Here is a 68,172-nt window from a genome sequence, read left to right as displayed (position 1 = left end):
TTTAAGGTGATTGATTACGTCTTTCTTTAAGTTTGTTATGTATAGTAAAGAGAACCAAAAAGAAAAAGTTGGATTGACAGAATAAAAAAGGAGGAGGCTGCCATTTTCAAATCTTGTTTTGTCCTGTAAACTAACGTACGTAAAAACGATTTAGCATAGCTTTTCAAAGCAAAACCAGTAATTTATTACAGATATGTGTAATATAAAACATTATATATATATATATATATATATATACTATCTAACAAAGATTACAACTCCTTGTTGAATGATGTTCGTTTTAAAATATGTAAATTATCCAAATTGTCTTTAATGATTAAGTTACATCATCAATTATTTATTTTCTAAAATATATATATAAACCCCATTACATCAATTTAACTACACCATTTAATGCCACTACTACTATCAGTCATCGCCATCACCACCAGACGCCGCTACCATAACACCGTCCCTGAATTTTTACAAGACAAAGTAAAAATTCTAATGCATCAAATTAATTAATACTGACAGTCTTAAGTGTTGTCGTTAACAAAACTCTAAAAAGAAAAGCTTAAAGTAGAGTTGTAAGGAAGTTAAGAAAATGCAATGAAATTAATTAGACTAAGAGGAGTGGGAAGAAAGGGAGGGATGGGCGACTTGCGCCATGTGTCATGTGGTGTAAGAAGAGTTGCCCCTGAAAAAAGGTAGAAATTGGTGGATTTTGGATAGTGAGGCAACTTGTGCCATATGATATGTGAGGTAGGGAAGTATTGTATGTAAAAAAAAAGTGAAAATTGGTGGATTTAGGATAAGTCGGCGAGGGGGGGTGGTGTTCACGACGACTTTTGCCGACTTTGGAGCACAAAGGAGCGATTTGTGGAGGTCGGGCAACACAAAAGTCGGCCAAGGAGGGTAGTGTGGGGGCGACTTATGATGACAACGGGCGAAAGTCGACTAAAGTGGGTGCACTCCCTTTTGTCTTAGTTTGGTAGAATGCAAATTATTGGATTGGATTACATTGTAATTATTGATTGAAGTAATAATTGTAGTCAAAATGATGGAATCTTTTGAACATTTCACATGAAGTTTTTTGGCAACAAGAGAAGATTTGTCAAATAATAATAAAATTATGATTGTTGTCTCAATCGACTGTAAGTAAACAAATTATTCAGCTACGTACTTATTTTATTCCAGAAAGAATCATTAGAATCTGATGGGGGAATGTTTTTAGCATTCATGGGGATCGTGCGAAGGCTTAATCGATCGTTACTTCTCTCAACACGTAATCATGTAAATCACTTACTGTTTTGTCTAGTTAGAAACTCGCAACATAACAATTAACAAGCACCCTAGATAAGTTTGCCTCATATGAAATATTACTTAACTAGATTTTAAACCCGCGTTCAACACTGGACACGAGATTTACGATAATATTATTATTAGAGCTTAATACATTTAATTCATAAAAACTTATAATTTTGAAGATATATGTTTCTATGTGTTAGACTTTACAAGTTGTAATACAATAATCACATGTTCATCACTGTCATTATTAGTCATTACACAAGGCACATGCTACAATAATTTCTCTAATATAGAAATTTTTTGAAACCAGATTTACTCGTAATGTGATATTATTATGAAAGATAATTAAGAATTGAAGTATAAACATATTTGTGATCATGTACTTGACATTCAAGTATATGTATTTGATCATGATGCGGACCCATAACACAAATAAATTTATTTTCAAACACATGTTCTATGATAATTAGATAACAATTAAGATTGTTTTCATATTCTTTGATAACAATTAGGACTCATTATTTTCAAACACATGTCCTATGATAATTAGATAACAATTAGGATTGTTTTCATATTCTTTGATAACAATTAGGACTCTTGATTTTAGTAACAATTGTAACTTAAAAAAATTAAATATACTTTTGTAACTTTTTTTTTAAAAAAAATTAAAAAATTCTCTCAATTTGATGGCTAAAAATAAATATAAATTAAGTATCCATGGCTAAAAAATGTAAATTATTGATGGAAAACAAAAAAGTGTAAATTAATGAGACTTTTTTTACAAATTAATATAACTATTATTATAATAATATATTTGGATAATGATTATTAGGATTTTTAATTTATAGTTAATCTAAATGATGACATAAACGAAAGTCAATTTGATGAAATTGAGCGATTTGATTGGTTAACAAGTCATTAGTTCAGCTGTCTTATAATATATACTAGATTTTAGACCCATGTCCAACACTGGACACGGGGTTTAGAATATTATCAATATCAGATCTTCATACATTTAATTTATAAAATATTATAATTTTGAAGATACGGTTCTAAGTGTTATAATGTGCAAGTTGTAGTACAATAATCGCATGCTCGTCACTGTCATTATTAGCTGAGATATTTTGATGGAATTGTTTGACGTAGTCATTCCACAAGACACACGCTACAATAATTTCCCTATTATATAAGGTTTTTAAACCAGTTATACTCATAATTTAATATTATTATTAAAATATACTAGATTTTAGACCCGTGTCAAATACACGGATTTTACAATAAAAAAAATTAAGTATATATAACAAAAAAATACTTATACATTAAATGTAAAATTATACTTAAAAGGGAATTGAGATATTCAAATGTAAATATTGAATGCTAAATCATATCTTTAACTTCGATTACACAATTGATCGAGTTCTCATTGATGTCTTGTAAAAAAGATATTTTATTTTCGTTAGTCATAGTTGTTAAACACATTAAAAGTAACAGTTTGTTCGTGAGATTTTCAATGATTTAGTGTGTTGTGATTTTATATGTATGGTTCAGTTTATATAAAAAGAATATGTATCCTAAATATAGTTTGATTCCAATTATTAATAACAACAATGATTATCCTAATTATAGTCTGATTACAACTACTAAATATAGTTTGATTCTAATTGCTAATAACAATAATGATTATCCTAATTATAGTCTGATTACAACTACTAAATATAGTTTGATTCTAATTGCTAATAACAATAATGATTATCCTAATTATAGTCTGATTACAATTACTAATAACAATAATATTACAATAAGTTTGATTACAATTAATAATATAAATAAAATATTGATATAAATATTAACTCGTATTAATCCAAATGTTGTAATATAGATATATATATAACATCCCTAACTTTTAGCTATATTTTGTTATTAGATAGACATTATGAAATAAAGTATTTATTATTTTTAAATTGGGTTTAAAGTGTAAATTTTTGATGGAAAAACAAAAGAAGTGTAAATTAATTTAGACATGTGTTGATTTAGTTAATTTGGAGGAATTGAGAGTTGTGATTGGTCAATTGAGATTTGGTTAGTTACCTTTTAGTATATATTAAGATAAGATTCATATCATAAAAGAAAGATTATCTCATATTTATGATTGCTCAATTATAGTTAAAATAGAAAATAAAAGAAAATAAAGATTAATATTATAAAAAATGAAGTAGTCTCTATGTTAACAAAGTATAAAGTGATTTTTATAACAGTATATATATTATGGAATTTGAGTTTAAGTAGGAATCACATTAGACACCACAGACTCAAAGATTTACATTCGGCAAAATTCGGTTATAACTTTTATTTTTTTTAACTAATTGATAGATGATGACATCATCAAAGTCTAATTTAAATAAATAGAGATATATAATTGGTCAATAAACAATTAGGTCAGTTGTCTTTTAGTATATACAAAGATTAGAATATAATTAAGAATTAAAATATAACTATACTTGTGATCTTCTACTTAACATTCAAGTATATGTATGTGGTCATGATGCAGGTTTTTTTTCAATCACCTTTCTTATGATAATTAGATAGCAATTATGATTGTTTTTCAATTTATTTGATAACAATTAGGATTTTTCATTTCAGTGACATTTGTAACTTTAAAAAATTAAATATAAATACTTTTTGTAACTTAGAAAATTTTTAAAAAATCCTCTCAAGTTGATGGTTAAAAATAAATATAAATTAAGTATTGATGGCTAAAAAGTGTAAATTGTTGATGAAAAAAAAATTAAATTAATGAGACTTTTTCTACAAATTAATATAAATAATATCATAATAATATATTTGGATAATTATTATTAGGATTTTTAATTTATAGTTTATTTAAATGATGGCATAAGCAAGAATCAATTTGTTAAAATTGAACGATTTGATTGGTTAATAAGTCATTAGTTCAACTGTCTTATAATGTATATTAAGATTAAGATAAGATTAAGATTAACATAAGATACTTACTTGCCATTAAAAAAAAAATTAATAAAAATCTTTTTACCATAAAATCCAAGGACTTTAATGACCTTAATTTCCGTCCAATAATTCCACTTTTTCACATACACAATATTGCATTTTTCTTGTAATTAAAGTAACTTAGTTGATCAATAATGTCATAATAAGAAATTATATAAGTTTGAAAATATGAAGTGCACATTTAGGGTATGTTTGTCAAAACTAGTTGGTGGCTGTTAGATGGTAGCTGTAGCTGAAAACTTGTAGCTGTAACTTTACGGATACAAGTGTTTGGCGAAGTAGCTGTGACTTTTAACAAAATGCGTAAAATGACTAAAATAGACATAAATAATATTTAGTATTAAATTATATATATGTAAAATTTTTTTCAATTTAATCTATAAAAAAAATATTTAATTTGTTTCGTATACACATATAAAATATTAATAAAAAACTCAACTAAATATATATATATATATATGTAATACATTAAGTAAAGAAAAATGTAATTTGATATTAATACTTTATTATTGAAAATATATATATGCTCCTACTAGGTGCTAGCTAGAGGTTTATAGTGCCAAAAAACATTACCACAGACATTATGTTAAAAATATATATGCTGCCAAATGCCAACTCCAAAAGCATTGCCATAGTCAACATTGAACCATTAATGTAAGTTGACGATGGCTTTAAATGTAATTTACATCTCAAAAGCTTCAAGCTTTTGCAAAACGCTTGCATAAGTAGCGTTTGAAATTTTAGCTTTTTGATTAGTTTAGAAGCTTGAAGCTCTTTTAACCAAACGAAGCTTTTTATTTGATAGGAGCTTTTTCTTAAAAGCTTGAAGCTCTTAAAAACTTCAAAAAGCTTTTTGCCAAACATACCATTAGACTATCAGGAGTGAGGCTCCTTTGAGACTCCCAACATGGAGGCGACTTCCGGAATATAGCAGGGGGTCTCCCAAAGAATTGTCTCTCTTTTTTTTTGGAGAGAGACTTCTCTTTAGGGAAGCCTCCTGTAATTTATCCCCCCCCCAAAAAAAAACACACACACACTACATTCGATCTATCTCTCTTTGCCAAATGAAACACACACACAATTTCAGTTCCCCCCCTACACACACCCTTTTCAATCTATCATCTTTATCTATATACAAATAACCACACAAATACATACACCTACAAATAGATAGCACGAAAATGGAGAAACTTGTCGTGGAAATTGCCGGAAACTTGTCGGTTTCAGGTATGTCGTGAAAAATTCGTTTCAACGACTCTTTTTCTTGGAAATCATCAAGGGCGGGGGAGACGAATATGTGCCGGGCAAGCTTATTCTTGGCCAAAGTCGCCCTCTGGCTCGGTATAGATGGCGACAAAGGGGTGGAAAAAGGCGGCGTCGGGTGATTTGCCGCCTCATTCCTAACAGCCTTTGGCATGCCCCTAAGGGACGGGGTCCAAAGGCAACGTCCCTAATATTAAATTCCAAGAGGCAAAACCCATGACTTAAGTCAACCAGTTAAATTGATCGGGTAATTTATATTGTCATTTAATTGCTTTGTTAAAAGTTGAATGAAAAATGAATTATATTAGGAGACAATTTTAATTCTTATGCAACTTATGTAGTTTTCAAGTTCATACAAAAATAAATTTGAAAACCCTTAACATTAGATTAGTTTATTCTGGTTCATGTTCTCTCAAATTCACATATACAAAAATATATGTTTACTTGTTCGTTTATGTACATAATTTAAACTTTTTGATAAACGAATGAATTTTGAAAATTGATATTTATGTTAGCTTTCAATATTTCACACACACATAATTTGAACTTTGGAGAAAGTTTAGACACATAACGTTTAGAATGTACATTATTGAGTTTTATTCTAATTTTCTAATTTATTTTAAATACATGTATACATATAGTACATGCATTATAGAATATTTGGTACATAAACTAAAGTACGTATATAAAAATTGAGGTTTTTTTACACATTGAGATACAAGGCTAAAAATCTTTTATCTATACTATATTATAAAATAGATATCCCCTGTTTACATTTTAAGTTTCAACATTTACTTTCCTAAAATGTCCATATTTCACTTCTATATTTACCTAACACCCTTTCTCTCTCTTCAAATCTCAACCAATCATTTGTTTTCTCTCTCCTCCATAAATCATTTATTTCTCCAATTCATTCAAAATCTTTAATCTCAAAAACCGTACATCGATAAATTATAAAAACTATATGGGTGTTCTTAAAATTTCATGCTCTTTCATTAGAGATGTCATTCGATATACTTTCGACGAATTTTTAAATCTGAGGGCGGAACCCGTACGGCTAAGGCATTTGGCTATCACATTCTATGACCTATCACCCCATCATCTCACCGCCGCAACGCATGGGTACTTGCTCACGTTATAATAAAACATAGTTGTTTTAATAACTTATCGACCAATCACAACTCTTGATATCTTAAAGTTGACTTTTGTTTTCAATTTTGACTTTACCTTAAACTTTTTTTGTGATAGAACTATCACAAATTTACACTTTTTACCTTATGGTTTTAATATAATAAATTAATAATAATAACTAATATATATCCAATAAAATAATAACTCATATTTATCCAGCAAAATAACAACTAATATATAACCAATTGAATAATAACTAGTGTATTCAATAGTGTGTTTTATCGTATAAACATAAAATTAATTAATTAAAAATAAATAAATAAATAAAATTTAATATAAATATATCAGGATTTTAAGAGTAATTGTACTATTATTTCTTATTGGAGTGTTTTTTAATAGTTGTCATTACTCATATAAGAAAAATAAAGCATTTAAAAATATATAAATCATTATAGGAAAAACATATAACAGTGTCATATTCTAATTGAAATATTTAAGATGTCTTTCATCTAATGATAAGATATTATTTCTAATAGTGTAAATAAGAATTTAATAAACCATATCTAACAATAAAGCAAATAACATGATAGTGACATATTATGATCTTTTAATGTTCAAATATCACCACGTATGTTACATTTATATTTTTGATGGACATATTAAATTTTGTAATATTCAAATTTCGCTAAACATGTCACAGTAAACAACTTTAAAGAACATATTTTTTAAAAAATATTTCAATATAAACTCAAAGTGTTGATGTATAGATCAATTTTTTTTACTCAAAATAATATATTAAATTTTAAACTATAATAAATTAACATTTAATATTGATACCACCGTAAGCCCCGTATATTATATACTGGTCTAAATTTAATTAGTTTATTATGCCTCTATGAGAAAATGCACAATATCTTCGTGATTTTGTCTACGTATAATTAGATACTTTGGAATCACGCTTTGAGAACCCCTTAATTTTAAAATCGAACACTGCTACAAAGTGAATAATCAATATCCATTTTTTAATACATAACATCACACGATGAAAGTTATAATACATTATGCAATAATCGTCCACCCTCAACAGTCAACACCTCATATTATACAAAATTACTTTCTTATGTAATATGAAAAGAATAATTACATATTTATAAATAATTTACAAATAATTTTTACAAATATAATTGTAACTAATTATATTATCTTTATGTATTTTCTTTTTTCTTTCTATCCTTTTGTTGATTAGACCACCTCATATATCACATATGTTTGTGAAAGCTTGTTTGTAAAATATTTGTATAAGAGTTTAAACATTAGATATAAGAACAAAAGTGAATTACTCTCTTTTGTATAAGGATTTATATATGCGCAAGAGTTTAAAAATTAGATATAACATTTTATGGCATCTCTTCCTTAGGGCGTTGACAATGGACGGATTATGGGTGAGTGGTCATCGTGGTGCCACCATTTAACACCGCCGCCTTCAACTTAAAATGGATCGTGGTGATGGTTTGCGTGGTGTGACCACCCAATTGATTTTCCAAAAGCTCCAAATTTGAGGCAATGCAACGGCTAGATTGACTAGTTTGACTAGCATTTGTTTAAATAAAATAAAAAGGTAGTGAGTGGTGATGTGAATGGTGGATTCCAATAAACTTTGGATGATTGGTGAGTGAGTGGTGAAGTAAGGTGACATAACGTGATTGTTTAAAAGTGAGTGGTGAAAGAATACATGGGTGAACCAATGCCAACCCCCTTACAATTTTAGTATTCTTGGTCCACAACCCACAAGTTTTAATGAAGATATATAGACATTATTATATTAGATGTAATATACGAGTACAATAGAAGTATAAATTTTGGATCGTCCCTAAAATGGTTGTGGAAAAACGGGCGCTAATGCAAGGAAATGAAGTGTTGTTCGTCTACTTTTGCTCCAGCTGAGAAATGACCTTGTAGTAAAAGGAAACTCAAACGTAAGCTGAAACAGGAGAAGAGAAGATACGTTTGGTTTAGCACTAGACTACTCGAAACTGAGATGATTGTACTAAAAATTATAAGATCAAATATAAACCATGAAATTGGATAAATCACAAATATATATTTTTTTTTAATTAACTCAATTTTTTTTTTTAAGGTTTTATTAAATAATCATAAAAGTTAAACTTTTAATATGGAATGATACACTCTTTTTATTCACGTTAACTTCATTTATCATTTTTCTTTTTAAAAAAAAAAAAATTAACAATCGAGACTAGTAAGGTAGTAATTGAGGAAAAATCCCATTGTGTGACCATTTTAACAGATTCTCTCCAATCACCCAAAGGGGACCCACTTTTGAAATATGTGACATAGACGGCAGTTTTCTCTTCTGACCTCCTCCTGACCTCCTCCTCTGGTTCTCTCACTACTTGTTCTTTATTTAATACTCAAATCATTTCCTTTCTCACTTCTCTCTCCCCCAATTCTCTCACTACAAATACAAATCTTTGTCATCAATATTCTTTTTATAACAATAATAATAATAATAATAATAATATACATATGGCAACATTTTTCTTTATTTCTTTTGGGTGTGTGAATGAATGAATTCTCTGCGTGAAGCAACAAAAGTCTTCTGTTTCACACCTCAATTCCCTCAACCCCATATGGTGTTTTAAAGAATCTTGTTCTGGGGTTTTCCACATCCCACCTCATAAAGGTCTCTTCTTTTTCACAAAGTTCATATATAATTATATATATTACATTATCTATCCTTTTTTTTCTTTGTCCAATTTCTTTTTATCCTTATTCTCAGCTGGGTTTTCCTTCTTTTCATAATCTTTGCTCACAGAAAGAAAGCAAGTAGTGAAATAGTTCAAATTATTTGAAATTTTATTTTTTAAATGATTTATGATATGAAGTTAGTATTTTTGATATGGGTTCTTAGTGTTTTGTCTTGAAGATTAATTTTCTTGGATTTTTAGAGCTGGGTTTTTGAAAAAGATTTGATCTTTTAGTATTCTTTTGTTAAAGAAAGATATGGAAGAAGTTGAAGCTGCTAATAGAGCTGCTGTTGAAAGTTGCCATAAAATTTTGAATCTTTTAGCTCAACCTCAAGATCAAACTCAGTACAAAAACTTGAAAGCACAAACAGGGGATGCAGTAGTTAGATTCAAGAAAGTTGTATCTTTACTTGATAATACTAATGGTTTAGGTCGTGCTAGGGTTAAAATGGTCAAGAAAAATTCAAACCCAATTCTAAAAGATATGCTTTTAGACACTGCTAGGTGTGGGACTGATAATGGACCGGTTATCCGTAGTCAACAGACACCAAAACCACTTCAATTTCTTTTGGAATCACACCCAGTTCAAGAAATAGGTTCAAATGTTGTTAAGAATACACTTTCTTTAGGAAACTTGAACCAAAACCATTCACTTGAATTGAGCTCAAATGGGAGGTCGTCTATTCAAACTTCCCAAAATACCCTTAACCCATCTTCAAATTACCATTTTCTCCAACAACAACAACAGCATCAACAGAAGCTTAAACAGCAGGCTGAGATGATGTATAGGCGTAGTAGTAATAGTGGAATTAGTTTGAATTTTGATAGCTCAACTTGCACACCTACAATGTCATCAAATAGGTCTTTTATGTCTTCATTGAGTATTGAAGGAAGTGTAGCTAATATTGATGGGGGATCTTTTCGGTTAATCGGGTCGTCTCGTTCCACTGATCAAGCTTCTTTTCAACATAAAAGGCGGTGTTCGGTTAGGGGGGATGACGGGAGTGTGAAATGTGGGAGTTCTGGTAGATGCCATTGCTCGAAAAAGAGGTTAACATCATACATTGTATAAATATGGCTTATGAAATTAATATCTTTTACAAAGTTTTTTTTTTTTTTTTTGAAATTATTTAGGTGTACTAATTTATGTAATGTGGTTTTGTTGATCAGAAAACATAGAATTAAGAGGTCAATCAAAGTACCTGCAATCAGTAACAAGCTTGCAGATATACCACCAGATGAGTATTCTTGGAGGAAATATGGTCAGAAGCCTATTAAGGGTTCTCCACATCCCAGGTACTTTAGTTTGCTTTAAAAAATTTCAATATTTTGTGAATTAGTAACCTTATCAAATAATATGTGATCAATAACATGTTTTAGTTGTCAAGTTCGTGTATGAAATGCGATAATTGACGGAACTTCCATTTTTGGAGAACGAAATAGAAGGCTAACACCTGTTGACCACATTACGATTAATTTATAATAAATGTGATACAAATGTGACCTTTCTTATAGGCAGTTGGTTTTAGTAAGAACATCCAAGTGAGATTACGATATGCATACGGGTTTTTGAATTTCATAGTCAATAAATGCTTATTCTTAAAAGTTTGTTATGGCTCTAGCTAAAAGAATTGCTTATTTGAGCATTTCAGTGTATATAAGCAATAAATCACTCATTTTTTTTTTCATCCGAGCACTTCGAAAGTGCTTATTAAAACTCAATAAGCTATAAGCATTTCTAATAACGGAATCTCAAATATGAGATGGCAAAGCTTACAAATTGATTATAAACTTACAGTAATATTTATTCTACTGAAAAATATCAAATTTATTATTTATCCTATGGTGTTCAAACATATAGCTGATAACTAAACATATTGAGGGGTTTGCCTCAAAACTGGTTCCTTTCATGTTTGTAGGCTCCTAGGATGTCAGGGCAGACCTAAGTTGTATAATTTGTTTACTTTGTCACTGTGGCGCACCTTTAGATTCTTTTTACTGTGATAGATTGATAGTACATATATTACACTGGTCATAAATTGGATACACATATAGGAAATTGCAATTTAATGTGTTCAAGGTGGGTACTTCTTTGGCATTTATCTGATATCTTTTTGTTCTGGTAGTACATACTAAATGCATACGTTTATGAACCAAACTAAAATGGGGTTTGCCAACAGGGGTTATTACAAGTGTAGCAGCATGAGAGGTTGCCCAGCAAGAAAACATGTCGAAAGGTGCTTGGAAGATTCGACAATGCTCATAGTCACATATGAAGGCGAACACAACCATCCCAGGATACCTACTCAAACTACAAATGCTTGAAAAATCTTGATAGAATGTAGTCCCGTGGTACTTGTTGTTTGTGTCTTTTATATTTCTTTGAGTTGCTCCTGTATATATTTCTAACGGGTTTTCGGGGGTATATGGAGCTACATTTCGGGTTTTAGGTGATATTTTCGTGTCTTTTAGGATTATAATGAATGGTCATTTTTGTGTCTTTGCTTCTTTTGGGTTTGACTAGATTAGTGTAGGTCCTATATTAGGGTAAAGTTGGGTATGTGATTGGCTTAAACAAAGTCACCATTGTAGAATTGCTGGATTAATATGAAAGATCAAGGACCTTGGTAATGCAATTTGGTGTTTATATGTTATGATTTACTTTCTTCTTTCAGATTAATTTTTGGATTTTAAGTTATGCATTGTAATGAAGTATGGTGTAGAATGTTTTGTTCTTTTTTTTTTGAACATTCAAATAGTATTAATATGTGGTCTAGCAAGATGCTAGTAAAAACACATATAGAGTCAGAGTTACAAACAAAGAGAATGTTTTGTTCTATATAGCAAGTTTATTGGGTTGGTTGGGGGTTACTGGTTATGCATCTTATTTTTGGAGTGTTATTAAATTGTATTGGTTTATATCATTTATTATTGAAAGATGGCAACAAAAGATCAAAGCTTTTTTCTTTTCTCAAAGTGAAGGTGATGTCAATTATGTGTTCTGTATTTAGTCAAATAAAATGTTCTTTCTTAATGAAAAGAAGTGATGATTTTGACTTTTGTATCGCATTGTTGGAATCTTGACTTTTATTGTCACATCATTGTTGATGTAGATGTTGATGTAGATGTTGATACATAAATGTGTTAAATTTGGATGAGGATTAACTTGACTATTTTAATTAGAAAATATTGACCATTGAATTATAATCAATGGTAAAGATATAAATTTGTTTTATAAATTTTGAACATTGATTTTAATTCAATTGATAAGATGTTTTTAACTTGATATTTCTTTCAAGTTAGTTAGAAGCTTCTAACTTGACCCCTCAAGTTATAAGCAACTTGAGAGATCCTCCATCTGTTAAATTTACTGCATTTTAACTCTAATATAAGCTCATGTTACAAACAATTAGTTTTCTATTGTTCGATTATATGGTTTTCTGGTACGTAAATGCTCTCTCTCTCTATATATAATATATATATATATATATATATTTGTCATTTCCTCCCAATTTTTTTTTAAATATAGTAATATTTTAAGTATTTTAATTACAACAATGAACAATCTGGCATTCACTAATCACTAGTATAGCCGTAAAGGGATTATAGGTCAAATATTATTTGAGGGCTTAAGTCCATGAGATTTACTGAATATCATGCAACCCAACGGTGTTCTAACCAATAGTCCAATACATATATTGGGCCTTTCTTATTCGTCTGATTAAACTAGTCAAATGATCCGGGTGTACTATCGTGATCTTGCAAAAATAGCCCAAAGTGCACGAGGCAGGGTTTTAATAACGAAACCAGCCAGTTTGACCGTGAACCGGAAGGTTGAACGGTTTTAGTAACTAGTCCCGGTTCAGTTTTAATAAGTGTCTTGGAAAAATATTGTATACACGCAATTGATAATATCGTGGCAAAAGGAGTTTGCCATCAAGTCAAACGCTAGTTACGATTCGTACACATGCCCGATGCTAACGGGTAAAGGAGTTTGCATCAAGCCAAATCTAGCTAGTGTTAGATACTTAGATTTTAATTTATTCGTTTTACAAACCCTATTAATTGACAAATGCTTATAGCAGTCATAATGGGATTTGGTGTCGTCAAGGTGGAAGAACACCGACCACATGGTGTGCTTCCATTATAACTTTGTCTTAGCTGTGTGGATAGTCCAAAGTCGATTGGTCGACGGTGGGGTGTTAGTTTGGGTCGTTCTTATTTTTTTTGTTTTTATATAGTTTTTGTTTGTTGGCTAGCTATGTAGGAGTAGTAATAATGTATGATATGGTCCGAAGTCTTATTTTTGTTGTTTTTATATTAAATGTGTTATATTTTAATAATAAAAATATGATGTGTTATGACCATTGTTGCAGATATAGTGAGGTTGTTGGGTGTTGTTGTGTGATGTGTTAGAATATAAACACATAAACATACATAATTATGAGTACGCGTAACGGAATAAATTGAAATAAATATGCAGTCAAATTAATTAACAAAGAATAGAATTGAGTTGTGTACCTTATACAAAACTCTAATAAAATAATAATAATAATGATATTATTATTGCTTAGGGTTTAAAGCAAAACCCCTCTACGATCGCACACTAGACACCCCTTAAACCGTATGCTAGTACCCCGATTACGAACCAAACAACCATTTGCTTGAACCCTTAACTTAAAACCGAAATCCCTTCAAGAGAGAGAGAGAGAGAGAGAGGACGGTCAAACTAAAGAAATGAGGGAGAAGATGAGAGAATTGCTATGTGAAAGAATGAATGAAAAACCTATAATTAAACCCTTTATTTATAGGACTTAATTAGGTTAAACTTAGCTTGAAAAATAAGCTACATCAAGGCTTACAAACCCTCAAAGTGCCCCCCCCCCCCCTCTTTAGAATTAGGGTCCATTTTAATCCTCATCTTTAATTAATTAAATATAACTAACCCTTTAATTATGTTTAATTAATTATTTCGTGATCAAAACTAATTAATATTTTCCTTTAATATATCAATTAGTAGTTTAGAGTTACCGTGTCATTTCGTGTAACTTCGTAGGCTTAAACTATGCTCGGACATACGATTTATAATAAAATGATCATACTCCAACATGATGTTGATGTGAAAATGATGTGTCACACACTCACACCGCCTGGTATAAGTATGTGAACCAGTACTAATACTCTTATGGTGGGAATCATAAACTAAACTTCTGAATTTTTGGAGCAATGGTGCTGCTATCAACCCAAATGGGAACTTGTTGCTATGTTTCTTTCTTTAGTTACTTTCATTGCCCTTGAGGTTTTCCACATTATCAGGTACGCTTCTTGCTTGTTTGAAGGTTAGTTGAACTTTGCCAAGAGTATCAAGACTTCAAATGAACCATAATCTCCAAAACTAGTTTAAGGTTTCACGAAATGTAAAATCACCAAAGCCAAATACTAAGGTTCGGGAAGTACCTTACCAATCCTTCCACTTTCCCCACCTTCACGGAATACCTAACAAGCCCTCCCCACTCTTTCTTCACCCAAATAAAGACAAAAAAACACAAAAACACAAAAAAGAAAAGAAGAGTGGCCGATAAGGAACCCCGACACCACCTTCCTCACCCATTAGGTACTTATAGGGCATAATGATATTCAACCTGGTGACCGAACGACACCGTTTTAGTCCCCGGGGTACACTGTCCACCATATCTGTATAATACTTTCCATTTGTATAGTTAAACAAACAAGTACGAACATATGTCTTGTTCATTTTTTTTATGTTTATGGACGTTCTATTACATACTCTAGTATATTGTATACACATTATCAACCATTATGTTAAGGTTTTAATACGAGTAGCTAAGAGTGACATAAATGAAAAGGAGCATGATATATATTTTAAAGATTGTATGTTTGTGTAAGTTTTGTATCTCCGTGTTCATTTATCTTTGTAAAAGGCAAAATGAAAAAAATTATTTTATGAATAACAAATATCTGTTTGTTTGATTTTCAATTTTGTTCGTTTATTCGTTTAAATTTAAACAAACGCACAAGAACACAAAGTTTTATTCATTTAGATGTTGGTGTTCGTTCATCCACCTGTTTAAACTTAAACGTTTAAAGTTCATTCTTGGGGGGTTTTTGTTTATAGTTATAGTTGTCACACACTTCTTTTGTTTTGGCTTTTGTTTATAAAAGAAGAGTAAACAAGCTTTTCTAACGCATGTCATATTGTGGCACAACCTTTGTCTAACATGCTTGTTTTTGTTCTATATTTAATTAACAAAATTAATCAAAAGATATGTGCTTTAAGCTATTCTAATATTTTTAGTTATATAATGAGATATGTATGTAATGGTGGGTCGTGAAAGATCAATTTACCTTTTAGCTTTAAAGGTTTACCAATAACAAATAGATGTTAAAAAGTTTATATCGATTAGGTTTGCTAACATAATCTTGTCTATGGAATTGATACGATATGATAAAAATGACAAATATTATCCACATCATGTTAGATTGGTAACCCATGTTCTAATATATGTGTGTGTTTAGTCTCATTAACTATAACATAATCATACCTATTAACATCGTATTATGTCAATTCTTAAACACACAAAACATCTTTGTTGTTAAGCTTCACATAGAATGTAACAATATCACAATATTCTTAACCATATAACTTACAACACTTAAAAAACTATGAATGGCCATGAAAAACCTCAAATTTAGACCACTTCATATATAAAATCAATTACCATCCAAAAGAAAAATAAGTAACAACAATGTGAATATACACCAAAAAGCTAACGAAATTATCTAGACAACAAAAAAAAAATCATCAAAATTCATCAAGTATAACTCAAGTTATCCCCAAACAAATCTACCATAGAAACACACCAAAAACTTTTGAGAACTCAAAACCCCAAAATCCCCTCAAATTCTCCACACTACCTTACTACTCTATCTTCCTTTCTCAACCGTCAATAAAAAACAATCCAACGGCCCACATTTGAAATTTTACAAAAAACACCGATCCGTGTGATATACAATCTGACCAATCACATTTCAGATACAATATTATTTAACTGCCCCCCAAAATCATTCTCTTCTTACGAAACCGCCCATTCATTCATTGATTCTTAACTCTCACTGTAAACCCTAATTTCAATGGCGCCCACATCTTCTCATCCTCCTTACTTTGAGGTACCTCTATTTTTTTTTTATATTGATGTATAAATGCGTGTATATATATATATATATCTGTATGTATAGGCTTTGATGATGTGAAATGTGATAATGCAGATGATTAAGGATGCAATTGTGACATTGAAAGATAGAACAGGATCAAGTATTCCGGCGATTTCCAAATTTATTGAGGAGAAATACAAGGATTTGCCGCCCAATTTTAAGAAATTACTGTCCGTACAGTTGAGAAAAAATGTTGCTGCTGAGAAGCTTGTGAAGGTCAAAGCTTCTTACAAGTTGCCGCCGAAGAATGCGCCGGCCGATTCATCTGCTCCGGCGCCGGCTAAAAAAATTCCGGCGAAATCTACAGGCGGAGCAAAACCTAAAGCTAAAGCTAAGGATAAGACTAAACCAGCTGCTAAGCCGAAGGCAGCCGCGGCTACAAAAGCCAAGCCGGCTGCTAAGCCGAAAGCAGCCGCGGCTACAAAAGCCAAGCCAGTTACCAAGCCGAAAGCCAAAGCGGCAGTTAAACCTAAGGCGGCTGTGAAGCCGGCGGTGAAGGCAGCTAGGAAATCGACCAGAACGACGCCGAGTAAGGCAGCTGCGGCGAAGCCGGCGGTGAAGAAGGCGGCGGCTAAGAAGCCAGCTGCGCCGAAGAAAGGAGCCGCGGCTACAAAGAAAGGAAAGAAGTGAGAACGTAGAGGGGTTGTTAGTGTAGTTTTGTTGGTTTTGTAGGAGGTTGTTGTGTAAATTTAGATTTGACTAGCGGTGGATTGGGGTGTATGGATGGATGTTGATTCTTTGTGTTTTACAGGATATTTGGATCTTTTTTAATATTTTGTCATCGAAATCGAAATCTCATCGATCTGTCTTATCAAATTTTGTTTTCATATTTTTCTATGTTTCATTTAGTATTTATTTATTTTTTAACAGATTACTTTACATTTTTGCATATAGTAGTTAAGTGGTAACACATATAGGCTTAAAAATAATGTTTAGAAATATGCCTTAAAAATTACTGTATGTTTAAAAATAATATCTTATTCAGTTTAATTGTTGCCACATACTTATACATGTCTGTTTTGTATTGATTATCCTATTTGTCTAACTAGGCAAATAAATCTAAAGACGTAAAAACTACTTTCGTGGTATAGATTCAACAAGATGGGGGAAAATGGCTGTACAAATAATCAGATATATTTGAATTCGTTTGGTTTTATATGGAATCAAAGTATTGGGTTGCTCAAAGTCATAAAATTAAACAATTGATTATGCAATTGAATCGGCATTTTACTTTTTGAAGTTGTTTAATCAGTTGTTTGATTAAATTGGTTTTATGGTCTCTCAGATCCTCTAAAATTCAACTTTATAAGTAAATTTGATATCAAATTTAGAGGATCCGCATAGATGATACTGAGTAGTATGATACAACTAAAATAAGTAAGTAACTCCCAATGCCGTCTTCCACGGGTTTTGGGTCCTAATAATACCGTCTTCGACGGTGTATGGGGGAGGTTGATATGTAGACAGCCTTACCCCTGCCAAAGGTAGAGAGGCTGCTTCCAGGTTCTACCATATGTAGAAAAGGACCTCCAGCCTTGTTGGGCATGGGGATCAAACCCATGACCTCTGTTTTCAGAGGTATGACCTCCAACCACTGATCTAACCCAATTGGTTTTATGATACAACTAAAATAGATTGTTTTAACTTTTAACATATATCCTATTAGACCCTTCCTTAAAATTAAATTAACTTACAATACGTATATGTTATATAGAGTATATGCACTTATGAATATGGTAATTAAAGGTTCTTTTCGACTATCAAACAAACCAACTATAGTCACTATGATTTATAGATTTCAGAAAATTCTTTTTTCAAGCATGGGCATCATGTCTCTGTTGTTTCTACAGATGATTTCTATCTTTAACACAACAAAAAAGTCCTGTCTCACAACTGTTTGATGCAAAATTGCATTATTATTTGGAGACTTCAGCTTTCTGAATAGCATACTTGAGCTCTTTCTGAATACTTAACCTTGTAGGTGACATAACAATGTCTTTCCATACCGAGCCTTGTTCATTCGCTGGACTTGGTTTCTTATAAAGTTCATATATTGAGTCTGCTGTCTCGTTCAGCTTTTGTAACATATTCAATATCTTGATTTCGTCTGGATCAACCAATAATGTCTTTTCTTTGTCTTTCCATCCTATCAGCTTTAAACATTTTCTTTCGCATTAGAATATCACTATTTGGCCAAAATTGTACTTAAAAGAACAAAAATTCTATTACATTGGTTTTGAAAGCATGTTCCTTAGAGCAGATGTACACATATATGTATATATATACCTTGGGTGGTCCTTCTAAAGCATTGGTTAGATATAATCTTGCGTTGTCTACAAGTTGACAGTATGTCACAAAGGCCTTTGCAAATCGCTTGTGTGATGTTAGCTGTGACCTGACCCTCACAGCTCTTCGGCACATAACAGCTCTCCTATTCAAAAAGAAAAAAACAAAATGAAACACAATGGCATTTTAAACACAATAAACAAGATTAATCATATGATGATCAACTTAAGATTACCTTATGCCTCTTATGACAGCTAAATAAGGATCACAAACAACACCAACTAGTTCTATCCTGTATGGTCTTCTTTTTTGATTACCATCTACTAACTCACTTTCTTCTTCAAGTTGTTCCCAATAGTTCTCAATCACACTTCCATCCGAGTTTACTTTGTAACCAGGCCCCATACGATAACGTTTTCGGTGAACATTTCTTGCCATTGTTATAGTTTGCACAACAAAGGGAACCCACGAGAGAGTCCCGTCCATAATCACATCTCTACCCTCGTTTAGTGCTGTTACAAGAAGTGATGATGCTGCATCCGTAGACGATTGATGCACCTGTTATTTATACCATTTCTTGTCAAATATATTTTGTATATTCTAAACTACTTTCAGACTGATTGAAAAAAAAAAAAAATCTGTTACAGGAACACCCGCCCAAAATCAACGTTTAAGAGCTTATTGACAGAACGTAACCGCGAAATTTGAAGAGAAAGAAAGAAGGACATGCCAGTTCAGCTGTATGAAGCATGTCATGATGGCCTCTCTTGCTAAGAGCTCTATAAATAACATCAGATTCTTTGAATGCATCTGCCTCTATCACAACAGCATTTGCTGATGCTCCTGCCCAAAATGGCCTGTCCACATAATAAAGTATCATTACTGCAAACATTTTCTACAACTCATTATATGGTTTTTATCTGTTTGTTATCTACTTGTTTATATATATAACAATTGAGTTGTTTGTCTTGAAATTACTTACTCTTTAAGAAGGTCCTTAAGAACAGTACTCTTTCCGGCTCCCATGCCACCACCCATAAAAAGGAGAAGTGGACTACGATCTTTGTGTGCCATTGGAACCATAACATCAGTACATTGTGAATCGTCTGCAGATACAAGGCCTATTGCCTTCATTTCCTCTACTAATGTTGTGAACACCCGTGCTACTTTCAGGTTCTTTGTCACCCTCTCAAACCTCTGTTCCCTATAATATTTTAAACAAATTGAAATGAAGATATCCTTCAAACTATAACGTTTTCCCCCAATCAAGGAGTCTACGTTTCTTGCAAGTAGAAAAGCACAAAATGTACCTCGTGGCTTGCATGACTATGTTCTTGAGCTTCTTTTTCGGCTCATGTCCATCAGGGCCCAAAACCTGAAATGTCATTTCCAAAATTTGGTCTTTAAGACCACCCACAAGGGATATATGTATGTTTTGGAACAAAAAAGAGGGCCGATAATCGTTCTTGTACCTGGCTGATCATGAAAGAAGCATGGCTCCAATGAAAAGCAAAGTAACTAAGAATACATCTCTCAAATTCCTCAATCAATTTTATAAACAGAGAATCAGCCTGTGGATTATCTGCGAAAAACGAATACATCTCTTCCTCACACCCTTCTTCTTTCCTGATGTAATCAGAAGCTAATTTGCACATATATGGACATTCTCGGTTATCATGAAAACCCATCTGTCTAGCTGCATTGATCGATACATACATATATATATACACACACATCAATATACATCGTGCATACACACAAATTTTTTTAATAAACGTTGGATTGTTTTTATACCTACATAATCAGGAAATCTCTCCATCTTTAATGGTTGTCTGGTTTTAGAAACTCGTATCCATGGTATGATCTTTTGGTTGCTTATTTTCCCAAAACGGATGTGCATTGCAGCTGCAATTATCAAACCGATAGAAGATGCTAATATAATTTGTGTATATATATTGTCGTCGTCAAAGAAATCACATAAAAATTCTTTTGCTTCGGATACAATTTCTTCAAGTATCTCCATGAATGAGATATAAATTTTGTGTTTTTCGACAGGTATTTGGGAAGAAAGTTTTGGATCCGAAAATTGCAGAAAGATGAAAATAAGAGGAAGAGAGATTGGTATGGAAGTGTAAAATTATTTTGTTTCAGTTATGTGTGGTTACATACATAGATTCTAATGAATATGAAACAATAATTAATATATTCAATGGAAATAATAAGAAATATATATAGATATAGAAACTTACTATTGCATGAAATGTGTAAGAGCATAGTTGTATATGGAGCATGGAATAAACAAATTTGTTTTGTCTAATTTTAGTCATTTCACATTTCTTATAGTTTATCAAAATAGAATAGAAAAAAGAAGTGAGAGAGCTGGCAAGGGACATGTGTCATTTGACCAAGAATGTAACATACACTTAAGAGAGAAAGGTATTGCAGCACCATCAAGAGCATGGAGACGGGGGAGCCTAGCGTGGCGTGATGATCAGCATACACAGCCTTGTGTGTGCAGGGCGCAGTAGATTTGGAGGAGCCAGCAAGGTATGGGTGCCGAGCAGAGAAAGTAAGGGTGCTTGGGGCCTTTTGATGGTTGACACCAACCTTTTTTTTGGACAAAAAAAATAGTCTTTTTGAAAGTGGTAAAGGTAGAGATTTTGAAGACAAGAAGAGACCTTTTATCCAAGATTAGTTTAGAAGTTGCAGAACGTTTTTAGTCAATCAGTTGAAATCCTCTCAAGTCATTACCTGAAAATATCCACCGTTTAGTTTCAACTTTGATAGGCTGTGTCATCAACCTCACCTCTAATTGAGCCGTTTCGACTCCATCTTTAGTTTTGACTTATGAATAGTTTTAATTTTTGTGTTAAAAAAAGTTTCGGATTAGTCTGACATGGCAAAAATTATGTAACCTTGCATGAAGCATATAAACTAGTACAGAAATTACGCCGGCATCATAAACCCGTTGGAGATAGCCTTAATATTCCAAGGAAAATGACATCTAATCATTTTATAGACATTTACATAGCAGATGGTTTCATTAAGACTTGGAACAAATCAAAACTACGATACTAGAATTTGTAATAGCAAAATATACTCTCTACAAAGCTCTGCAAAGTTCAAACGATATATACCATTGTCTAATAGACCATAAACATTTTTAGAAGGATTAATCAACATATTCCTTATTTAAAATATACAAGCACAAAAGATTTTATCCATGTACTGTATACCAATAAACAATCATATCATATAGGAGCAGAACAAGTAGTTCTAAAGTGACCTGTCTGATTGCACCGACTACAATGCACAATCCTTTTCACACGCCCTCTATCTTCTGACCGAACTCTCCTCTTTCTTGGTCTTCCTGGGGGTCGGAGTGACTTTGGTGGATTAATAATAATCTCTGTCACGCTGTTACTACCTTCTCCTTGTGGAACTCCATCCAATAGCATTTCTTTCCATAGGTTTTTATCAGGAACCGGATGAATTGTCTGCGAGTATGCTTTCCTATAAGTTGCAACCGTGAAACAACTTTCGGTAAACCGGTGAACATTTTGTCTACAAGAAAGAAGAGCTGCCACGGCATGAGCACATGGCAGCCCGTAAAGCTGCCATCCCCTACACAAACAACACCGGTTCCTAATATCAACAATGTTTGTCCCTTCGTGTGAAATAACCTCAAATTCAGCCTCATTTGCTTTGAGAACTTGATATGTTTGGGCCCGGTCAATGGCTTCCAAGACCCGTCTTTCTGCAGTAGGAACAAGTATTGAAGTCCATTGCATACTGGCTTCACGTCGTTCGTTGAACCATGTCATCAGTTGCCTACGAATACATTCCATCATTTGAATTATGGGAAGGCCAGAAGCTTCTAGAATCCACACATTTAATGATTCTACAATGTTAGCTGTCAAATGGCCAAAGCGGGTTCCTTCAAAATAAGCTGTGGCCCATAAACGAGCAGGGACCCGCCTAATCCAATAAGCAGCTTCTTGGGATATCTCTTCAATTTCCAAGATTTTGGATTCAAATTCCATAACGGTAAGTGCATTGGCTGCATCCCATAAAAGGTTAACAAGCATAGTGTTATTGAACTCTTTTCTGAAACTTTCACTAAGATGACGCATGCAGAATCCATGAAAAGCTGTTGGAAAATTGGCTTCCACACCATCAACAACACTTTTTTGTCTGTCGGATAAAATAGTAAGCCTCGGCATGTTTTCCGTGTTGATTTCTAACAAATTATGCAATTCAGAAAGAAACCACATCCAATTATCGTTATTTTCTTCATCAACCACCCCAAAAGCCAAAGGAAACAAAGCGCCATCACCGTCAAAACCGGTTGCAAAAAGTAATGTACCGAGATACTTGCTTTTCAAAACGGTGCTGTCCAACCCAAGAAGCGGTCTACAAGCATTCAAAAACCCGTAAATTGAAGCTTGAAAAGATATAAATAACCTTTGAAAACAGTTATCACTGGGATTCACATAAACTGATGCTATGCTGTCGGGATTTGTCCGTCTGACTTGATCACAATACTGAGGTAAAAGACGGTAATCTTCTTCAAAAGATCCTCGTAAAGCAGCCATGATTCTCTCTTTACCTCTCCATGCTTGTTTATATGACAATGTAATCCCATGAACACGGTGAATCTCTTCCAGGATCTCCTTTGGTTTGCATTGTGGATTTTCTTTTAACCGTTGTTCAACCGAATTAGCAACCCACTGAACCGAAGCCTGTTGGTGACCAAGGTGCGCGATTCCACCACAGGTGTGGTCACCATGGATGGTTCGGATGGTGAAAGTCGGGACACCTGGTAGCTTAGCTGCGTGTATCCTCCATGGGCAACCTTCACTAGCACACTTGGCAGTGAAACGTGTTTTGTCAGATTTAACGGTTTGTATCTCGAAATGCAGAGCAATCGCGGTATGTCTTAAGGCCCTTCGACAGCTAGTAACATCTGGAAACTCCTGACCAACCATTAGTTCATAGTTCGGAGACGGGGCTAATGTTCTGCTTTGGATGACTGGGGTTGTGACAACGAGATCAGGGGGTTGGGCTGTTAAAGGAACCATACCCATTTCAGGGTGTGGATGCATCACGAGGTCCAAGTTTTCATCAAGCTCGTGGTTATTTACAACCGCTAATCCGTTGCTATCAGATAAACCTAATGGCGCTTGATCAGAAAGAACCAAATGGGAATCATGGTTTTTTGTTCTGTCTTGGTCACGATCAATACCATGATCAATATCATCCCCTTCATCAATTTCATCATATCCGTTATCATGTCGATTGCCATCATCATGGTTCAGTAGTAATTCACGGTCATGACCATGTCCATGACTATGTCCCAAATGCATATCTTGATTATGATTCTGGCCTAACTTTATGTCTTGCTTGTGGTTGTGGGGACCTAATCCCATATTATGGTTCTGCCCAACCACTAAACCCTGACCATGCCTTAAAACCAATTGCTGGTTTTGAACCAATGACATATCCCGCCTTTGCCCAATAAGCATCTCATGGTTGTCCATGATATATCTATTACCCACAATACTTTCAACTAAACTCCCGGATCCACAAGAGAAGAAACATCAGCTATCCTGTTTCAGCAAAACATTACAATCAAATTCCCTCTCGTATTACAATCTACCATAATCAAATCATAGACTGATACATGCATATATTTGACTGAAAACACCGACTTAAAGAACACTAACTAATTAACAATAAGCAGCTACATAACTTAACATACATCTATACTCGTATATTATTAAGACAATGGGCTTTGAATGTAGGAAACGGGAATCAACATCTGGATCATCCCTTGATCTACCTACCACACAGGCCACAGCTAAACACTTCGATTACTTTCCATATATAAGCTATAAAGGACACACAAAATACATCAATTTTCTGAATCCATTCTTAGGAGAAAAACACATCCTCAAAATTATTTCTCCTTTAAGATACAGATATGAGATACCACTGCCACATTGCACGTGAACAAGGCCAGTACTTAATCTATGAAGAATATTTACCTATTTATGCTAAACACTTTATAAAAAGTCCATCTTTCATCTTGAAAAGATGCGTGCAGATTACATGAAGGTCATCCATTAAGTGGGTGTTATAATGCGCATTTTCCAAATGATATATATATATATATATATATTTGACTTCAACTATTATAATAATAAGTAGATAATAAGTTACAAACTAGTAAAAAGTTAATCTTTTAACAATTTATACCAATAAATCTATTTTCGTCCAGAAACTCCCCAACCAAATAATTACACAATCCAGCTAACGATAACATTTACAGCTTAAAATGGCAATATCGGCTTCATAACAAATCAAATTATTATGCCCTAAAAAACTAAATCAACTAGCTTGATAAGTAATCCACATATAAATATCACTAAAAGAATTAAATACTACTCGTACATAATTATAATTGTTTGAACATCTATCAAGCTTGTAACTTGCAACAAGATAACACTTAGAATTTACCATCAGAGTAAATTCAGATCTGAAAGTAAAAAAAATAAAATAATAGAAAATTAATTACCGAAATTACAACGGATCAGATGATAAAGAAGCCTGAATTTGGGGAAGAAGTGATAATTGTACAAAGAATTACAATTGTTGGATAAATAAACCTGCAAAATATACATATACATATTAATAGAGTGTGTAATTAGATAAAATAATACTCTATACAGTAATAATGAGAATTAGGGTTTTGAAATTGGGGGGTGTTTTATAGTAATTGGGAAGTTGGGGGAAATTGGGCGGGTGAAGTGAGGGAGGGGTGAAATACCTGAAACAGGGCTGGAGGGATGCCACGGAAAAAGGGTAAACAAGGGGCACAATTGGGGAACCGATGGAAATAATCAATTCCCTTTTTTATTATATTGAGAGACAAAGAGCGAGCAGGGGTATTCTTATCCGATTCTTTTTTTTAGGAATTTTTCTTTTTCTCTTTTTTAATGAGAGGGTATTTGCGTCACGGTCACCACTTTCCTTTTCTTTATCTAATCTCAATAAAATATTTTGTCTGATTCCTATTTTACCCCCTCTAGCTCTCATTTATCTTTTCTAAATTGACACGAGTATCCCCTCAACCTTTTTTTTTTCTTTTTAAAAAGACAATTTTAACAGCAGTATTCCCTCAACTTGAATAGCACAAAAGAAAGAGATGGACTTTTCTGTATGTAGTTTTTTGATAAAATTGTTTTTTAAATTAAATGTATGCAAATTGATGACACCTGCTCATTTGGACAATGATTTCAGGCATGAATATTTTGGAATCAAGGTGGGAATTGAATTCGCAAGTGGGTCCAAAAAACCGTAGCCAATTAATTTTAAGCCATGTATTTCTAATCACGGCCCTGAAACAAATTGTTTCTTTCACAAACCCGACAAAGTTGATAACCAAGAAAATGCTATTATGACTTTCGAAGTATCTTTTGCTCATGCCAATGTCACATTGAACGAAAAAGCAAATCGCTTTGAAACTGCGTTACGTGTGTTCTGTCACGGTCTCTTGAGAATGTTTGGAAACATAACTCTTAATTAATGTGATCTAGTGCTGATGCTGTTGATATTGAGTTGAATGTTGTCAAATAATATGACTCGGCAGAAGTAAACACTCTTGATGGTTTATGCCCGATATTGCTTTCAAGGAATTTTGGCATGTGAACTACTACAACAATTAATTTCATGGTCAAAAGGATAAAACTAGCTGTTGAGTATTTAAGTTTCAAATGTTACTATTTTATTTATTTGATATGCACCATCCTAATAAGATGCGATGGAAGCAAATTTCCAAATCCGATGTCACGTCATTAGTGATCTTCTTTAATATATATAGCAACATTTAACACTTGCATATTATAATTTAATTTGATGCATTTTCGTTTTCAAATGTTTAATTTTTTTACTACCTAGCTAATATATTGGCTAAAGGCAGTCAATATAGGTGAACATATCGGTCAAACCTAACTAACTTAACAGCTTATTTTTCACTAATATATGTATTTGCACTTATATTAATGCAGAGTTGTCAGCACGTACGGAGTTATTAAAAAATATTGCTTTCCAATTTCCTCAAACTCTATCACTAATTTACCTTCATTCTTTATAATCAATTAAGTGAAAGTTCAGTTAGATGAACCATTAAACAGAACTTACATTTTAATATTTACATTATTAGAAAAGGAATACGTACGTACGTACATGTACAACACAATCACACAACATTTATACAAACATACAAATCTTTAATATGAATTAGTAATTAATAAAGGATCTACAAACATATACTAGTAATACTTATACAAACATTTGGATCACTAGCAGATCATCTTACCCGTCCCGTTTTTCAATCCGTACAGGAAATCCATCTTTCATCTTAGCCGTGAAAGAAGCAAAGTAAACCGGCTCAACGCGGTTATCCATAACCGGAACGAGCTTAAAACTTTTCAAAACACCGGCCACGACTCTCTTCATCTGCAAAAATGCCATCTCTTTCCCCAAACAAACTCGCGGCCCAGCTTGGAACACCGGATACTTAAACACATCCTTTGGTTTAAACACCCAACGACCCGAATCAAGATCTCTCGTTAACCACCTCTCCGGCCTAAACTCCGTGACGTCAGGGCCCCAGATATCCTCAGACCATCCCATTGCATAAACATGATATGTAATGGGACATCCTTTTTTAACGAAAGTTCCGTCGGGCAAAACGTCATCTTTTGCAGCTTGTTTCCCGTTTAACGGCACAGGAGGATACAATCTCATGCTTTCGCATAGGGCAGCATGGGTGTAAACCATATCTTTCACTTCTTCGTAAACCGAGCTTTCTTTTTTCTCATTTACCATCTCTTTTAAAATCTCTTTTTCGACTCTAGGATTTTTGTAAACTAGCCAGAAGAACCACGTCAGCGCAGCGGACGTGGTATCTCTTCCGGCTAGTACAAAGCTGATAACAATATCAGCAACAAAGTTTTCATCAGAATGACCCGATACTAGAAACCGATGAAGTAAGTCAACCGAATCAAGAGACGATTTTCCTTGGAGTTGCATCTTTTTTTCTCTGGTGACTTTATTAGCGAATTCTCGAATGATAACGACAGCGTCACGAAGTCGTTTCTCCGAACCAACGTTGAGAAAGCGCTTAAGTTTCCAAATCAACGGAAGATTAGAGCGAATCCTGCCTGTTGTGATCAGAACAGCTTCTTCAAAAGCAGTAGCAAATATAGCTTCAGGAAGTGAAGGAGTTAAATAAGCAGGATCATATCCGAATGCAATTTTGCATATATTATCAAACGCAAATCTTTGTAGTATATCTTGGAAGTCAAGAATCGTAGTTTTCGTAGCTGCAGAGGCTGTTAAAATTGGCAATAGACGATCGTTGAGCTCGGTGCCTACAACGTGTTCGACGAAATTCTTTAGAGACTTCGTATTAAATTCGTGACTCGAAAGTTGTCTCTGAAACTTCCACTCCTCACCATCAATATTGAAAATGCCTTCTCCAAGTAAATCATAGCCAATGTTTCTAGCTGGCTCGCCTTTCGGGTACAGGTGGAAGTTGGTTTTGAGCATGTGGCGAACCACGTCAGGGTTAGAGGTGATGACACGGACACTGCCTAGAGGGCGGTGTAGCATCATGGTTTTTGTCGGGCTGTTGTTGACAACGTCGGATGTCCATTGGATGAACCGGTGTTTGTTTCGTAGTATAGCGAATACTGATCCGATCAAAGGGTATGATCTCGGAGCATATTTATTTGTTGAGGGTTGTTTGATCAAAGAAATAATAATGGAGATTATGGATTTGAAGAAGAAGAAAGTTAATGGAAGGAGTAATAAAAAGAGAAAAGAGGTTGAATTTAGCTCAAGAAGATCAATCATTATGATTAAATTGTAACTCAAAAACACGTACACATGATCAACTTTATAGGAAATAATGGCATCAAAAAAATAATAATATGGGATTGAGCCTTAATATGTTTGACGTATAAGTAATTGTCGTTTACGGTTTATCACTTTTTTTACTTGTTGTCGTTTGTTTAGGGGAATGTGTGTATATGACAAAATGGATTAGATTAGAGAGAGGGGGGGAAACGTCATTGACGACTTGAACATAATCAACAACAATCCACAAAAGAAATCAAATAATCTAGAAACCATTAATTGAAAGAAAAGATCTAACATAATATATGTTCGAATCCTTGAATGCTATTTGTAATTTTTGTCACTTTAGTTAAAAATAACAATGTTATAGTAATATTTAGAGTTGTGTCTCTTTTTATAATATACACTTTTTATTAATAGGAATCATGATATTAGTTTGTAATTGAAATGTTAATCTAACTTATATGACGATTAAGTTGATACAATATATATGGTAAAGAATTTAAGCATATACTAACTGTTTGGTAGAGTAAGAGTTAGATATGATCTACTTAATTATTGGCTTTAATTAGCTTCAATTCTCTCTTCTTGGGGAGTGCTCTGTTCGCTTCCAGTAGTTTAGGTAAGGAGAAATTCAATAATCTATTGAATTTAATCTTCCTGCTTGCTTACATCAATTAATTAATCTGTTCGATCGATCGAACCTGCCTCGTGGCGTCGATTGATCCGTACGTTTTTGCTGATGCAAACTAAGGTAATCAATTAAATTTAGTGTTTTGGCATAGACTATTACTTCACGTACCGTTAGGATTATCTTTGTCATATGCTAGTCACGGCCCCTAATTACAATGGTCTTTAGAAGGATCGATAGATTAGAAACTTGGAGTTTATTTAATAAGCTTTAACATGTTTTTTAGAAACGACATACATCAAGAATACTTATAATTATGTGACCATGACCCAAATGATAGGAATGGAAAGACTAGTAAATGAATGAGCTTTTTTCTTTCTTTTTTTTGAATTGGTCGAGGATAGTGACTCTTATTTTTTAACTCTCTGTTTATACTGAAACAAGAAGTTGGACTCGTTTGAAAAAGATGGGTAGTGATTAACTAATGTGGCATGCATAATACTCCGTAAGTATGTTCATAGCATGCGTCAATATAATTTTTGATATTCATATAATTTAGCTGGTTTAATTTTTTCTATATTTCATGATGTTTGGTGTCAATCAAACTATTATTTGACATAAATTTTATATGTAGTTGACTAGTTGTTGTATACGTATGTGTGTATTTGTAAGACAAGGTTATGGTTTATTGGTAAAACTAAGTGGCAAACTTCACGTTGCCAAAACTGATGATTAACACAATGACATCAAATACATAGAGAATTTTGACGACGTTCTTCAATCCGTACAGGGAACCCATTTTTCATCTTGGAAGTAAAGTGAGCTACATAAACAGGCTCATCAACACCATCACCAGTAACCGGAACCACCTTAAACCTCCTCAAAATCCCAGCCACAACCCTCTTCATTTGCAAAAATGCCATCTCTTTACCCAAACAAACACGCGGCCCAGCTTGAAAAACCGGATACTCATAACTATCCTTTGGTTTAAACACCCACCGTTTGGACATAACATCCCTCTCTAACCACCTCTCGGGCCTAAACTCCTCGACGTCCGACCCCCAGATCTCCTTAGAACGCCCCATTGCATAAATATGATACGACACCGGACAACCTTTTTTAACAAAAGTTCCATCAGGCAAAACGTCGTCGTTTGCAGCTTGTTTCCCGTTTATGGCCACGGGAGGATACAATCTCATGCTTTCACATAGTGAAGCATGAGTGTAAACCATATCTTTTACTTCATCATAAATTGAGTTATCTCTTTTCTCATTTATTTCTTTCATTATTTCTTTTTCAATTCTAGGATGTTTGTGAACTAGCCAGAAGAACCACGTCAGCGCTGATGACGTGGAGTCTCTTCCGGCTAGTATAAAGCTGGTAACAATATCGGTAACAAATGTTTCATCAGAGTGTCCGGATATTAAAAACCTGTGAAGTAAATCAACAGAATGATCGGGACACAATTTCGTTTCCAATAATTGCTGTTTTTTTTCTTTGATGATTTTGTTGGCAAATCCTCGAATGATAGTAACAGCTTCACAAAGTCGTTTCTCCGAGCCTAAATTAAGGAGTCGTTTAAGTTTCCATATCAACGGGAGATTTGAGCGTAGTCTGCCAATGATGATCATAAAGGCATCTTCAAACACGGTTGCAAACATGGCATTTGGTAGCAAAGGTGTCAAGTAAGCAGGGTCATATCCGAATGCAATTTTGCATATATTATCGAATGCAAATCTTTCGAGTATGTCTTGGAAGTCAAGAACGGTGGTTTCGTTATTCTTGGCAGACGTAAGAAGGATTGGTAATAGACGATCGTTAAGCTCGGTATCTACAACATGTTCGACAAAATTCTTTAGAGATTTTGTGTTGAACTCGTGAATAGAAAGCTGTCTTTGGAACTTCCAGTCATCACCGTCACTATTAAAAATGCCATTTCCGAGTAATTCAGACGCAACGGCTCTTGCTGGCTTGCCTTTCGGGTAGAGATAGAAGTTGGTTTTGAGTATATGTCGGACGACATTAGGGTTGGCAGTGATAACACGAACACCACCTAGAGGCATATGAAGTCTCCACGTTTTAGTCGGGCAGTTGTTGACAATGTCGGATGTCCATTGGATGAAACGATGACGGTTTTGCCGTATAGAGAACAACGAACCGATCAATGGGTATGATCTTGGAGCAGATTTTCTGGAGGCCGGTTTGATCAAGAATATTGAAATGATGGATTTGAAGAACAATAAGAATGTCCATGGAATAACGATTAAAAAGAGAGAGTAACTTGAGAGCTCAAGATCACCAGTCATGATATATGAATGTATATGTGTATGATATTATGGACATCAAAATCACCTGAATTTATAGAAATTTTGACATTGATCATTTCTATGTTGATAAGATTAACGACATTGCTATGCTGTTTGAGGAACACCAAAAAGAATAAAAGAATCGAACATAGCTTATATATGACAATAATTTTAGGCCGTTTGTGTATTTTTTTATTTGAGTAACACATAAATGACTGATCCGATCGCATGTCTTGGTCACTTGCGACATTGTTACCTAAATTTCATATAATTCTTTTTGTTGGTAGCAACCGGTGCAATATGTGCTTGAATGATACCTGCCGCTACACACTATTGAAAAGAGTGAGACACCCTTGTTTTTTATTACCATGCAATCATGCATAGATATAGTAAAAATAAAATATACTTTTCCTGGAATAATAAAATCGATAAACGAGTTCTGTTTATATTGAAGATGTGTTTTTTACTAAGGGTCAGGAATCTCATATCTTTACTAGAAGTCGTAGTTAAATATTTTGAGAGTGATTAACAACACGTTTTTAAATTGTCAGCTGAATTCTGATATTAATAGTTTTGCATCGGAGTTAATATGTACATTTTGGTTTTATGATTTTATGATGTGAATCAAGCTCGAAAATAGAGGAAGAACAAGACAATATATTGATAATTTGGATAGGCTCCAGTAGCCCTAACCTGATATAACAAGACAATATATTGATAATTTGGATAGGCTCCAGTAGCCCTAATCTGATATAATGCTACAGCAGCCCTATGTTCTAAGAACGACAATAATATTCTCAATACCTAACCCTAATGGCTGACACTCTTATTTAAACATAGGTAGACTTGTTTACCAAGTAGTTACTAATAATAGATAATAATAATAATTATCATTTAACCCTCTCAAGTCATACGACCCTTAAAGTCTGGACCCATTAATTAGGCTCATCTTCTTCCTTGATTCATATTATTTTATTTCGGTATAATCTTATAACGTCATTGTCCAACAGCCAAGACACCACTTCATAAATCACATATCCAACTACAGCCTTTCAAACTATTGCAGGTACACATTGTAGTAATCATGCTGTATAGGAACTTCTATTGGCCTAAAACACACATGTATGTAAACAGCCAGACACATATATATGCTGCTACATATATAGTACTAACCAGAACCAAACAAAGAAAACTCAACCCACCTGCTTTTGTTTATACCCTATACCATGTGCCAAAAGCAAGATTCGCTAACTCAAATTTAAAAAAAAAAAAAATCAGCAAAATGCAACTCTGATTGATGACTTATAGGAATTTAGGAATACCAGCAGCATATATCAAAAAAAAATAAGATACATAAAAGAAGGGGAAAAAAAAAAGAGTGAAAAGATATAAGGGATCTATATTAGCACATATATAGATGACTAAATGATACGAATTAGTATATTTATCAATTTTCCATATGTGAACATATTTAATAACAAGGGATACAGTACTTGATATAATGACTGTTATCCCGATATAAGTAATCATGCATTTTTTAAGTACTCGAATAGGTGAGTGGGAGCATTGGATTAACGGGATACAACACACTACGCACAACATCGAAATACATCAATACATTTGAAACCTAGAGTCGAATGGTGCACATAACTGCAGTTTTGAAATCTAAAGAGTGCTGAAATGGCAGTTTTGTGATCAGGGTTCTCCATGTCATCTTTTGAGGATGATATATCTGAAGGAACAAAGATGCTGACCTCTTATGTTGTCTGGATTTGCGGTTCTCTGTTGAATCACCTCCACTGATTGAGCCCATCACATACAACTCGCCATTCAGTGCAACAAACCCGGCTGGTGATTCATCTGTTAGTTTTTTTGGGATGCTAGCTTCTTTTTTCCAGCGGTTAGAAGCCATGTCATATCTAAACAGCATGTATGGTATATAAATTAGTTTCCAAAAACTACATAAGTGGACATCATAATAAGGTATTCAAATTTTGCATCATAGTTAAGTAGCAGTATCAATAATGGTCTCCACATAGTCTTTCCATAAATGTCTTTCTTTTGATACAAATTTAAAGCTTTTAATTAGGCATGATGTTGATGTTGTTACGAGTATATGTTTAGTGTTCCTGTCATTTGAAAATAATGATCTAAGAGCATAGACTATTTTAGAACATTTAAGAGTCTACAATTCTGTCAAAGAATAATATTGAACACATGAAATACTACACTTGGTTGTTTTTACCTATGTAACACAGTAATAGTTTGACATTAGTCGAATAAAGATTTCAAAACAGAAACACGATATTCAGGCTACTTGTCAAAAACTGAATCAAACAGATCTCAGACTCAGTGCAACTGATCTGCAGATGAACTTAATATTTCTGAACATGTAACCAGTAAGCCAATATGCAAATTTGCAAACAGAAAACATTAGTTAAGATATGATTCTCACCATAGAGACATGAATCATGGATGTTTCAGGGAGCATTTGTGTGAACCAATCAAGCTCAAATATTGGAGTAAGTTTATAAGCTAAAAAATCGAGGCATTCCTTTTGATTACTGTTTTAGTTCTATAATTTGGCAAAACAAAAGTTCCTTTTGTGCAATCTTGGGTTTATATCATAATTCATAAGTATCATGGCAGGCGACTTATAAACCAGCTAGAAGGTTTATGAGGAGAGGAAGGTTTCAGTCTCCTATGAGACAAGTGTTCGTTATTTGCATTTTGATGAAAGAGAACAGCTAGTATTAGAGACCGAATATGGAACACGACAAAAAGGCTATTCCAAATATAGCAATTAATAGATATAAAGAATATCTTGGGGTCCAGATGATTCCAGATATAGCCATCAATCAATTGGCAGTCAACTATGAATAACACTACCATAAATTTGATGCTAGTGTTTAAACTCCAACCCAGTTCACATTATTTACTTGATATATAACTATGTGTCTTGAATCTCACATATTGACAATATACATCAGCACATATACACACCTTCCTAAGCAAAAACATAAGTCACAAAAAGTTAAATCAAACAAATGGTTCATTTGGTGATTACCCATTTTTGCAATAGTCAAGTAATGTGGTTCAAGATGAACAGAGCAAAACTACAAAACATCACTTATGATCCACAATATTAAGCAACCAACTTAGCGATTTTCCTAAATTAACAGGATTATCTAGCCGAACAATATATTAAGATATCACAACACTCATATATATAACACATTAACATATATTAGTGAATATGCCAAATTCCAAAATGCACGAAAACAGCAATAAGCATTGCAAAACTTACCTAAAAATGTCACTGTCATCAAGCATAAAAACAGCCGGAGAACCCTTATTAACGTCTTCAATCACAGCGATTCTCCCCAACCTCCTCCTCTCCCCTTCTTCCCACATATCTCCGAGTTCCCTCCACTTCCCCGTCCCACCATTCTTCAAATCCATCACAACTGCATCCCTATAATAGTCATCCACCGGAAACACCCCCCAAACCGTCCTCGACTCTCCATACCCACCCATTACCCAAAACTCATCCTCTCCAACCATAAACCCAACACACCCAGCCCGAAACCCCGGCAACCCATCCAACGCCACCCACTCGTTCCTCCCAATATCAAACATCTCAACCGAACTCATGCTACTCCCAGCCGCCCCAAACATCGTATGTCTCGACCCACCACCCGCAACCACAATCCCCCCATTCCCTAAACCCAAACCCCCAAAACTCGCACACGCAAAACTCCCCCTAGGAGACAACATATTTGACAACCCTTCCCATTTTTTGGTCACTAAATCGAACCTAAACGTAGTACCGGACGGGGACGGGCGGTCCAACGGATATGACCGGGTATCGAAAACCGACCCACCTATTACATAAATTTGGTCACCATATCCAACAGCTTGAAAATTACATAAACCATATACATAAGGATTACAAGGCATAGGAGGGAGACTACACCAAGCTAAATTTAAGGGATCATATATGTAAAAGGATGAAATTGTAGGGTCTTCAGGGAAAATACATAATAATTGAGACAATAAAGAATTATTATTAGAAGAATGAGTAAATCTAATAGAAAAAGGGGTTTTGGAATTAAAAAACTGATTCCATAGTTTAGAAATGGATCGAAGACGTGAATGATGCGAAAAAGGAATATATAATGAAAGAATTAAAGAAGATATATCGTTAGGTAAACCTGGGATCAAACTTTGATGATTATGATCGCTTGAATCCATTGAATACATCATCATCTAATTTTGAAACCAATAAATACTCTCTCTCTCTCTCTCTCTCTCTCTCTCTCTCTTTATATAATTATATAGATAGATATAGTTATAGATAATTAGATATGTATGTGATTGTTATTATTGGGAAAGAAACGAAAAATGGAACAAGTTTATAGTTGTATAAATAAAGGGGGAAGAAAGAGGTGAGATCATGGGAAGGCGGTGGCGTAATTAGCAGCTGAAGAAGGTTCGAAGATCCCCCACCCGCGAGATGTGTAATTTGTTTGTTGGATAAAAAAGGTTTTGTATTAAAAAAAAAAAAAAAAGAAAGAAAGAAAATACTACTCGTATATGTTTCGACACACGCCTTCCGTACATGGTACAATAATTTTGTTAGCTTTAGGAAAGAAAATGCATGATTAATTGCTTACCTGATTGATTTTAACTACAAAACAAAGCATGCATAGGACGACCAAATTATGCAATTATGTCGATCGACATTAATTCAACTTTAATCAATAAATAAAGCAGCCTTTAAAGATGGAAAACCAATTACCTCACACCGTCCGTAATCTTTTACGATGGCTTTTTTAGTTTTAAAATTTAACTTTTATATCGACCCACTAGACACTTTCTCCTACAAAATTTTCATATTGGTTTTAAACTATCACATCATCATCTAATATTAAATTTAATAACACATTTTGTTGAATAAAAAAACACATTACATTACAAATATAATATTGGAACGTACATTAAAAATAGTAGAAAAGCATTTAGTTCAATTATGTGTAAAGATTTTAAGATTTGTGTTATATACCATAAGTAGTGTAAGTTAATTCGAATTTTAATGTATTTATTAAAAGAAATTTGCTAACTAGTGTCCATAGTGTACTAGTTAAGAAGCATTTAATGAACTTATTATTTCCTTATTAATCAAAAATTTTATTTAATGTGTATTAATTTAACTCAACAATTTCTATTTTTAATTGAATAATTAATACATATTTCTATATTTTAGGAAAGTTAGACTTCAATAAATACTTCATTAAATGCTCCTTAACTAGTGCACTAGGGGCACTAGTTAGCAAATCCCTTATTAAAATTACACATTTCCGGGTAAAACGGTTTAATATATGTTCAAAACACCTGTTAAATGATTAGAAATAATTAAAGAAGAGGTGATCATAAAATGTATTACGGAGTATTAAAATTACACATTCCCAAGTAAAAAAGTTTAATGTATGTTCAAAACACCTATTAAATGATTAGAAATAGTTAAAGAAGAGGTGATCATAAGCGTAAAAAAATTGCAAATTTTCTTAATTTTCTAATATCTCAAATTAACAATCTTAAATAATATCATATATGTTACTGTATATAAAAAACAATGAATGGCTTTATAAAATAAATTCCAATATATTATAGTTTCTGATCTATGGTAATATGTTATGTGCTACTTGTAATAAATGTGAGTTTGATGAATTATTATTAAAGTATTTCATTAAATTGGATTTAAAAAAAAAAGTTAGTTATTTAGACTAAAATATGAAGTACTAACATTGTTTACCCGCACGGTATATAACATTGTGAGTTATTATAATTTTTATTTCCTTCATAAACATGAGACCTTCCAAGTAATTGGCATAATATGAATTAATTATATCTCATTACATGGAATATTGCTAAACATGATAGTAAGCTAATACTTTTTAACATGTATGTATTTTACTGTATCATATACAACGATATAAAAGACAGGGTCGGCCTTTTAGGGGTGCGGATGGTGCTAGCGAGTCGGGCCCATAATTTTAAAAAAAATCCGTATATACATATACTCATATATGTAATTTCCTATATAGGAAACGGTGAATAAGCTTTCATAGGCCCATATCTTTACTACTATATAAAAATTATGCACCCCTTGTTGAAAAGTTATAAAAAGAAGAGATGCAAAATGACTATTATACCCATAATAAAATAATTTACACCATTAGTCCTTTATCTTCTAAAATATTTCAACTACTCCTTTAAATCAATTACTTATACATCAATTACATTTACATCAATCTATAACACCCGACACCGCCACCAACATCAATAGTCGTTATCACCACATGTCCCAAACATCACCAGACCGCCGTAACAACGACCGCCGCATTGTGCAGGTACCATGCTAGTATATATTATTTAAAATCCATTCAAAACAATTGATGCAGGCTTTTCTAAAAGGCTTACTGACAACTTTTGACTATCTAGAAAACTATTTCTATACAGTTTAATTAAATAAAGCCGCATGCTTCCAGCACCCCTCCTTCAATTCAATATAAAGTGGTCCTTCATGTGGGTTTGTTTTGTTTTTTTACTGTAACTTGTTACACTGAATTCTTTGTTTTTTGTTTTTGTGTGTATGAAAAAGTGGCATGTTAAAAAGGGGAATATGGAATATGGATGGCTACTTTATGACTTGTTAGATTACAATATGAGACATATCTTATCTTTGGATGTATTATAAAACTTATAAATTTATGGTTTGAATTTTGTAATAGGTGCAAGACTAATGTTAAGAGTTTATTCTATAGAGTTAAAATAGTAAGGTTTTTTTTTTAATGAAATGAAATGTAATTTAATTGTCGGTATTACAAATCATTTTTAAGCTTTTTTTTTTTAAATGTAAAATTTAGAGATGGATTGGCCATAAGTGTTTAGAATTTCCACCTAATAATACATTATACCTTAAAAAAAAAAACTATTATAGTATTTTTATGCTATACTTAATAAGATAAGTAGATAACTTTTATAAATTCAATAAAATGGTATATGAAAGATATAATACATGGTGTAATGGAACGGAATGATTGTGGAAAAGTGGTAATCATACTTGAGAGCATACACCGCTTACTAGTCACATTTCATAGTGAAAGCGACCCCCCTGTAGTTGACAAAAATTGGACCACCATATTATGGACCACCATATAGTGATAAAAATTTTTGAACACAGCCATTCACATTTCATAGTGAAAGGGACTACAAATTGTTGTAGGGTGGGGTACTCAAATCATTTTATAAATCCTTTTGTAAAATAAAACCTCGCCGTGTCGAGATTCCCGAAAGAATTTACAGACGTACGCAGGTCGACAGGTATGTTTAATTCTATAGTTTTCCTATTCCATTACGGCATGACTTTACAATTTTTATTATATATACTTTATTATTTAACTATTTATTAATTTAAAAGAATAGGTTATATCTTTAAGATTTTAGTGATTAATATTTAGATGATTAATATCGTCTTACATTCTATTTATTTATATATCAATAATATTTATGTTATTTTTTAGGTATGCCTAAAAATTATTTATCCGGTAGTCAAAAACGTAAAAAGAGAAAAATTCAAGAAGATTTTATAAAGTTTCAAACTAGGGCTTTAGATAAGTTTATCCAAAAACATCTCCATCCCCATCGTTCTAATGTTTGTTTTTGTCAAAAACATCTATTGTTGTTATTATACATTATTATTGACTCGCTATTTTAGAGACCCACTTTTTATTATCGAGCCAAGTCCTGGAAAAAAATAATTCTTGGAGACGGCACTAATAAGTTAACATCTTTCGATGAAAACTTCTTTCGATCTTTTCAATGTTTTCTAGAATAAGTTAACATCATGCTTTTTTATTACTTCATTTAGTATACAATATGAGAAAATTCATTTTCAAACTAGGGTGCATTGTTGGTCAAGTTTGATTAAGTTTTAGATAGAAATGAATATTGAATTGAAAAGTTTGACTTTTGAAAGTGAAAAAAAGTCAAATGTTTATTCAGTTTGGCTTTTGGTTAGTTTAGTTTTTTCTTTCTTGGATTATTGGTTTATCATCATCATTTTCTAAAAATTTTATTAAGAATTTCAACTTATCGAGTTAGAAATAAAATATCTAACTATTAAACAAATATAATTCAATAAAAAAACCCTAAATATATACAATTAACTAGCTAATTAACTCGGGTTCAACCCGGGCATAATAATAAAAGTTATAAAAAAGTATTTCTATCATTGAAGTTGCGACAGTCTAACGGTAATCATAAGCTCGAAATAGTATACCTTAAAATTAGCTTATTAATCTGCATAACATGTAGAAAATTTAAAAATCTATTATGACAAAACTATTTAGATCATTGAACTTAAAAAATCATGTATAAATTATTAGAGTTTTTTAAAAGAAAACATACATAATTTTTAAAAACATTAACATTATAAAATAACAAAAATAAAAATGAAATAAATTTTAAAAAGGAAAATGATTATATATGATATTATAAGTAATAAAATAAAAAAGAAAAATCTTTTAAGAATGAATTTGAAGATGACAAATAAGCTATTTATATGGAATACTGATGTCATAACAATATTCTTTTATTTAGTATAGGGATTGATTATACTTAAATATACAATACTAGGTATTTTACCCCGCGCGATGCGCGGCTAGCTAAAAAATTATTTTATACGCTATTCTATAGGTTTATTATGTAAAAATTGATTATGTTATAGTTCATGGTTAATTCATGGATCACTCTGGTCACCCTTTGTTTTTTCGGACATGTCGATAGCACAGTCACTTAACCTACTATAGTGATTACACATCCCTTCTAAGAACATTTAACCTAAGGTATTTTGATATCATCAACAACACCATTTGTGTAGCCATAAATCGCGTAAAAATGTATTCACCTTATAGATTAACACTACAACAAATCAAACGTAAATCGATAATGTAGCATGTTATCTATTCATCAAACGTAATAATATGTACAAAGTAAAAAACGAAACATGACAAAAATTTAGTCATATAAAATACACATAAATTTAGTCATATGAAATACAATATGAATAAGTAAAAAAAACCCAATAAGATAAATAAGAGAAAATCATTATAGTTTTTGCTTTTTATTATATAATAGACTTTTGTTTTGTGATTAGAATAACAGCCAACTTTAGTTAAAGTTTCGGCAAAAAAAAAAAAAAGAGAAACAACAAAATTGATTGGTCATATATAATCTAATGATATATTCAAATAATTTTTAAAATTTGATATATTCTTTAAAGTTGTATATATTTTAATAAATAATATTATTTTTGTCAAATATGTGTGCCAATTTAGTAGATGCATGGACGTTATTTTATTTTTTTAATATGAGTTTTGATATTATTTTTTTTTATCTTGTGTATATAATTATGATTAATATATTATATTATATTTAATAAAATAAAAATAGATTATTTTGAGAATAAATAAAGGTTATAAAATAAATATATTGTAAAAAATGTATGGAGATGTCACGTAGGATAAAATCTTATGTGGCAATATTTAAAATTAGCTTTAGATTGAAAGAAGGCTTTAAAAAGCTAAGATTCTTATTGTTTTAATATATATATATAGAGATACAATTAATTAATATTACTTAACTAATTTTATATGGTATTCAAATTGGTTATACATTTTGTAAACAAATTGATAATGTTTCGCATTTCTACCTAAAATATATAATTAATTTTTATTTATATACTTTAAAACAAAAAATTCAAATACATTAACATATTTGCTAAAGTTAAATAATAAATTTAATTATAAAAACATAATTTAACTAAACAATTTATACTTTATGTTTGATTTTTATGAATCGGTTTTTTATATGTGATTGAAACCAAAACGAAAAAATATATACAGATATAATTGTAATATTACACATACGTGGTTCAAGCATATGAGTATGTTTTTTTTATTAAAAAAATGGTGAATTACTTGTAAATTTTATAAGTTATAACTTACGTTGTTTTGATCGGATTCGTGTTATAAATATTTTATTTATATTTTTTTAGAAGCTAGATAAGCTTTACAATAAAAATAATATTAATTATGTATTTTATTAATATTTTCAATAAGTTAGATAAACCTTACAAATAAAGATAATATAAAATAAAATATTAATTTGTATTAATGTAAGTCTCTAATTTTTAGATATATTTTGTTATTAGACAAATATTATCATATTATACAATAAAGGGATAACTGCAAAAAATAAAAAGCACCTTTTGACCAATTCACAAAAACAGCAGTGACATTTAAAAGTTTTGTTTTTTAGAAATGAACTTTCATCTATGACCGAAAATAGCAACATTTGACATGTGTACGTGGTGACATGAACATTTTTTGATTACGTGACATTTTTTAATGGCGTGACATTATTATTTGTTTATTTAGTATTTAATTTTTAGCAGTCATGTCATTTCCTCCCAAAAAAATAATGTGGCTCCATTTCAGTTTCAGTTCCGGCAAGGTATTTTTTCTCTTATGCTGAAGCTAATTTCAACCTTTTTTCATTGATTTTTGTTGAGTCTCTTCCATTTTCAAGCATTGAGAAGCTGTGTATGGAGACCATAAAGGAGACATATATCTATATCTTTTTCGTCTATCTCGAGATTTAAAATATCTAAAATTAAATGCCAAAACGTCTTCGTGTTCGTCGGAGAGAGATCTTGGGGATGTTCAAGGTGAGATGAGAGTTTCATAAACCGGATTTGGGTCGTTTAAGAAGAGTTTGCCTGCGGATGACATAGATCCAGATGACGAAGGTCCAGAGGTTAGCTCAAACTCGAATAAAACTGTCAGCGGTTTCTAAGTTAGTTGAAAAAATTGAAGAAAAAACCATCTCCACATCCAACACCGACGAGGTGTTAGAGTAATCCGACAATAACTTAAAGTTCATGTATAAAAAGTAAAACTTTTAAAGGTCATTGCTATTTTCGTAAATTGGTCGAAATATCCTTTATATTTTCTGTGTTATAAAGAATGTCAATTCATTAAAAAATGTCATGTAATAAAAAAAATGTCCATGTCGCCATGTCCACATGTCAAATGTTATTATTTTAGGTAATAAATGAAAATTCATTTCTAAAAAGTACAATGTTTAAAGGTCACTGCTATATTTAAATTGATCGAAATGTGCTTTCTATTTTCTACAATTATCCGGCCTATGAAACTCCCGTCTCACCTTGAACATCCTCAGGATCTCTCTCCAACGAAAACGAAGACGTTTTGACATCTAATTTTAGATATTTTAAATCTCGAGATAGACAAAAAATAAAGATCTATGTCTCCTTTTATGATCTTCTTACACAATTTCTCAATGTTTGAAAATGGAAGAGACTCAACAAAAATCAATGAAAAGAAGCTGAAATTAGTTTCAGAATAAAACGACGAGAAAAAAAATACCTTGTCGGTACCGAAACTGAAACGAGGCCATATTATTTTTTTGGGGGAAATGACATGACCTATAAAAATTAAATAGTAAATAAATAAAGAATAATGTCACGTCATTGAAAAATGCTATGTAATAAAAAAAATGTCCACGTGTGAAATGTTGCTATTTCTGGTAATAAATAAAAGTTCATATCTAAAATACAAAACTTATTTTTCTTCGGTTATCCAGTGTAGGGGTGAGATTGGGTCGGTTTGGGCCCAAAACCGAACCGAAACTTTCGGTTTTTGAAAACCAGAAACCATTGGATTCAGTTCGGTTTGGGTCGGTTTTGTTTCGGTTTTTTTTTTTTTTTTTTTTTTTTTTTTTTTTTTTTTTTTTTTTTTTTTTAATGTAGTGTTAACTAAAAAAATGTTTATTATGTAGTAAAATTCTTAAAAGTTTATAGAAGCTAGACTATTAAGTTTTGGTCATCTATTGTTAATGTCTACCAGCAAAAAACATAGAACATAATATAACTTATATTTATGTAGAACTGGGCTATTAAGCAGGAGTAGTTGCAAAAACAAATTTATGTGACTTTCGTATTCGTATTGTACATAATGTAATGAAGCATTAGTTACGTATAGGAGCTAAACTAGTAATAGATACAAAATGATATAAATACTAAATTAAAAATTATATATATAGTATTCGGTTCGGTTTTGAGGGTCGGTTTTTTTACATAAAACCGAAAACCGAACCGATCCGTTCGGTTTTTGAAAAACCAAAACCAAACCGATCGGTTTGGTTCGGTTTTATTGGTTCGATTCTATCGGTTTATTTCGGTTTTCCGGTTCGGTTTTTGCTCACCCTTAGTGTTAAAAAATATTTCCAAAAAGAATAGATGTTAACGCACACCAACCGGCTAAGCTGGTTGTTTAAAAATAAAAAAAGAAAAGGAAAAAAACAAAAAAATGAAAAAGAAAAAGAAAAGAAGAAGCTATTTGTAGGTAGCGTCGGCAAGTTAATAGGATCAGAGAGTGTTTGTATCTCCCCCGCCAAAAAGCCATGAAGTTAGGCAGCCACAAACACCTCCCTGAAATCAGCATATTTCTACACATTCATTCCGATTACTCAGCGTTTCCTTACTACTATGTCTCACTCATCTCACCAGATCCTAAGAAATTCTCCATCTCTAACTCATTATCATCATCGTTGTCGGAATCTCATTTCCCATACTTCTGGCCATTTTCCGATCACAATCGTAATGCTCCGTTCCCTTTAGATTCTCAATGTGATTGAGCTTTGATTTCAGTGTTGCGATGGTACGTTTGTTGTTCCCATTAAATAATAATTTTTGATTCGAGATAACTCTTGTTAATTATGTATGTATATATACACATAGGTATATAATGTGAATAAATTTAGGGCTAAATGCACCCAAAATGTATCAAACTCGTTTCGTTTTGTTGTGCTGACGTGCTGTGTGTATTTAACTTTCAAAACCTTGCTATTGTATGTATGTGACCTGACCTCGTGTGATCGGGATTTTGATGACGTGACAAATTATATGGCTGTCACGTTGGTTAAAATGTTACCGGTTATGTGATTCAGAGGTACTAGATACATATGGTTAAACAAAGAGGAATCCCTATTATGGCTGGCAGGGGAGACTTAGGTATTCCAGTGGCCGTTTTAGGACTCTTTCTTGGCGATCCCAATATGTTACCCGGAGAGATTCGAATGTAGGTTTCTTTCGGGTTAATTACAAATTTGGTACCTGAACTATACCCCATTTTTGACGTTTCATACCCCGCATTTATTATTTACACTGATCATACCTAAACTATCAACTTCTCTACTCGGACCATACCCATAGGTATGACTGGTGAAATTTTTAAAAGTTTGAAACTTTTAAAATAAATTACACGGATGATACCTGTAGGTATGGTCCGAGTGGAGACGTTGATAGTTTAGGTATGATCAGGGTAAATAATAAATGCGGGGTATGAAAGGAGCAAAATGAGGTATAGTTAAGGTACCAAATTTGTAATTAACCCGTTTCGTTATGACGGGCCACCTTACCAGTTACACACAATAGCAATAAACTAAAATTAGTTCAGACATAAGAGCAAAGCTTGACAAGTTAGATATATTTTGGATGTATTAATCAGCTCAGACTGACTGCATACTTTGGTGTGAAATTTGTAAAGATTCTTTTGTTTCCTACAATTATGTAGTAACTTTTACTAGTATAATTTTAGATACATTTACGGGTAAAAGGGGATTTACCCTAATCAGCTTATTTAAGATACATTTATATAAGGACAAAAGCCGTCTTGTACTCTTGTTGTATGCATCAAACTTCCAGATATTTTTATTATTTTTATCTAACCTCATATAGTATGTAAACAGATGATGTGTCTCTGTTTTTAGTTATGACATGGTAAGTCTATGGTTGGTACGTCATTTAAGAAACTAATGGCTTGATGAAGAGGTTATAGTATGTACATACAATACAAGGTTTTTGGAAGTTTAATACATGCATTAGAAACTTTGTAAGTTTAATATGTACAATATCACATGGTGGCAAGTTCAATACATTCCCAAATAATATACCCTTTTATAAACCCCTAAATTTTGCACAACTAGTAAGATGTGAGGCTGAATGTAATGGGCTAGACACGTATACTACACATGTTATTACTTCTCCATTCCTGTTGACCGAAAAGAATAATATACAATGCCTTTCATCTTTGAAATTCACAATCGAGAGTCAAGTTGTGTGTAGTATAATACTAATGGGAATAAGGTTAAGTATTTGTGTAGTGCATGGAAGACTTTGTACAAGTATCTGAGAATGAACCTATAAATACTATGATAATGGAACATCAAGCAACATGCATAATTTTAGTTCATTTTCGGTGGATATGTAATTCTTTCTATATAACTTCTACATTATGGTAATTGGATGTTTCTGATACATGGTATAGCTTGCTTGAATACTGCAATTAAAGGACAATTTTTTGTTTTGTTTTTGAATGAACGTGTATATATGATTGATTAAACGTGATCTGATGGGTCTAATTAAATGTGCAGGCTGGTACAGTTAATATCATCCTAGGTACCCATGTATGGGCAGAAGACCAATCAGTATGCTGGATTGATGGACAGGTTACGAAGATCAATGGACAGGAAGTCGAGATCGAAACAACTGATGGGAGGAAAGTAAGACGATCTTATACTCTTTCTCCTAAGCATAATTTATGATTTTAACAAATTTAATTGACTTCTCTATGGGGAGGTGAAAGTCGCAGTCAAAAGTAAATACTATATTTTTTAGTTTTGTAGTTCCCTCATAAGTTACCATTGACAGGTCACAGCAAACTTATCAAAAATATACCCCAAAGATGTGGATGCGCCTGCTGGTGGAGTTGATGACATGACCAAGCTTTCTTATTTGCATGAACCTGGAGTACTGCAAAATCTATCGACCAGATTTCAACTCAATGAAATCTATGTAAGGAGATTCTCTATGTCCAATTCATCTTTCTCTTTGTTGTTAATTTTCCAAGGGAAAAAAGGAACTTATATGGCTCTGGCCTATGGTAAAGTTGTATAATACTCTGATATCATGGCAGACTTATACCGGGAATATCCTCATTGCCATTAACCCATTTCAAAGATTGCCTCACTTGTATGAAACTCATATGATGGAACAATACAAAGGAGCACCATTGGGGGAACTAAGTCCTCATGTTTTTGCGATTGCAGACGTTGCTTTCAGGTAATCTCCTTTTCATTTGCAGTATGAAAACTTAACATATTTGTGACTATGTAAACATTTTTACTTGAGATGAATCAGGGCAATGGTTAAGGAAGGGAAAAGCAACTCGATCTTGGTTAGTGGTGAAAGTGGGGCCGGTAAGACTGAGACTACTAAAATGCTAATGCGCTATCTTGCCTATTTGGGTGGTCGTAAAGGCACCGAAGGACGGACAGTTGAACAACAAGTTCTAGAAGTAAGATCTCTATGTCTTATATATTTTGTAATGATTTACTGAAATATACATGCTCTAAAGTAACTAGCAATTAACTAGCTCATTTAGGTAATGCACAGATTCGTTACTAACAAAAGTAAACTACATATTGATTCCTTTAATTGAGACCCATATGCATAAAAGACCTGATGCAATGATTATATTGGAAGGAGAGGATGACAAGTAGCATGCAACAACTATAACCGTGGCCTAAGCTCTGAAGTAGCTATGTAGTGTGAATTACTGTGGGCCCTTGCTTCTTTTTTTTTTTTTTTTTACCAAAACTGACATTGGTTTTCAATTGATAATGGACCCCTGTTAGGTTTTCATACCCGGCCATGATTTGATTAGTAGTCAGGGATATTGTATATATCAAACATTCAAACCACAAGCCAGGAAAATAACTCAATGTTGGGATATCCAGGTAGACTTATTGGGTTGGTAGATGTCATGTAAAACCTGGCTACCTTCAGATGTCAGTCATATTTAGAAACATCATATCTAAGAGGGATTCACTCATTTTTGTGGAGCAAGTACTGCTTTCATTCCCATTTTTGTATATATCATTCCATTAAATTTGAGATGTCTATTGTGACATATCTGTCATTATCTGCACTTGTATAGATGATAAGGCTTCAAGTAGCCAACTAACCACTTATCCAAAAATCTGAGCAGGAATAGATGATAAGGCTCCTAGTAGTCGCTCTCCAAAAACTGTCTAAATGAAATTATGCAGGCTTGGACTTATTTTCTTTCTATTTCTAACTGGCAACTTATTTAACTCTCTTGATTAAATGTTTTACCTCAGTCAAATCCAGTTTTGGAAGCATTCGGAAATGCAAAAACTGTAAGAAACAATAACTCAAGGTGCGGTACCCTAATTTTATTACAACAGAAATTTTAATTCCTTTTATTCAGTGAGGATTTTTGATGCTTCGATCCATCCTCATTGCAGTCGTTTCGGAAAGTTTGTTGAGATTCAGTTTGATAAACATGGAAGAATATCTGGAGCAGCCATCCGAACATACCTCCTTGAAAGATCTCGTGTTTGCCAGATTTCTGATCCTGAGCGCAACTATCACTGTTTTTATCTTCTATGTGCAGCACCTCAGGAGGTACATTTACATGCACTGCTCATTTTTAGCTGATTATGAATGCTAAACTCTTTTCAAAATTTTCAGGAAGTGGAGAAATATAAATTGGGAGAACCTAAAACATTTCACTATCTCAATCAATCAAATTGCTACCAACTTGTTGGTGTAAATGAAGCTCAAGATTATCTTGCGACTAGAAGAGCCATGGATGTTGTTGGAATAAGTGACCAAGATCAGGTCTTAGGATCTTCATACTGTGTCTTTCTGTGATTTGGTGCAATACTAATAGAAACTGCAATAACATGTTCCCCTACTTTGTATCTTCCAGGAAGCAATTTTTAGACTTGTAGCTGCAATTCTTCATCTTGGTAATGTTCAATTTGTCAAAGGAAAAGAGGTTGATTCATCACTCTTGAAAGATGACAAATCGAAATTTCATTTGCAGACGACCGCAGAGCTACTCATGTTAGTTTTGAACTTACACTTTTCTAATGTTACTTTCATTGGTAGATTTATATGTGTGTCTAGATATATGTGTGTATTTGGGTATTTATCCTTTATAATTTGCAGGTGTGATCGTGCTGCGCTGGAGGATGCACTACTAAAACGTGTTATGGTTACCCCAGAAGAAGTTATTAAAAGAAGTCTTAATCCTGAAGCGGCAACTACTAGCAGAGATGGTTTGGCCAAGACATTATATTCCCGTTTATTTGACTGGTACTTTGAGCCTTTTCTGGGAGTTGGATTTACCTTGCATTTGCAGATTGTATTTTCTTAGTACATTGTTCTGTGGGCATCTATTAAATTATTTTGAATCACTATTGTGCTTCTAAAGGTTTATGATGATTAAACTCTGCAGGTTAGTTGATAAAATTAATATGTCTATTGGGCAAGATCCAAATTCAAAATCTTTGATTGGTGTTCTTGACATCTATGGTTTTGAAAGCTTTAAGCAAAATAGGTAAAATCTGATTCGCTGGAAAACTCATTTTTAACAAAGCGTTTTCAATAACTTGATTATGATCAACAAGAGTTGTTTTGTGCAGTTTTGAACAATTTTGTATTAATTTCACCAATGAGAAGCTTCAACAGCATTTCAATCAGGTGTGACTTCCAGGATTTTGTTGATATAATTGGTAATTGTCCTTTTCTTTTGAAGATATCTCTGATGTTTATTGTTCTTTTTGGTTCATATAGCATGTGTTCAAGATGGAGCAAGAGGAATATACCAAAGAGCAGATTGACTGGAGCTACATAGAATTTGTAGATAATAAAGATGTCCTAGAACTTATTGAAAAGGTTCACATAACTTCCTTATTGTCTTGATATTGTGAAATTATCTCTAAGCATACAGTAGTGTTGACTTAGTGGCCAAAGAGCTTCATAACATATCTATTTGGCCAAGCGATTAATTTATAGTGACTAGGGAAGGATTGTCATGGTTTAAATATGGGTGGCCTTTGTTAAATTGTCATGCAACAGTTAGATCATCCATTGTTAAATTGAATACACATTGTATGTTTTAATATAGCCCATTTGATTATTTGTATGTATATAGTCATGACTGCATTCTTCTTTGTCTTTAAAAGCAAGACAGGGTCCAACAAAAGAGGACCCTCCTTGACATGATACTGTATTGGCCCGTCTGCTAGAAAATTGAGAAATGAAGCTTTCTTATTGATAGTATATACCTTTCCATGACAATACTGATGCACAGTCACTATCCCTGCTGTCCTTTCGTTTACTCGATAATTCTATCTATAATAAAGTAATTTAAACCAATATAACTTACCCTTTTTTTTATAAAAAACCCAGCATAACTGATATTTATTGTTGTGCTATTTAGTTCATCTTATTGCCAGGTCCGACATCTATTTATCAGTAAGAAATGTCATATATGTGATCATTACTATATACACGGATTATTGACATATTGTATAGCCTGCAATCCAAAGTAACCTTAGATTACATTTGCAGAAACCTGGTGGAATTATTGCTCTCCTTGATGAAGCCTGGTACGCTGTGTTTTACAGTTCATACATACACAGATATATATCTTGTTTCAGTTTCCTATGCATTTACTTGCAAAGGGGGTGGGGGTCTAGGAACGGAATATTTTATTACAGCTTAGTCTGCAATGCCAAATTAGCCTTCTCTTATCTTACGATGTTTATTGTGTTTACAGTATGTTTCCAAAGTCAACCCACGAAACATTTTCACAGAAACTTTATCAGACATTTAAAAGTCACCCACGTTTTATCAAGCCCAAGTTGGCTCGGAGTGATTTCATTGTTTCTCATTATGCTGGAGAGGTAAATAAACCTTTGATATCTGCTATGTACATAGTTGCTAGTTTTTGCCCAAACCTGAAGTATTCGCTTTATGTTTGTATTCAGGTTCAATATCAATCTGAACTATTTCTGGACAAAAACAAAGATTATGTGGTTCCTGAACATCAAGATTTGTTGATGGCTTCAAAGTGCTCCTTTGTAGCTGGACTGTTCCCTCCGGTCCCTGAGGAGACAAATAAATCTTCAAATAAATCTGCGAAATTTTCATCTATAGGCTCTCGCTTTAAAGTAAGTTTTCTCGTGACATATTCCTACAGCCCCACATTCACTTTAAGGGGGTCTTTGGACTCTCCTTGCAAAAAAATATATTTCAAATAGTAGAGAAGATTAAGAATTATAGAAAATAAATGTTTATGAAAATTTACTGAATTTAACTATTTATTAATATTATCAAATTCATTTTTTGTTTTCTACCCAACCCAACCCAACCCGTTTTCTTTGTCTCAAGCAAGTCATCAAATCAAGGTTTTCAAGGACCCTCCTAATTTCTAATTCTAGATCCGCCACTGCCTACAGCAGGCTTGGCTTTTAGAAATAAATTAATTAAATGGAGCATACTCATAGACCATGGCATCTCCAAAAAGAATGGAAGAAAACTAGAGGATAGATAGATCATAAATGATGCCAATAACTTGGAAATTTTCACTTTGAGAAAATGTCTGATATTGTTCTTTTTATGCAGCTACAACTTCAATCATTGATGGAAACTCTGAATTCTACAGAACCCCATTATATTAGATGTGTGAAGCCAAATAATCTTCTTAAACCCTCCATATTTGAGAATGCCAACATCATGCAACAATTACGTTGTGGGGTGAGTGAACTTGAAGTACCAATATTCCAACTTCTTTTAATAAATCTTGATCTCACGTAGAGGGCTTTTTACTCATCATGAAGGGTGTTCTAGAGGCAATCCGTATAAGTATGGCTGGATACCCGACTCGCAAGAGTTTTTTTGATTTCCTCAATAGATTCAGCCTTCTTGCGCCAGAGGTTTTGGGAGGGAAGTAAGTAAAAGTCATTGTTTTATCTTTACTAGAACAATGCATTGGTTATTACACTGACTTTGTTACTTCCACTGATTTTGTTACTTATGTCATCAGTCTTGACGCAAAGGATGCATGTAAAAAGATTATTGACAAGATGGGGCTTGAGGGTTCTCAGGTAACATAGCTTTTCCCTGCTTATAGAGGGAGCGGAGGGAGGAGCTTACATTTTTTATTTATAGTCACGATTCCTATTATCTGTTTCACTTTTAATTAACTTGATTATCCTTGACAAGAAATATGAGATTGATGGTCAGTTCTGTTGTTATGATCATGCATCAATATATTTGACTTTATCATTTCTCGCCATCTGGCACCTTTTTCCTTTTCAAGTTGTAATGAGTAGGTAAAATGATAGTGACAAGCTTAATAGATGGACCAGGGTGTCAATGCCTTCATAGTTTAGCAGAACATTACATGGGTTGAACTGTTGTATCTATTGGCATGCCATAGTGTCCGAGGATCTAAACATTGTCATGTCATAAGTCTTCACCAAAGGTTTTTCTTCATTTGCTTTGACCAATTAGTTAATGTTCTCGAGCAATTTTATCTTTCTTATTCTCTCCTTTGACCTTCTGAAGTAAGTTAATTAGACAACTGTTGCTTGAGATTACCAATCTAATATGTTCATATACACTCATAATTTCTTATTTGCAGACTATTCGTATCTTGACTTGCAAGTGAACACAAGAGATAACCAGTAGCTAGACGGACAACAGCTTAAGATATTCCAGTGTTAATAATAAATCTGATAGGTGGTTAGATTCATTTCAAGTTAGTTCTATCCACATAAGATAGGAGATTAACAAATTCAGGGATTATATACATGATCAGAGAAAATCTATGGCCATAGCACATGCTAAAATTCTTTTTCTTATTTATTTTCTCTATTCCGTCAACTGTTTCATCCCTTTTCAAAAACTAAAAAAGACTGGTCACGAGAAGGATTCTGCATAGTTTTCTTGTTTGTAAACAGTTTTTAACTTTATCTCAAATTTCCCTGCGCTTAAATAGTTATATGAATGTTTTGGCAGATAGGTAAAACAAAAGTTTTCCTTAGGGCTGGTCAGATGGCAGAACTAGATGCACGGAGAGCTCAAAAACTCAATACTGCTGCCAAGAAAATTCAAAGAAAGATAAGAACTCACATCGCTAGGAATCGTTTTCTTTCTTTGAGGAAAGCTTCAATTTCGATGCAATCTCTGTGCAGAGGTTTGTCTTTTAGATAACTTCACCACATGAAATACTTTTTTGTGTAATGCGATGATTTTTGGCATATTTTTAGAAATATATCATGTAGCATATAAAATTGCATTTTCTTTTTTGTGCATGCTTGCCTGCATAGGGTTTCTTTCATTTATCTTGTAATTAATTCCACTAACCCTTTCTTTCGGTTGTTTCTACTAGGAAAGCTTGGTACTAAATTGTTCGAACACATGAAAAGGCAGGCTGCTTCATTAAAAATACAGAAGAATTATCGGCGACACTCATTTTGGATGGCGTACAACAGACTCAAGTTCTCAGTCACTGTTCTCCAGACAGGTTTGCGAGCGATGGCTGCTCGTAATGAGCTCAGACATAAGAAAACAACTAAGGCGGCCATTCTTGTGCAAGTCAGTACCTGGTATCGACATATTGCATACAAATTCAAAATATTTTCCATTTTCTCTAATTCGTTAATGCTTGCAGGCAAATTGGCATCGTCATAGAGACTTTAAATACTATAAGAGACTGATGAGGTCAGCAATTGTTACACAAACCCGATGGAGAGGGAGAGTTGCTAGGAGAGAGCTTCGGAAGCTTAAGATGGTTCGTTTCTCTCATGCATTATTTTTAAATTCAACTTTCATGAATATATGTTATGTTCTTATGCTTTTTTTGGTTAAATTAAGGCCGACACTCCATTATCAAGGTGATATTAATAAAGATTTGTTAACTTAAATTTTAATGTGAATTACTGCATTATTACAGTCTCAGTAAAATACCTTCTCGTATAAACACATGCATCTGTTGAAAGTCATATAGGACACAAGTTAAACATTTTTTCGATATATTCGCTGTTATTGCGTTCCATAACATGGTTTCTTTTTAAAGCAAAAGGTATTGATTTAACTTGAACTTGATAAAGTATGAAAGGGAGTTAACAGAGAGCGAATTATGTGAGTTAGATAGAGTTCCATATGTGAAAGAGTGAGTACGATGGGTGTTGATGGCCACATGGAGAAAAACTGAAAATCATGTGAGAAAATATGTGCATTATATACGCTGCTTGGTCTATTAGCAGTGTTAAGCCCTTGTTAAATACTGGGTATTTGGGACTATTGAATCATTCTTATTATTTACTTAGGCCAATTTACTCTTTTACTAAATTGTCTTGATCTCCCAACCGAACTATAAATAGTGGTTTAATTCATAATTTAAGTGATTGAGTTTTATGTCTTCTTATTAAATGAAAAGTTTTGAGATTTTGTATGCCTTAAGAAACTGTTAAAATGTTCTTTTATTTAATGATTTGATAATTTCTTTTTCCTTGGTTCAATGCTCACTTTAGAAACCTTAGTTACTCTATAATTTTCCCCACCCATATATACTAAAAGTCCCCTGCAACAATATTTATGTTGTTAGTTTCTCATTATTATATATATAGGCTGCAAGGGAAACAGGTGCCCTCCAGGAAGCAAAGGATAAGCTTCAGGCGCAAGTGGAAGATCTCACTTGGCGTTTACAGTTAGAAAAGCGTTTGAAGGTAATGTTAGTTTAAAGCAAAGATAAGTTGCTTTTCATGCACGTTTACAAAATCTACAAGTTTATCTAACCGAATCAAATCAGTATTCTATAGTCCATTATGTGTTAGACATGTAGTGGACTGTAATTGTACTTGTTCTACCAAATACATAACATCATTATGTTAGACTTCTGACAAAATGAGAATGCCGCACTGTGCAGACTGACTTGGAAGAAGCAAAAGGACAAGAAATTTTAAAATTGCAGAACTCCCTGCAAGCCATGCAGGCTAAAGTCGATGAAACTAATGAATTGCTTACCAAGGAGCGCGAATCTGCTCAGAAAGCGATAGAAGAAGCATCGGCTATTGTGAAAGAAGCTGAGCCAATTCACGTGGAAGACACAGAAAAGATTGACAAATTGAGTGCTGAAGTAGAAAATTTGAAGGTAATGTTGGTTTCCCAGAAATTCTCTCTCTCTCTCTCTCTTTAATCCTGTCTGTGTATATGCGAGGCATATAGACTACAAGGTGGTGTTTGTGGTTGGCCTACTTCAACAATATATTGGTGCGATAACTGATGGTGCTTTATTAGATTTTACCTACTTATTTTTGAAAAACAAATGTTACACACCACAAAATTATTCACATTTGTCTAATATGGGACTTGAACGACTTGAACCCAAAACCAATTGGTTGATGGGCCACCACAAATGCCGCTAGGCCAAAGGCCTTTGGTCTTATGGTGTTTTATGCTATATGCCATTTTCTGTGACAGTGATACCTACAGGCTACAGTTCTCTCAGAAAAAAGGAAGTCTCTTGCAACATGGTCATTTGACTTTGTTTTAAGCAATTACAGCGGATGTAACATGCTAGCCTCTTCAGTCTGATGGGAGATGTTTAGCATTAAATTTAAGTTCACAACATTAACCTATGATTTGATAACTTTTCTATATATCAATATGGACTTATGCAAAAGTAACTTAAAATACTCGAGTCTTACCGAGATATGAAATAAAACTGACATTGAAAACTTTTTAGAAGACATTAACGAAGGGAACAGCATACTTGCGTTTGCCCTTTTCAACCAACAAGTGTTTGTCAGCATGGACATGTAGTTAATTCTTTGACCTGCTTGTTTGCCACCTGGACTATGAATAAGGTTCTGAAGTAGTTGTCTCTTGTTATATGACTAAGCTATGTTGCTACTTAGAGATTCGTTTTACAATCACAATCTCTTACTTGAGGTTGTATGTGAACTGGCATGGACATACGAAATTCCATTAGTTTTTGAAGTATGCAAATTGTAGTTTTACTAGATAAAGAATTGAAATGCTAGTGACTTTTACTCAATTTTTATCACATAATTTACCAAATAAAAAATTTTTGAAGTCTTGATCCACCATGTTGATTATGTTTTGATGGGATTTAGGATAAGGTTATAACTATTATTAGCAACAAACTGAATGGCAATTAGTACCCCTTTCTGACCTGCAAGATGAAGTGTTTCATACTGAATACAGATGTGAGAAATTTTATTATTTCTGGCTGGTTCATTCCATCTTGTATGAAACCATACCAGAATTTAATTTTTTTCTCTTCCACGTCCTCTCTTTAGTTCCCTCACTGTCAATCTAATCTATAACCTCATCTTATATGAATACAGAGTTTGTTAGAATCACAGACAAAACGAGCTGATGAATCTGAAAAGAAGTGTGCTGAAGCCGTTGAATCAAGTGAAAGTAAGCAGCTGAAGTTGGAAGAAACTGTAAACCGGGCTAATCAACTTCAGGAATCTTTGACTAGGTATTGTTACAGCTAACTTTATCATAGTAAAAAGATTTGCATCTACCAGGGGCGTCTCAGCATTTTAAAGGCATAAATAGAATTTATGAAATAGGGTTTTATCTACTTATAACTCGCCCATTATAGAGCTTAGATACACTTTTGTCTTATCTACTTACAACTCGCCCGTTATAGAGCTTAGCTACACTTTTGTCTTGTCTATTTACAACTCACCTCAAAGTAAAAAACTGAGCACTCAAATATAGACTGGCTCTTTAGCAGCTTTACCCTTGAGACACCCCTGGCATGTACTATTTTAAATGTGAATCATAAGTAAGATTAAATTTTTTTTCATGAATATAAGCAAGATACGGGCTCTTACTCATTAAGTTGAGATACCCTTGGGAATTCTAGAGCCATTTCCAGCACTATGTTTGACACGCCTACTACAAGTACTTATCTCATGGTGTGACCGTTGAGCACTCCTCAACCATGCTTTTCAAAATAATGTTTTTAAAGATACACAGTTACACAGAATTTAAATCTTTAGTGGATGATTTAACTTCATGACTCTATCTGGTCTATATGTTCCTCTCACAAATGTATTTAGTCAATCTAGCTTATGGAAGATAATTATCATGATTTACATATGATATCAAAATCTCGTTACATTAACGCAAGTATGTGGTCAAATTATGTGCTTATTTAGCGAGCAATTCCTGGTTGTTTTTGCATTTTCTGCCAGAACCTAGCTATATGCATCAGGTCTTGAGAAAAGATTCCTTGTTGATTAGCTAACATCATAGTCATTACTTACTCAATCAACAGGTTCATGAACAAGTATAGGTAAGCATTCAAATAGACATCATACGGTCTACTGTATGTATGTAATTTAGCACATTAAAAGGCCAGATGCTTCTTGGTTTATAGGCTCCATTTTGTGCACTTTTTAGAATATTGTGGTGGATTAGCAGGGACAATTTGGTTTTCTTTACCTTTATAGTTGAATAGAGTGTTGTTCTTCTCGAACATTTTAACATCATTGAGGTAAATTTATCATGTCAACTGCTGGCTGATCCCATTTATCCATTGTGTAACATATATATCCTGCTACTTTTGTATATCGGGCTTTGTTTGCTGGCATGGTGCTTTACTGAAAACTTAATTATCTGTAAATTTCAGCTCAGACTTACCATGATTATTTTTTAATTGCAATCTAGATTGCTCAAGCCTATAAATCTTACCTCAACAGTTACAATTTAAATTGTCCTTGTCAGGCTTGAGGAGAAGCTCACCAATATAGAGTCAGAAAACAAGGTTCTTCGTCAACAGGCTTTAACAATGGCACAAAATACAAAACTACAGGCAGCACGATCAAAATCGATAAGGGTACTCATAAGACTCCACATTTACTTTTTAAGGATATAATTCTAATACTCACATCTCTCTTTTTTTTCCCCTTCGAGCAATGACAGAGGACGGAAAGTATAAAAGCTCAGTCTGTGGTAAGTTTAAGTTTCTTCAAGTTAAGTAAAGAAAGGCTTTAATACTTGTTTCTGTTTGGTTTTCGATTCCTACCGGCTCCATATACTTGGACAGCAAGCAGTTTCCGAGGAAAGTTAACACATTAAGTCATTCACGTAAAGAGGGTTTCAATACGATGAACATTTTTATCCAAAACGCACCTTATGAAGCACGGATAAGCCCTTGTGCATCACAAAAACCTTATCCGTGATTCACAATTTATATATTCTATGAATTTGTGCCTTATACCAGATCTTACTCCTAGTTTTATAAATTTGTAATGCATATACGTAATTGACTCCACTCATGTTGGTATCATTTTTTATTAATTTTGTAGGATCTTCACAGCCCTTCAATGCAAATGAGGGATAATGACGTGGAGGAGAGACCACAGAAGTCACTTAATGAGAAACAGCAGGAATACCAGGATTTGCTTCTTCGATGTATTGCACAGCCCCTAGGATTCTCGAAAGGCCGACCAGTTGCTGCTTGCATCATATACAAATGTCTTAGACAGTGGCGATCATTTGAAGCTGAAAAAACCAGCATTTTTGATCGTATAATACAAACAATAGGCCAAGCGATTGAGGTAAGGATTGCATCAATTTTTATTCATGCGTTACGGGTACATATCAGTGGTATAGTTTAACATATTCTGCCTTTTGAATGAAGACACAAGATAACAATGAAGTCTTGGCATATTGGTTATCCAATGCATCAACGCTGTTGCTGCTTTTACAACGCACATTGAAAGCTAGTGGTGCTGCTGGGGCCCCACCGCACCGACGGACAACATCAGCTACATTATTTGGGAGAATGACTCAGGTTAGAAAATTGAACTCAAGAGTTTGAAGTTATTTTTAATTATTAACACAAGGAAGAAAACTAAGAGAAAAAAGTCATGTAATGTAACACGTTCAAACATTTGATGGTTTGTAGAGCTTTCGTGGAACTCCACAAGGTGTAAACATTTCTATAATAGATGGGGAGACAACTGGTGCATCCGACACATTACAACAAGTTGAAGCCAAATACCCTGCTCTGCTTTTCAAACAGCAATTAACAGCATATGTTGAAAAAATATATGGGATGATACGTGATAACTTAAAAAAAGAGATTTCTCCATTGCTTGGATTATGCATTCAGGTACTCTTGCTGTTAATTAATCTCAATTTATTCGCAAGTTACTATACTTTCTCTTTCAAATTAATTTGTTGAAGTTTTAATGTTATCAATGAATCGTCTAGGCACCAAGATTATCCAGAGCAAACTTGCTAAAGGGGACAGCTGTAGCACTGGCAAGTGCTGCTTCTCAGGATATTCTGATTGCGCACTGGCAAGGAATTGTCAACAACATTGGATGCTTCTTAAACATGTTGAAATCTAACAATGTCAGTGCATTAATCCTTCACATGTTTGTTTCTCCTTTTACCATATGGCTAACCACATGCTTCTGATAGGAATAAGGTAGCAAAGTCAAAGAAATCGAAAAATATTGAATATAATAGAGTTTGCGATGCTAATGGACAAGATAACAACCATTATTTATGCAATTTAAAATTAAATAAAATTTAAAGAAAGATAGCAACGTGTTTAAGATAAGTTGTATGATTAGCAAAACTTCATTCATGAGTCAAGAATTCAGAATTTCAGATAACAATTAATCTTTGATATTAAGTTTTTTTTATATAAATTGTGACAGTCTGTGGATTAAATTTAATATGTAAAGAAAATTTCTGTTGACAGAACTAGATCATCCCTTAGCTATTTTTAATCCAAACTGGTAAGATTTGATTTAGGAAAGTGGACACAAGCAATGTGTTTTAAATCATGCAATAAACATCTTTCATTTATTTGTTTAGATTTCTCAACCATCAAGATCTGGATCAATGAAAATGTTTTGTTTTTATGTCAGTTATGACACTAAGACTAAGTCACTAACCATGGAAGCTAATCTAGTAAGTTTTGGCTATTTTTGAACGTATAAGCGTGGGCATAAACTTTCAGTTATTCCATTTCTTTCTTTAAGCAACATATGATAAATTGTGAGAAGTCTCATTTTCTTTTAGTGTTAACCCCTTAATCTGTGAGCAACATGTGGAAATGTTTCATAAATTCATGTTCTTATCATAGAACGCTAAGAACCTCACTCATCTTTGTCACATATCCTTTTTTCGTAGGTGCCTCCATTTTTGGTTCGCAAAATCTTCACACAGATTTTTTCTTTCATCAATGTACAATTATTCAACAGGTTCTGAGACAAGAATCTTCTGATATATGCCTATTTATTTACATATGTGCAACCTTGTTCATATCTAATTATCTATACATATAATTCGTTAAATATTAATTTTAATCTATGCATGCAGCCTTTTATTGAGACGAGAGTGCTGCTCTTTCAGCAATGGGGAATATGTCAAGGCAGGGTTGTCTGAATTGGAACAATGGTGCTACAAAGCAACTGAAGAGGCAAACTTTCCTTTCCTTTATCTAATCTGCTTTCCATTCCATTTTCTCATAGTGGTTCCATATCTTTTGCTGAACATGGAGGAATCTATAATTTACAGTATGCAGGATCAGCTTGGGATGAGCTCAAGCACATACGACAAGCTATTGGGTTCTTGGTACCACATCTTATTCTTAATTGTTTATACAAATATGATATTAGATCTCTGGTGGTCATCTTATCTCTTCAAATCTTTTTAAAAATACTATATCGAAGTGTTTGTCTCTATAGAGTTGTCCTAAATATAAGTTGCTAGCTGTACCTAAACAATTTTAATTTCTTGGTTTTAGGTAATTCATCAAAAGCCAAAGAAGACACTGGATGAAATAAGTCATGATCTATGCCCAGTAAGCCTCGACTTCCCATCTTAATATTGATATAGAGAAATAACGGCATTGATACTTCTTAAACTAATCAAAAACTATTGCACCTGCAGATTCTTAGTATTCAGCAGCTATACAGAATCAGTACTATGTATTGGGATGATAAATATGGCACACATAGCCTTTCTCCAGATGTATGTTTGTCGATATGATCATGCATAACTATTATACGTGTCTAAATGGGTGGGGCGGGAATGGGTCAGAACGGTTAATTTTGTATGGTCATGGTTCGGTTTGCCCCGAAACACTTTTTTGTCATTTTTTTTAATATTTAACTCGCTAGTTATCAACTCTCAACACATCCGACCATCCAACTCAATTAGTTATAAGCTAATTTATTTTATTTTCTCTGTTTGACTGTTAGAGATAAATATAATCTGAATCAATACATTCATATAAAATTGGGTTGATATGGCTCCCCTAGTAACCATATATTATTATTATTTTTTTTCGGATAATCACCCATATTGAACTCATTTCTGGTATCAACTTATCAAGATATGGACCCGATCCTTGAAGAACACCTTCTGACAGATGTCAACGATATCATCTATGTTTTATTGACAGGTAATTTCCAACATGAGGGTGCTGATGACTGAAGATTCAAATAATGCTGTCAGCAGCTCTTTCTTGCTGGATGATGATTCAAGGTTGAACAATAAGAATTTATATTGTATTTGTTTCGCAGTACTCTTCATATCCTCAGTCTTATCAAATTGAATATTTCTTGTCAAATGGTGCAGCATACCATTTTCGGTTGATGATCTCTCCAAATCCATGGATCAGATCAATATAGCAGATATTGAGCCACCACCACTTGTTCGTGACAATTCGGGTTTCAGTTTTTTGTTGCCGCGGGCTGAATCATGATAATTCAAGCTCCAGATTTTCATTAAGGTTCACTTAGCTGGAAATTAAGGCATGATCATAGGTTCGATGTAAGCAGAACATCTAGTGAAAGTACATAGTCACAAATGTTATTCGAACCTCATTTCATTGAGCTCAGTAAGCCATAGAGAGTTCAAATTGTTGAAAGTATAGTTTATTTTCATAAGGGCTGATTGTTTCTTTGCAAAAATAAAGTTATATAGGATTGAGCAGGCAGTGACCCTACAGTATTCTCTTTTCTTGCTGTTAATCACGGTATCTGACGTTTGGCTAACTAATCCTTCGGGACCGAGCTTATTGACGCAGAAACTCTAGCGGGGTTGACCTCTCACAATGGGAGATTGGCTTGACCACACAAGGGTTATCACTTTTCTTTTCTTTCATAATCAATTTTCAGCGGTAACATACACTAGTCACGATACACCTAATTGATCAAGCCTAATGCATATGAGCGCATATGTTTGTTTTTAACAATTAGACCAGTTCTGACTTCCAATTTTTATTTTTGTTTGCTTCTGGAACAAGTGCCTAAAAGTTAAGTTATGTAACATAAATGCTAGATTACATTGTAATATACCTTCTTTACGATTGAAATAGTGTAGTTGACGCTGATTATACGAGTTATATTTGTTATGCCATCACTGCTTCATAATTTGATGCTCAACAATTTCACTCATATTCTGCCAAAAGAAGTTACACTTCCACATGACACATATCCTTGTGCTTTTAACACTACAGTATATTGTTTACTGCTAATTTTCTTATTTGAAGGGGAATGTTAGGCCATAGATCGCATATAATCCTATAATGAAACAAGATGAAAATTAGATCTCTGGATGTTTTTTTTTTAGGTTTTATGTGCATCAATAAGATCAACATGGCCACGTGGATTATGACCTCAAACCATGACGGATGGATCTCCGAAAAGTTATACCAGAAGAATCTTAATATTGATTAATTAGTTACAACTTCGTGGATACCCTGCATGAATTTTGACATTTTATATTATCAAATTTGAGTTTCACTCGCATGATCATACAACTATATCACCTGATCAAGGATTCTGTTACGATGGGCCAGAGAATGAAATCATACTAATCTTTCGATGTTATCAATACGAAAAACAAAGACCAAAAACCTACTTATAAGCGAAGGCTATAATTGTTGCATGCAACAATCACCATTATAAATCATTGAATGTCGCTAATGAATAATATATACCCCAACCCATAGCGCAAACATTAGGCTAGTATTACTTTTGGAGAGTGATATATCTACAACATATTTTAGCCATCTACAACAAAAATGTATATTTTACTGCACAGTGTATAATTGTGTAAAACATGTATTGTTGTAGATTAACAAAATTTGTTGTAGATATATCACTCCCCATTACTTTTTGATTATCATCATTAACTAAAAAATATTAAATCTATCATGCCGCTTTTCTTTTCTTTTTTTTATCAATATATGTGACTCTAATTAATCCGGCCTTATTTAGGGAAATAATTCCTTAATTAAAGTTATCACTTGACTAGTAAGTTGGAAACCTTTAGATGAAAATCAAGAGTTACGATTTAAAACTTATCTTTAAATTTCCCCTCCCCTTGTTCATGACATGTATATTTTTTTTCCAAACATTAATGGTGAAACCTTGTGTATCCTATTACAAGATATGCTTATACGTACTATAGGTGCAATAGCACTTACTATAATTATTTTGTAGTCTTCATATCCAAATTTAAAGGGAGACGACCGACACACTCAAAATTACTACGTACTTTTGAAACATATATCACATTTAAATGCTACTGACTTGTATAATAAGGTGTGACGTTAGTTTGTATATAATGGTCAATAAATAAAAAGCAATGGTGGATATGATCATCCTCCACATAAATTGTCACATATATATTTTCAGCTAGATGAGCTTGTGATACACCATATAGTATATAATAAAGCAATTTGTTGGAGTCAATAATTAATAGGTTTCCAATATAAATATAGGATAGCACATCTTCACAGTCCACACTCTTTCACTACTTTTGGGAGGAAACAAAATTAAAGTGCGGAATGAATCACAAATTCAAAAGCACCAACTACATATTTGATCAAAAAGATTATTATGGGTTTTCATGGCCTCAAAGAAACTTTATGTGCACCTTTTGCAACAAAGAGTACAAATCTGCACAAGCTCTTGGTGGTCACATGAATGTTCACAGAAGAGATAGAGCTAAACTAAGACTCTCATCACCTCCTCTTGCTCATGATGATCAACACCAAGCTGCAAACCCGAATAACCCTAACACTGCTAAATGTGTGTCACCACCATCACCGGTTCGTTACCAACCTTACAATAAGACCACCCACCATTCTTCTCTACTTTTTCCTCATCATGTTTCCACTACTAATGTAGAAGATGAACAACGCGCGTTATATGCGTGTTCTGCAGGCGGGATAGACTTTTTAGGGTGTATGGGAAAGAAGAATGTGAGAATGGAAGATGGGGAGAAAGAAGGAAATGGGATTAGGGTTTGGAAGAAAGCTGAAATCTTTAACATGAAGATGGAGATGGAGATGGAGACGGAGATGGGCTTGCTTAATAAAGATGGAAAGAATATTGAGCTAGATTTGGAACTTCGACTTGGGCGGTCTTGATTGTTTCCTTTTATGTGTTGCATGTACTATTTTTAGGGTTTTCGGATTCACAACTATATACATGTGATTCATTATGATCGATAATGTTGTTCTTGTTTTTATTCTTCATTAATTAAGAGATAATCAAGTACTTTTGTTTGATCCATTATCTCTAGTAGTTGTTCTAGCTTGTTCTTCTAACTGAAAACGTATTAGACAATCACGAGTTTAGATTTTATGCTTGATCACATGCACTTCTCATGAGTATTAAAAAAGTTATTAGACAATCATTTCGAAAACGTATGCTTTCATAATACTCTCAATATATTGAAGGAACTAACACTAGAATAACTTTAACTTGTATATGATATATGGATGGATTTGAATAGGAGTAAATAAATCTACAATTTCTTTTCTTAGCTAGCTAGCAAAAATAGTAAGGTTGTAAAACGAGCTATATATCATTCATAACAATTCGTTAATTAAAGTGTTCATTAATATTTGTCTGTTTAGTAACGTACGTACACACAAATATATTAACAAAATATGTGTACGTTCCTTAAATTTAACAAACAAACATATATATATATATATATATATATAAAATCGGTCTCCTTCATTGATCTATGAATGTGATAGTGAGTAATTCATTAACGACCATTGTATGTGTTTATCAAGGCCGTACGTCTTCAAGGGAGTTCTAGTGATGCAACGCGCGCACATACACTCTAGCTTTTTTGAGCCCCAAGATTTAGTAAGAATACTCCATTTATTATTGTAGAGTCAATTATGTATATTCTTTGAATGAAAAGACAAAAACATCATAAAGGATTGATGAACTTTATCAACCAGTTCCCTTAGAGCACCCCCAATGGGTATAGCATTCGAACGTATTGGGCAATGAATACGTTGCACACCAACACCCCCATTGGGTGTGCATTGTATTCCTCCGTATTCATAGATGTGGTGCTACCACATTAATTGTATTGGAATGTAAGTAGAGAGTTTTTTTGGAATTAATGTTTTGGAATGTATTAGGTATTGGGTGTGAATGAGAGAAAAATGTATTGGAAAGAGGTTTTGCTGATGACGCTAAAGTGACCGTGTGTATTGGGTGTGACCATTGGGGGTGCTCTTATAAACCAATTACTCTAGGAAAATGAATAATCTTTATAATGGAAACTATCGACCGTAGATTCATCATTTAACCAATTACTCTAGGACGTTTGAAACATCTATTCGATATATATGGATCATGGGTGTGTAAGCCTGACGAGGACGCCAAGAGATTAAGCGAGTGAGTTTGTGATAATTAACGTACTGACCATCCCATATTAGAAAAAGAATATAGAGGTTTGAAACCTTCTATATAAGCTTAGAGTCGTACGTGGGATACTACTAATATGTTTCACCATGGTTTTAGTTGTAATTTCGAAATATTACGTCAGCCTAGCTAGTTAGGGCTAGCTTTGGGTGTTAGGAATGTTATTAATGAAAAGTTTTAGTTCACACACATTATGCATTATTCTATATATTCTGGCTTAATTATCCAGTGAGATAATATAAGGAAAGAAAATGAAGGAGAAAATAACACTAGTAACCGTTAGTTGTGGGAATTAAGATTTCAATTAAGTTCTCATTGGTACACATATATATTTGAATCATATATATATATATATACAACTTTTCGGCTTATGAAAATTGACTAGACCCATGGCCTCAGATATAAGCTAGCTAGCTCCTTCCCTAGCTTCCTTTGACTAATTAATTAGTACAATATATATGTGATATATACCAGGTCCAGGAGTGTGTAAGGAGAGAATGATGATTGCTGGCAATTAGTGTGTGTATGTATGTATATATGTGGGGTTCCAAACTACACATGAATGCTCTTGCTTGTTCCCAACAATTGGCTTTTAGAGTTTTTGTCAGTCAGTTTCATGATGCCCCTTTCCTTATTTGGAAACCAGACACTTTGTATCAGTTTCATCATATATACATCATACATTATTATATGTGGTGGTGCTTCTTCTCATGGGTGGGGAGTTTCAAAGTAGCGTAGGGAGGTCCCTACCACAGGTGAAAATCAAAGTGCTGGAAAAAGGTGTACTTGGGAAGGAGAGAACATCCTGTTTCATGTATATGTTTTAGTGCAAACAACAATAAATAAGTATGGGACAAACAGGCCGGTACGTTTCATTGGGTATAAGTTCATCTCTAAAAAACAAAAATTTTAAAAATCATTGCTATTTTTATGAATTGGTCGAAAGGTGCTTTTTATTTTGTGCATAGTTATCCCTATAATGTCACCACTCATTTATATCATATCGATCTATGTATCTCTCACGTACTATGAAATCGTACATTGGTTAGTATGTATATTTGTATCTATTTATGTATGTGCATTTGGCTATATATATATATGGTAAATTTATTTTGAGAACTTTTTTTTTACGAGAACCTTTGAGAGCTTTTTAAATCAAGTCCAACCGATGAATGTTCTTTACATGAAAATTGTTTTTTGATTATTTTCTGAATAACTTATGTGTAATTTTGAAATTTATAATTGTGTGGAGGCATGGATTATCATCCGTTATACAATTATGTGGAGATTTGGATTCTTGATCACATGTGCACGAATATTGCTATGACCACATCTATACAAGTCGATCACATGTAATCATAGCAATATTCGTGCACATATGATCAAGAATCCAAATCTCTACATAATTGTATAACGGATGATAATTCATGCCTCCACACAATTATAAACTTCAAAATTACAAATAAGCTATTCAGAAAACAATCAAAAAACAATTTTCATGTAAAGAATAAGCATCGGTTGGCCTTGATTTGAAAATTCTCAAAAGTTCTCGCAAAAAAAAAGTTTTCAAAATAACTTTTCAGTATATATATAAACAAATAAGTTACAAATACTACTCCGTACACTATATATATTTGAAGAGATTAATTAACTCCTCTGTATACATCTTTTTAGGTACTACTCCAATATAAGTTTGTGAGAAGCAAATGAGTGTTACAATATACAATAGTAGATTAGTTATATAGCTTAGAGCATCATGTAATATAAATACGACCCAGAACGGTTACATCGTATAATTTCCATCCTAGCATGGTTTACTTTTCTTATCATTCATCTTCATCCAAACACTTTGTATAAAAAAAAAACAGTTGTAGAGATGATGCTTAAAATAGTCGTATATTTATCATAAATTGCAAGTGGTGGATTTTTCCTGATATGAAAAGGTATAATATTTTTATGGATAGAGATCCTTTAAAATTGATTCAACGTTATAAATAAAGTGAGATCAATTTTAGTCTATAGATTAAAAGGGAAAAATCAAAAATAAAAATTTAATCTTTAATCTAACCATTAATTTTAATTCAATTGTTATATAAAAAATTAAATAAACTTGACAAGATCTTAATTCTATTTATATACAAACGAGATGGGTACCCACACAATGCGGCGACGGTGGCAGAAACGGATGGTGTTAGTGGCGGTGGTGGTAACGATGTGATTATTAATCTAAAAATAATAGATGTAAATGATAGTATAGTTATTTTATGGTTAAAAGATGCATATTTTATAAATAACTTTATTGAAAATATTATAGAGATATTAGGTGAAAATATTTAAATTAATTAATAAAGAAGATAGATAGTTTGGAAAAATATGGTGTAAAATATTTTAAAAATATATTGGGTAGATTTAGTGTGTGAGTTAGGAATGTATTGAAAATTAAGGGTAGTTTGTTTATTAATATAATATAGATATAGATTTAGGAATAAAAGGTTTGGTGGTAGTGTAAATTAAAATGGTAAAATAGAGATTTTAAAGG

At 33.1% G+C, this 68,172-nt stretch overlaps 9 protein-coding genes across 9 annotated transcripts; 4 read left to right on the top strand and 5 right to left on the bottom strand.

Annotated features, from left to right (window-relative positions):
* The first annotated feature begins 9,143 nt into the window (after window positions 1–9,143).
* LOC122590963 (probable WRKY transcription factor 21) lies at window positions 9,144–12,106 on the top strand. The gene is made up of 3 exons (XM_043763139.1): window positions 9,144–10,520; window positions 10,641–10,766; window positions 11,651–12,106. The coding sequence occupies exons 1-3, from the start codon at window positions 9,727–9,729 to the stop codon at window positions 11,793–11,795; spliced, it is 1,065 nt and encodes a 354-aa protein (XP_043619074.1). The 5' UTR covers window positions 9,144–9,726; the 3' UTR covers window positions 11,796–12,106.
* A 4,468-nt stretch (window positions 12,107–16,574) lies between these two features.
* On the top strand, window positions 16,575–17,519 carry LOC122590965 (histone H1-like). Its single transcript, XM_043763140.1, has 2 exons — window positions 16,575–16,658; window positions 16,758–17,519. Exons 1-2 carry the CDS (start codon window positions 16,623–16,625, stop codon window positions 17,331–17,333), a joined length of 612 nt encoding a protein of 203 aa, XP_043619075.1. The 5' UTR covers window positions 16,575–16,622; the 3' UTR covers window positions 17,334–17,519.
* Window positions 17,520–18,618: 1,099 nt separating this feature from the next.
* On the bottom strand, window positions 18,619–21,059 carry LOC122590966 (calmodulin calcium-dependent NAD kinase-like). The gene is made up of 8 exons (XM_043763141.1): window positions 20,784–21,059; window positions 20,462–20,685; window positions 20,300–20,364; window positions 19,972–20,193; window positions 19,720–19,846; window positions 19,225–19,547; window positions 18,990–19,134; window positions 18,619–18,856 (listed from the first exon to the last, which is right to left on the bottom strand). Exons 1-8 carry the CDS (start codon window positions 21,010–21,012, stop codon window positions 18,620–18,622), a joined length of 1,572 nt encoding a protein of 523 aa, XP_043619076.1. The 5' UTR covers window positions 21,013–21,059; the 3' UTR covers window position 18,619.
* A 1,042-nt stretch (window positions 21,060–22,101) lies between these two features.
* Window positions 22,102–25,935, bottom strand: LOC122593559. Its single transcript, XM_043765985.1, has 3 exons — window positions 25,819–25,935; window positions 25,567–25,657; window positions 22,102–24,598 (listed from the first exon to the last, which is right to left on the bottom strand). Exon 3 carries the CDS (start codon window positions 24,527–24,529, stop codon window positions 22,241–22,243), a length of 2,289 nt encoding a protein of 762 aa, XP_043621920.1. The 5' UTR covers window positions 24,530–24,598; window positions 25,567–25,657; window positions 25,819–25,935; the 3' UTR covers window positions 22,102–22,240.
* Window positions 25,936–27,176: 1,241 nt separating this feature from the next.
* On the bottom strand, window positions 27,177–28,937 carry LOC122593572 (cytochrome P450 94A1-like). The gene has a single exon (XM_043765999.1). It carries the CDS (start codon window positions 28,908–28,910, stop codon window positions 27,366–27,368), a length of 1,545 nt encoding a protein of 514 aa, XP_043621934.1. The 5' UTR covers window positions 28,911–28,937; the 3' UTR covers window positions 27,177–27,365.
* A 1,353-nt stretch (window positions 28,938–30,290) lies between these two features.
* LOC122592086 (cytochrome P450 94A2-like) lies at window positions 30,291–31,850 on the bottom strand. Its single transcript, XM_043764293.1, has one exon. It carries the CDS (start codon window positions 31,848–31,850, stop codon window positions 30,291–30,293), a length of 1,560 nt encoding a protein of 519 aa, XP_043620228.1.
* A 1,379-nt stretch (window positions 31,851–33,229) lies between these two features.
* On the bottom strand, window positions 33,230–36,159 carry LOC122593429 (F-box/kelch-repeat protein OR23-like). The gene is made up of 2 exons (XM_043765840.1): window positions 35,158–36,159; window positions 33,230–33,769 (listed from the first exon to the last, which is right to left on the bottom strand). Exons 1-2 carry the CDS (start codon window positions 36,117–36,119, stop codon window positions 33,478–33,480), a joined length of 1,254 nt encoding a protein of 417 aa, XP_043621775.1. The 5' UTR covers window positions 36,120–36,159; the 3' UTR covers window positions 33,230–33,477.
* An 8,177-nt stretch (window positions 36,160–44,336) lies between these two features.
* Window positions 44,337–61,884, top strand: LOC122590697 (myosin-9-like). The gene is made up of 38 exons (XM_043762877.1): window positions 44,337–44,656; window positions 46,431–46,559; window positions 46,708–46,851; window positions 46,973–47,118; window positions 47,197–47,353; window positions 48,180–48,238; window positions 48,327–48,486; window positions 48,553–48,702; window positions 48,794–48,930; window positions 49,036–49,182; window positions 49,325–49,426; window positions 49,512–49,569; window positions 49,663–49,764; window positions 50,443–50,480; window positions 50,651–50,777; window positions 50,862–51,044; window positions 51,499–51,630; window positions 51,714–51,823; window positions 51,920–51,980; window positions 52,897–53,074; window positions 53,270–53,475; window positions 53,552–53,671; window positions 54,510–54,608; window positions 54,809–55,033; window positions 56,253–56,392; window positions 57,649–57,760; window positions 57,847–57,876; window positions 58,233–58,484; window positions 58,568–58,720; window positions 58,835–59,041; window positions 59,143–59,286; window positions 60,076–60,146; window positions 60,265–60,364; window positions 60,463–60,519; window positions 60,692–60,748; window positions 60,838–60,918; window positions 61,352–61,434; window positions 61,528–61,884. Exons 1-38 carry the CDS (start codon window positions 44,654–44,656, stop codon window positions 61,652–61,654), a joined length of 4,587 nt encoding a protein of 1,528 aa, XP_043618812.1. The 5' UTR covers window positions 44,337–44,653; the 3' UTR covers window positions 61,655–61,884.
* A 1,861-nt stretch (window positions 61,885–63,745) lies between these two features.
* Window positions 63,746–64,330, top strand: LOC122592085 (transcriptional regulator SUPERMAN-like). The gene has a single exon (XM_043764292.1). It carries the CDS (start codon window positions 63,746–63,748, stop codon window positions 64,328–64,330), a length of 585 nt encoding a protein of 194 aa, XP_043620227.1.
* Window positions 64,331–68,172: the final 3,842 nt, after the last annotated feature.

This window comes from Erigeron canadensis, chromosome 3 (assembly GCF_010389155.1).
Source record: "Erigeron canadensis isolate Cc75 chromosome 3, C_canadensis_v1, whole genome shotgun sequence".
Lineage (NCBI taxonomy): Eukaryota > Viridiplantae > Streptophyta > Magnoliopsida > Asterales > Asteraceae > Erigeron > Erigeron canadensis.
This window is presented reverse-complemented; position numbering and strand designations above follow the sequence as displayed.

Bases quoted from the DNA above. Each gene is read 5' to 3' on its own strand.
- LOC122592086 (XM_043764293.1), bottom strand. From the start codon at position 31,850: ATGACTGGTGATCTTGAGCTCTCAAGTTACTCTCTCTTTTTAATCGTT.
- LOC122590697 (XM_043762877.1), top strand. The intron at 53,672-54,509 runs GTTCGTTTCTCT...TTATATATATAG, and splicing joins AGCTTCGGAAGCTTAAGATG to GCTGCAAGGGAAACAGGTGC. The intron at 61,435-61,527 runs GTTGAACAATAA...CAAATGGTGCAG, and splicing joins TTGCTGGATGATGATTCAAG to CATACCATTTTCGGTTGATG.
- LOC122592085 (XM_043764292.1), top strand. From the start codon at position 63,746: ATGAATCACAAATTCAAAAGCACCAACTACATATTTGATCAAAAAGAT.
- LOC122593429 (XM_043765840.1), bottom strand. From the start codon at position 36,119: ATGATGATGTATTCAATGGATTCAAGCGATCATAATCATCAAAGTTTG. The intron at 33,770-35,157 runs GTAAGTTTTGCA...CATGCTGTTTAG, and splicing joins GATGACAGTGACATTTTTAG to ATATGACATGGCTTCTAACC.
- LOC122590965 (XM_043763140.1), top strand. From the start codon at position 16,623: ATGGCGCCCACATCTTCTCATCCTCCTTACTTTGAG. The intron at 16,659-16,757 runs GTACCTCTATTT...GTGATAATGCAG, and splicing joins CTCATCCTCCTTACTTTGAG to ATGATTAAGGATGCAATTGT.
- LOC122593559 (XM_043765985.1), bottom strand. From the start codon at position 24,529: ATGGACAACCATGAGATGCTTATTGGGCAAAGGCGGGATATGTCATTG.
- LOC122590966 (XM_043763141.1), bottom strand. From the start codon at position 21,012: ATGGAGATACTTGAAGAAATTGTATCCGAAGCAAAAGAATTTTTATGT. The intron at 20,194-20,299 runs GTACATTTTGTG...AAAATATTATAG, and splicing joins ATAGTCATGCAAGCCACGAG to GGAACAGAGGTTTGAGAGGG. The intron at 18,857-18,989 runs GTATATATATAC...AAATGTTTAAAG, and splicing joins CTTTAGAAGGACCACCCAAG to CTGATAGGATGGAAAGACAA.
- LOC122593572 (XM_043765999.1), bottom strand. From the start codon at position 28,910: ATGATTGATCTTCTTGAGCTAAATTCAACCTCTTTTCTCTTTTTATTA.
- LOC122590963 (XM_043763139.1), top strand. From the start codon at position 9,727: ATGGAAGAAGTTGAAGCTGCTAATAGAGCTGCTGTTGAAAGTTGCCAT. The intron at 10,521-10,640 runs GTTAACATCATA...TTTGTTGATCAG, and splicing joins TGCCATTGCTCGAAAAAGAG to AAAACATAGAATTAAGAGGT. The intron at 10,767-11,650 runs GTACTTTAGTTT...GTTTGCCAACAG, and splicing joins AAGGGTTCTCCACATCCCAG to GGGTTATTACAAGTGTAGCA.